This window comes from Salmo salar, chromosome 29, assembly GCF_965601325.2.
Source record: "Salmo salar chromosome 29, fSalSal1, whole genome shotgun sequence".
Taxonomy (NCBI): domain Eukaryota; kingdom Metazoa; phylum Chordata; class Actinopteri; order Salmoniformes; family Salmonidae; genus Salmo; species Salmo salar.
This window is the reverse complement of record NC_138319.1, coordinates 19,334,939-19,407,027: the sequence shown is the minus strand read 5'-3', so window position 1 is coordinate 19,407,027 and position 72,089 is coordinate 19,334,939. Positions and strand designations below refer to the sequence as shown.

The 72,089-nt window shown below is 41.3% G+C and overlaps 1 protein-coding gene across 1 annotated transcript; it reads right to left on the bottom strand.

Annotated features, from left to right (window-relative positions):
• Positions 1–22,970: 22,970 nt before the first annotated feature.
• On the bottom strand, positions 22,971–57,341 carry LOC106590288 (V-set and transmembrane domain-containing protein 2A). The gene is made up of 5 exons (XM_014181133.3): positions 56,634–57,341; positions 55,314–55,483; positions 30,123–30,173; positions 29,509–29,839; positions 22,971–27,024 (listed from the first exon to the last, which is right to left on the bottom strand). The coding sequence occupies exons 1-5, from the start codon at positions 56,710–56,712 to the stop codon at positions 26,948–26,950; spliced, it is 708 nt and encodes a 235-aa protein (XP_014036608.1). The 5' UTR covers positions 56,713–57,341; the 3' UTR covers positions 22,971–26,947.
• Between the last annotated feature and the right edge of the window lie 14,748 nt (positions 57,342–72,089).

Here is a 72,089-nt window from a genome sequence, read left to right as displayed (position 1 = left end):
ACAGTAAAACCAAGGAAAAAAGCAATAAGTACCATGACCCACGTCAGTTACTGCCTGTTACCTTGGTTTGATCAAGCTTTGGGATTCAGCTTCTATGGTTTACCTTAGTATTATTGATTGTTATTTGCTGATAAAAGTATAAAGCTATATGGAACTGACAGCCACATACAAATACATTTGTGAGAAAAAAACGGTAGGTTTACCAATCAAAAGGCACTAACTGCCGTAAAGGGTCAAACGTAATGTCAGATGTCAGGGTCAATATGAATAAAACATTACCTCATAGTAAGACAACAGATAATCACATTTCCAGTGATCTGCCTACAACTCATTTGGCTGAACAATGAAAGAACTTGAAATCCATTTTTCTCAGTTACACTCAATGAGCAGTTACTGCCCTTTTGCTTGGCAGGGCAGAATACACAGTGAATAATGGATAAAAAATAATGGCTATATAGAGGGAGTAGAAAATAGCATGGCTATTTTTAGGGAGTAGAAAATAACAGGCTATACAGTGCCTTCGGAAAGTATTCAGACCCATTGACTTTTTCCACATTTTCCACATTTTGTTATTCTAAAATGGATTAAATAAAAAAAATACTCAGAAATCTACACACAATAGCCCATAATAACCAAGCAAAAACAGGTTTTAAGAATTAAAAACGGAAATACCTTACTTACATAAGTTATCAGAACCTTTGCTAGGATAATTGAAATTGAGCTCAGCTGAATCCTGTTTCCATTGATCATCCTAGAGATGTTTCTACAACTTGATTGGAGTCCACCTGTGGTAAATTCAATTGATTGGACATGATTTGGAAAGGCACACACCTGTCTGTATGAGGTCCCACAGGTGACAGTGCATGTCAGAGGAAAAACCAAGTCATGAGGTCAAAGGAATTGTCTGTAGAGCTCCGAGACAGGATTGTGTCGAGGCACAGATCTGGGGAAGCGTACCAACACATTTCTGCAGCATTGAAGGTCCCCAAGAACACAATGGCCTCCATCATTCTTAAATGGAAGTTTGGAACCACCAAGACTCTTCCTAGAGTTGGAAAACTGGCACCTGAGCAATCGGGGGAGAAGGGCCTTGGTCAGGGAGGTGACCAAGAACCCAATGGTCACTCTGACAGAGCTCTAGAGTTCCTCTGTGGAGATGGGAGAACCTTCCAGAAGGACAACCATCTCTGCAGCACTCCACCAATCAGGCCTTTATGGTAGAGTGGCCAGACGGAAGCCACTCCTCAGTAAACGGCACATGACAGCCTGCTTGGAGTTTGCCAAAAGGAACCTAAAGACTCTCAGACCATGATAAACAATATTCTCTGGTCTGATTAAACCAATATTAAAGTCTTTGGCCTGAATGCCAAGTGTCACTTCTGGAGGAAACCTGGCACCATCCCTACGGTGAAGCATGGTGGTGGCAACATCATGCTGTGGGGATGTTTTTCAGCTGCAGGGACTGGGAGACTAGTCAGGATCAAGGAAAAAAATGAATGGAGCAAAGAGAGATCCTTGATGAAAACCTACTCCAGAGCGCTCAGGACCTCAGACTGGGGCGAAGGTTCACCTTCCAACAGGACAACAACCCTAAGCACACAGCCAAGACAACGCAGGAGTGGCTTCGGGACAAGTCTCTGAAAGTCCTTGAGTGACCCAGCCAGAGCCCCGACTTGAACCCGATCGAACATCTCTGGAGATAGCTGTGCAGCAACGCTCCCAATTCAACCTGACAGAGCTTGAGAGGATCTGGAGAGAAGAATGGGAGAAACTCCCCAAATACAAGTGTGCCAAGCTTGTAGCGTCGTACCCAAGAATACTAGAGGTTATAATTGCTGCCAAAGGTACTTCAACAAAGCACCTTCAACTTATGTAAATGTGATATTTCATTTTTTTTATATATATACATTTGAAAAAATGTCTACATCTGTTTTTGCTTCATCATTATGGAGTATTGTGTGTAGATTGATGAGGAAAAAAACGATTTAATACATTTTAGAATAAGGCCGTAACCTAACAAAATGTGGATAAAGTGAAGAGATCTGAATACTTTCGAAGGCACTGTATGTATATAGGTGATAGAAAATAATATGGCTATATATAGGGAGTGGAAAATAACATGGCTACTGTATATTCAGGGAGTACCAGTACCGAGTCGATGTGCAGGGGTACGAGGTGATTGTTGTAGTGGTGTACTGTACATATAGATAGGGGTAAAGTGACTAGGCAACAGAATAGATAATAGACAGTAGCAGCAGCGTATGTGGTGAGCGTGTGTGTGGCGTCAGTATGCATGTGTGTGCATGTTATGTGTGTGTGGGCGTGTGTGTGTGTTTATGTGTGTGTTGGGGTGTCAGTGTAAGTATGTGTGAGTGTGTGGTTAGAGTCCAGTGTGTGTTCAAGAGAGTTAGTGCAAAAAGGGTAAATGCAGGTAGTCTGGGTAGCCATTTGATTAGCTATTTAGCAGTCTTGTTTAGAAGTCTTATGGCTTGGAGGTAGAAGATGTTCAGGGCCCAGTTGGTTCCAGACTTGGTGCATTGGTATAGCTTGCTGTGCGATAGCAGAGAGAACAGTCTGTGGCTTGGGTGGCTCGAGACTGACAATTTTTGGGGCCTTCCAGTTGGATGGATGTCATTTTTGGGGCCAATAAGAATACAACATGGAGAACCCCTGCATAGCTTTCTGAGTCAGATGGATCACACACACACACACACACACACACACACACACACACACACACACACACACACACACACACACACACACACACACACACACACACACACACACACACACACACACACACACACACACACACACACACACACACACACACTTAATTGTTCATTGAATTGTGTCCCAGGGCCATGTAAGAATGACAGGGTAGCACTCCCCTCTTTCTCAGCGCAGTCCAACCGTCTCCTGGCTGACGGTTCGGAAGAATTTGCAGTGCCACTTCTGGTCTGTGCCTGACCAATTCAAAGTTATACATACAAAATGAGATTCTGCTCCAGCAGGACTATACCATTTGGGACTGATTCCATAACTTAGTAGACACTTTCGGTGGTGTGAAAAATTCCAAATGCCCATAGAGATGCATTGTATAGTTTTTTCCTGCTACTGTGATTTTGCGCCTTAGATCTCACACATCCAATATTGGGTGTAATATTACAATGACCTTTTCTCTGCTATATTTGGGGAAAAGTGAAAATATTGTTCCATCATGCTTCTCCAACTGCAATTTCAAGAGCTGTGCCTGGTAGGAAAAAAATACAACTTACCCCTTCCAAACTCATTAATAAACCAGTTCTCTGAATAAATAAATAAAAGAATTGCCTCCTAATCTAAATAGCTACATTACATTTTTCACAGTTTAGACTAGTGTTGTCAATACTGTTGGAAAGATAGCTGAAGAAATATCCTTTTAACTCACTTCCACAAGTCTTGCCAACAACACTGACGGTACTCAGCCTGGTCTGATATGACCAATGATATTAACATTGTGTGAACGCACTCAGGATCATAAATAAACGTGTTCATTTTGGTCCTGCTGTTTCAAATGACAAATTACCCACCTTGTAAATGTTGTCAACAGATGGCAAAATTACTGAACCACAGTACATGGCACTTCAGGGATATGTAATGTGGCGTTTGCCTCTCATTAGGGTGCTAAGTGATGCGTGGTCTCCATTCTTCTCACTCAAGTCTATTTTCCAACACATCAATATATCATATTAGTATTATGAGCTTCCCAGACAGAGAAATGTGTACAGAACAAGATTCACGTGGCAGTATTTTAACCCTCAGATATCCTGCCAATGCAAACCCACCCTACATATATTACGAGACGTTTTGTCCCCAGACTCGCTACCCAGCGTGATCAAAAGTGGCTACAGCAGTTACACCGTCAACTGTCTGCACTGAAATGTAGCTAGAATTATTCACTTTTCACGGGTTACACAATGGTGTTGTTAGGCAACAGGGTCTGGAGGAGGTGTGGATGAGGTCAGGGTGGCGTTATATAACCCCCCATCAGCTGCTTGAAGGAAATTATCTGGACTGATATGCTGAGAAGCATCTGAATATGTCTCTCGACACACAAGTGCCCTCATTGTGTCCCTCTGAGCAGCAATTACCTGACTCCCTCTGTCACTCCCGTTTCTCTTCTTTCGCTTCTTGCCGCAATTGATGGCGGGGAAAGACTTGGATGATGGTCACAGATTTTCAATAGCATCCGTCTGCAATAGCCTGGTCATCTCAGCTTGCAGCTCTGTGATGTGGGTTTGTTTTCCCATCATTCAAAAGTGATCGTCCCAGAATATTGTGTTTCTGCTTGGTGAGGCCTGCAGTCTGTTTTGGTTTAATATGGCCTTTTGTTTTTTTTATCATCTATTTTAAAACTATCAATGTAAAAAATTATCCAAATGTTTCTCAACAACAATGTTTGAAGGTCACCCCTTTGGCCCCGTTAATCTCTCTAAGGGAGGAATATAATATGAACTGATAAACTCGTAATACATGCTTATCAATTAATTGGCCACCATTATGAAGTTAACTTTGCTCAAACATTTTGATAGACCATGTGCCCTATTGTTCTAGCTATTGTGGTCTGTTAAATTCCCTTCTGCAGCGTTTGCAAGCAGGTTCTAACACCATTGTAAAGGAAAATGTTTTTATTGTTCTCTATGAGTTGTTCCACCTCAAAAAGCACAATTAAGAGGATTTTGACACCCACCATCTCAGATTGCGCTAAGATCGTTACTTTGGTTAGAAACAGATAAGATTCGGATTCCTGAAACATTATTGTGTTTAAATATAATTTGATCTCTAAGAAATTAAGCTAATTGGTATTTTATAAGGATCCCCATTAGCTTTTGCGAAAGCTACTCTTCCTGGGGTCCCCGCAAAACATGAAACATGACATAATACAGAACATTAATAGACAAGAACAGCTCAAGGACAGAACTACATCAATTTAAAAACGACACATGTAGCCTAGATATCAATACATACTGTACACACAAACTATCTAGGTCAAATAGGGGAGAGGCGTTGTGCTGTGAGGTGTTGCTTTATCTGTTTTTTGAAAGCAGGTTTGATTGCACCCAAATGGAACATTTTCATTTATAGGATTCATAAAATCTTCAATAAAGATTAGTACCGAATACAGTATAGAACCGAATATTCGATTTCTAAATCAAATCAAATCAAAGTTTATTGGTTGTGTACACAGATCTGAAGAAGCGAAATGCTTGTGTTTCTAGCTCCAACAGGGCAGTAACAGCTAGCAATACAAAACAATTCACACATTATCCAAAAAGTAAAAAGAAAGAAATGAAGAAATATCAGAATGAGTAATGTGTCTATAGACAGTATGGTGTGTCTAGACTGTATGGACAGTATATGAATAGAAAAGGCGTGTACAGCAGTAGTTATGTAGGATGAGCCATGACTAGTATACAGTATATACACATGAAGTGGGTAAAACAGTATGTAAACATCACTAAAGTGGCCAGTGTTCATAGGGCAGCAGTCTCTAAGATGCAGGGTAGAGTACTAGGTGGTTGCCGGCTAGTAACAGGGACTAAGGTTCAGGGCAGGGTACTGGACGGAGTCCAGTTTAATAACAGTCTGATGGCCTGGAGATGGAAGCTGTTTTTCAGTCTATCGGTCCCAGCTTTGATGCACCTGAACTGTCTCCGCCATCTAGATTGTAGCGGGTGAACAGGCCAATGCTCGGGTGGCTGAGCTCCTTGATGGTGCATCTATAGAAGTTTGTGAGGATCTTAGGGGGATAGCCAAATTTCTTCAGCCACCTGAGGTTGAAGAGGCGCTGCTGCACCTTCTTCACCACGCTGTCGGTGTGTAGGGACCATTTCAGGTCCCCAGCGAGGTACACGCTGAGGAACTTTTGACCCTCTCCAATATGGCCCATTGATGTGGATGGGGGCGCGCTCACTCTGCTGCCTCCTGTACTCCACGATCAGCTCATTTGTTTTGTTGACGTTGAGGGAGAGGTTATTTTCCTGGCACCCCTCCGCCAGGGCTCTCACCTCTTCCCTGAAGGCTGTCTTGTCATTGTTGTTAATCAGGCATACCGCTGTTGTGTTGTCAACAAACTTGATAATTGAGTGGGGCCCCTGTGTTGAGGATCAGTGTGGCAGATGTGTTGTTGCCTACCTTTACCATTTGGGGTCAGCCCGTCAAGAAGTCAAGGTGTTCTTACAGCATTCTTACATACAGTAAGTATTTATCTTGTCCAGGTGGGATAGGGCAGTGTGCAGTGCGATGGGACAAATTGTAGTGGGTTTAAGGTGTTGGTTAAAGTTGGAGGTGATATGATCCTTAACTAGCCTCTCAAAGCACTTCATGATGACAGAAATGAGTGCTATGGGGCGACAGTCATTTAGTTCAGTTACCTTCGCTTTCTTTGGTACAGGAACAATGGTGGACATCTTGAAGCATGTGGGGACAACAGACTGGGATAGGGAGAGATTGAATAGGTCTGTAAACACTCCAGCCAGCTGGTCTGCACATGCCCTGAGTTGTTGGGGTGGGATTGGGACTGATGTTTTTTTTAGCAGGAAGAAGTTTGGTCCAAATCGGATGTTGGGTATTATATTTATTGAATATTATATGAATCCTTTAAATTAAAAGGGCCAATTTAGGTGCAGTCAATAAGCTTAATTTCTCAGGGATCAAATTAAATATTCAACAAAATAATGTTGCAGCAATGCTGATCTTATGTTTCTAGCCACATAAATGATTTCAGAACAATCTCTGATGGTGGGTGTCAAAATCCTCTTTCTTGTACTTTTTGAAGTGGAACAACCCATACAACTATACAGACATTTTCCTTTGCAATGGTGTTAGACTGAAAATAGACAATTTGCCCTATTTTTGCTATCAAAATGTTTTAGCAAAGTTAACTTCATAATTGTGGCCAATTAACCATGTTTTATAAGTTATTAGAACTGTTTATCATTTCATATTATATTAGTCCATTAGAGAGATTAATGGGGCCAAAGGTGTGACCTTCAAACATTGTCATGACTTGCTGAAAGGACATGGAACAACTCTCATGTCAGTTTGTATCACCCCAATGTTTTTCTGTTTTACCACCAATTGTGCAGCAGTGCTCTCAAGATCAATGTGCCTGAAACCCATCAGCCAGAGAAGGTCAGTAAGAGTGCCTTAGTGGGGTCGGGGTCGAACCAAGTCTCCAGAACCTCACTATAATTGGTCAATTAACCTTAACAAACCTCTCAAAATTAAAAGGGTGAAAACTGCAGCTGGCAGTTAGAGATAGAGCTGGTAGATTAGGGTATGCTAATTGTTTCAATAACCCAGTTGGATCCCAGCTAGCGGGGATATCACGTTGGATTATTTTAAAACATGAGACGCTTCCTCATTCAAAGGAAATTGGAGAAACTTCCACGCTGAATAGATGGGTAATGAGGTTCCACATCCGACAGTAATTACAGTAGCTGTTTGTGACATATAAGCAACGGGTGTCTTATCCTCCTTCTCTCCACTGAAGAACATCTATTTTCACTACAAGAGGAGCATATCTCATGCTCCTGCTGAACCCAATGTTTGATATCTGCTTTTTCATCTGATGCCTGGCCATATTTCACGTCAAGCTTTGTGACTTAGTTAGATACCTCTGAAGGTGATAGTGTGCGTTGCATGAATACCAATTAGGCATGTTTTCTGCTTTTGGAGAATGACTGATTTGAAGCTGGTCATTAATGGCTTTAATGTTAATGCATGTTGAGGTGAAAGTGAATCATTATTGTACTGAAGAAAAATATGACCGCAACATGCAACAATTTCAAAGATTTTACTGAGTTACATTTCACATACGAAATCAGTGAATTGAAATATATTCATAAGACTCTAATCTATGGATTTGACATGTTCGGGCAGGGGTGCAGTAGGGAGCTAGGCCCAGCCAATCAGAATGAGTTTTTCCCAACAAAAGAGCTTTATTACGGACATAAATACTCATCAGCACCCCTTGATGTAGAGGTCCTGGGCTGGTGTGGTTACACGTGGTCTGCTGTTGTGAGGCCGGTTGGACATACTGCCAAATTCTCTAAAACGATGTTGGAGAAATTAACGTTCAATTCTCTGGCAACAGCTCTGGTGGACAATCCTGCAGTCAGCATGCCAATTCCATGCTCCCTCAAAACTTGATACATCTGTGGCATTGTGTTGTGTGACAAAACCACACATTTTAAAGTGGCCTTTTATTGTCCCCAGCACAAGGTGCACCTGTGTAATGATCATCCTTTTTAATTAGCTTCTTGATATGTCCCAACTGTCAGGTGGATGGATTATCTTGACAAAGGAGAAATGCTCACTAACAGGTATGTAAACAAATTTGTGCACAACATTTTAGAGGAATAAGCTTTTGTGCATATGGATAATTTCTGGGATTTTTTTTATTTCAGCTCAAGAAACATGGGTCCAACACTTTACAGGTTGTGTTTATACTTCTGTTCAGTGTAGTTATGTAAGTTATAACTGTCAGAACTCTTCTCATTCCTAATGATTATTCAGAAAAGTACTTTAAAATGTGAAAAAGCCGACAAGCTTTGCATAAGTGCACTTGCAAACAGTCCTGACTAGTATTGTGACGTTTATCTATCCGTGTTCGGCAGACTGTCTGATTCATCACCCAAGGCTAATGATCGTTGGACCTAAGTGTTCCAAAATGATTTTATTAACAGTCAGCTTCAATAAGCAATTTTGGGACTCTTTCTCTGAAGAACACCTCAAGCTCTTGCCAATGTCCAGGCTTTTGCTATCGAGTAAGTATTGTAAACACTCTGAACAAAAAATCTTTAAGTCATGATTAACATATGGAACTGGCCTCCAATTAGGGTGAAATTGATCTGAAAACAATTGTAATATCATGCTCCTTTTTTGTATTATAATCCCATCCCCATAGAAACATCACAAACAATGTGTAATATCTACAAGCAATTGGATGATTCATATTCTTACACTATTGAATTAGGAAAGTATTGTTACATTTGGAATCAAGTATCAGGTATGAAGGTAAGACCCAGATGCAGACAACGTCAAATTAACAATGGTTTAATATTCCAACAGGGGCAGGCAATAGACAGGTCAAGTAGGCAGGGGTCAGTAAACCAGAGGTGGGGCAATGGCACCGGATGGCAGGCAGGCTCAAGGTAGGCAGAGGTCAATAATCCAGAGGTGGGGCAAAGGTACAGGTCGGCAGGCGGGCAGGCTCAGGGTCAGGACAGGCAAGGGTCAAAATCAGCTGGGACCGCTGCGCCTCCTGGACCTGTTTCCCTATACACCAGCTGAGTGCCGTCGCCAGGCGCAAGGTGGGAAAGATGGTCTCGGGCTTCGGGGTGGGAACCGTGGGGTTATAGCGGTGAGACAGCGTAACCGGCTTGATGATCTTGGACCCCGGCCGGCAGGAGAGGGAAAGGTTTAACCGGGTAAACAGCAGGGCCCATCTCACTTGCCTGGGGTTGAGGTGCTTGACGGTGTGGAGATACTCCAGGTTTTTGTGGTCAGTCCACACAATGAACAGATGTTCCACCCCTTCTAGCCAGTGCCTCCGTTCCTCCAACGCCATCTTCACCGCGAGAAGCTCCCGATTTCCCACATCGTAGTTCTTCTCCATGGCATTGAGGCGGTGGTACAAGAAGGGGCAGGGATGCAGCTTAAGGTCCAGGGCAGAACGTTTGGACAGGACAGCCCCCACTCAGACATCCGAAGAATCACGAACTGATGGGAAGGGTCAGGATGAACCAGGATAGGAGCAGTGGTGAAGCGGTGTTTAAGGTCCCGGAACGCCCGGTCAGTGGCAGATGACCATGTGAACGAAACCTTGGTAGAGGTGAGTGTAGACAGGGGGGAGGCCAGGGTGCTGTAACCCCGGATAAAGCGGCTATAAAAGTAGGCGAACCCCAGGAAGCGTTGCAACTGTACCCTGGACAGAGGCTGAGGCCAATCCACCACCGCTCTCACCTTCTCTGGATCTATCTGGACACTCCCAACAGAGAGGATGTAGCCCAGAAAGGGGATGGTGGACCGATGGAACTCACACTTTTGAGCCTTAACAAACAACTGGAGAACCTGTCAGCCGTGGAGCACGTGTTCTTGGGGGGAGCAGGAGAAGACAAGGATGTCAGTTGCACCATCGAGAGCATCCCACTGGTTGCATCACTGCCTGGTATGGCAACTGCTCGGCCTCCGACTGCAAGGCACTACAGAGGGTAGTGTGTACGGCCCAGTACAGCACTGGGGCCAAGCTTCCTGCCATCCAGGACCTCTATATCTGGCAGTGTCAGAGGAAGGCCCTAGAAATTGTCAAAGACTCCAGCCATCCTAGTCATAGACTGATCTCTCTGCTACTGCAAGCGGTACCGGAGCACCAAGTCGAGGTCCAAAAGGCTTCTAAACAGCTTCTACCCCCAAGCCATAGACTCCTAAACAGCTAATCAAAGGGCTACCCAGACCCCTCTTTTGCATTGCTGCTACTCCCTGTTTATAATCTATGCATCATCACTTTAACTCTAACTGCATGGACATACTACCTCAATTACCTCGACAAACCAGTGCCCCCGCACATTGACTCTGTACCGGTACCCCCTGTATATAGCCTTGCTTGTTATTTTACTGCTGCAATGTAATTATTTGTTACTTTTATTTTCTATTTTCTAGTTATCTATTTTTTACTTCACACTTATTATTTTATTTTTTTCTTTATTTTTTTTCTTAACTTCTTCAAGCATTGTTGGTTAAGGGCTTGTAAGTAAGCATTTCACTGTAAGGTCTACACCTGTTGTATTCGGGGCATGTGACAAATACAAAAACAATTTGATTTGAGGTCCACACAGAAATGGTTTATCGAGATTGTGTAGAAGAAATTGACTGGCCTGCACAGAGCCCTGATCTCAACCCCATCGAACACCTTTGGGATGAATTGGAACACCGACTGCGAGTCAGGACTAATCGCCCAACATCAGTGCCCGACCTCACTAATGCTCTTGTGGCTGAATGGAAGCAAGTTCCCGCAGCAATGTTCCAACATCTAGTGGAAAGCCTTCCCAGAAGAGTGGAGGCTGTTATAGCAGGAAAGGGTGGACCAACTCCATATTAATGCCCATGATTTTGGAATGAGATGTTCGGCGAGCAGGTGAGCATATACTTTTGGTCTAGTAGTGTGTGTGATCGTATACAAATGTAAGCAAGGTTTCTAATGACTATGTTTCAGTCAAATATTATATCTGTTTAGGCTTCTTGAGGTCAGTTTGCAGTCTACAAATTATTTGTAATTATGTTCCGACCATCTGCTAAACTACAAAATCGGCCCATGGCTGAATCTAGTTGATGATCCCTGCTGTAGAAGTACAGTAGCCACGCAACATACCCCAATACTTGACTTGTGCCTACTCAAGATCAATGACTTGGTACAATTATTAGGCAGACACCTCGCCCAGATTTGGGCTGCACTATTTTCAGAACATGGCATATACCGAATGTCTTGGGAATGAGGGAAATGTTATATTTTGCCATTATTTTCGTAAACAAATCATAGTGTCTGGATTATAGCATTTTCACAGTATGAGTGGGCGATGAGCTCTTTTTGTGGGTCAGGAGAGAGCCCATTTTATTATGCAAGTGCCCTCTTTTAGTGGCTGAAATGCTCAGGGGTGTGATTGCTCAGACGACGACACATGGCTGAAGAGACACAGCAGTAGGGAGAAATAAGGAGAGCATTAAAACAAATAGCTCATCTGTTGCACAGCGGTTTGTTCTCAGTATAATTACCTTCATTGAAAATGGCAACACTTTCAGTCAATGGCTCATTTTTCATCCGTGCAATATGGAAATTGTTTTGTTCAAACTGTGAAGTAATTTAATTTGTGTCTTTATTTATCTAAGTTAATGTAATATCTTGTAAACTTGTTTAAACAGCCCATTGAGCCTAAAGTTATTAATGATTTAACAGTTAAAAAGAAGAAGAAAAGGAACAGAATGGTAGACTTTATTTGTTCCACTAATGCTCAGTAACTTCAGGTATGCTATAGGAATAAAGGTTATTTAAAGTACATTGATTAGGTACTTGAGCAGCCAACTAATGTGTTGTTCTGTACTATGGTATTCACTGTAGATGGGTGAGTCATCACATTATCAAATGTGCGAAAACCAAAACAAACTTAGCATATTTATGAATTCATATACCACCTAATTACATGGCTAAACACCTGTCTGAGCCTATCCTGATCAAAGTTGCATATTTCTGCACTCTCACTCTCCAACATAGTACTGCATATCCTGGTTTGATTTAAAGAGGTGAAAAAAAACATCTTGCAACTCCTTTTTCCCCTTTCCTCAGCTGATTTGTTATTCTACCATACAGTCCTTCCTGTACTTCCTCAAACACCATCAGAACAAGAAGTAGCTTGAGCTCTGATGAACTCAATCATAAACAGACGGAAATACATAAAGCAGCAACGGTTGCCTCCGAGTCTAATTAGCCGAGCATTGTCCTTCATTAATGCAGAATAATACATTATCCTCAACTTTCCCCACACTTCCCTTTTTCCTAGTACACGTTCATTAGGAAAGTTGTGCTCTGCTCTGCGTCTATGTTGTGCAGATGTCATAAGATGTTTGCCAAGTTGGAGTATTGGATTAATACAGAAACACTGTAAAATCTATGATGGGTCAAATATGCGGTCTCCATTTTTGGACATACCCTGTCCTTTGTCCTTCTCCTATCATGGTGTCAGTTCTACAAAACTTCTTCAGACAAAATGGCTGCAAAGAAACACTCATTTTTTTCTATCTTTCTTTTTTTTTTTACTAATGGCTTTAACTATTGGGCAAAGCAGAGGTCAATCATTTAATCTAGAATGCTGTCATGTATCATCAAGCATGTGATTTTCAGGTAGATTAGAAGAGGGTAAACTGACAGCTGTTTTGTCTGACAGAGTTTAGGAGGAGGAGTGACATATGTAGTGTGCAAACCTGGTGGCCAACTACAAGAAACGTCTGACCTCTGTGATTGCCAACAAGGGTTTTGCCACCAAGTACTAAGTCACGTTTTGCAGAGGGGTCAAATTCTTATTTCCCTCATTAAAATGTAAATCAATTTATAACATTTTTGAAATGCATTTTTCTGGATTTCTTAGTTGTTAATCTCACTGTACAAATAAACCTACCATTAAAATTATAGACTGATCATTTCTTTGTCAGTGGGCAAACATACAAAATCAGCAGGGGATCAAATACTTTTTTCCCTCACTGTATTCTAAACCATTGCTGTGGATATTCTGAATAGTTTCCCTAGCCCAACAAATACAAACAACTTATTGAATTTTGTGTATAGTTGGCTGCTGGCAAAACAAATGTTTTGCTCAAATGAGCTCCACGGCCATTCCTCTATGACCAGTGATGAATCTTGAAGAGCTGGTCTGCCGTAAAGCACTGTACTTTAGATTCAAAATCAATACCACTGACTTTCACTTGCAAGTACGTATTTCCTCTATAGATTTCTCTGCCATGGACTCAAAACAAATAATTGCACCAATAGCATTCATTTAAAAAGAAGTCCTACGTCTTAAAAGGATCATTTCCAACTCCCAGATGCTATTGTGAATACTACATATAAACAGCCTTGAATTCAATATACTGTAGCAGTGTCCAGACTTGATAACTAACAATGATGTCAGTAACCTTAAACCATATGAATGGGTGCCTGTTGCATTCTGTGTCTATACTTAGTCAACTACATTACCTCTGGTTTTCTGTGTCCTCTTGATTGCTGTCTGCATTTTGAGGATCTGGTAATATTCTGGTTAGCTGTCACTAGTCTGTTTGGGCACTCTGAGCTGGATTTGACCTCCTGCCAATGGATATTGCACATATCTACAGCAGGGGCGAAAATCTGATATCAACTTTGGAGGGGACAATTACGTGAAATTTTCTCAAGAGCAATTCCTGAGGGGGACACCAAAAGTAGTGCTGTAACACATAGCCTACATTGTAATATGGTAAATGTATATTGAGGAACCAAAGAAATAAGGTGTTTGCCGTACTCCTAACTACCGGTACCCAAAACTACACAATTAATCACAACAGCAATACCATTGCCTTTAACAAATCTTAGATCAGTCACCAGTTTAAGTTGAGAGTGGGGGTATCCATGGCATTTTCCAATTATGTTCCTATTTTACAAGTCAAAAAAATGGAGAACCTTTCATAATGTTGCCAAACAAAGACTCAACAAACTTACCTGAGACTCCCTGTCTCTGCCAGTCTGTCCCTGCATATCTGTGCCCAACTCTGCTGTCTGTGTGCCATCTGTTGCCTGCTCTGCCTAATGACATCATTGTGAAACATTTCCATTAGAATTTCATTTCTTTCTTATGAACATTTTATCAGCTAATCTTTGAGATATTAGGCTACTAGGGTTCTTACTTTGCGTTTTGGTGTACTGAAAAATACTCTGATGTCCGTATTTTATGTTTCTGCCATTTTTCTACTTGGCTGGCTGGCTGGCTACACACACACACAGTGTGTAGGTTATTTACAGTAGGAGATGGCCTTCTATCATCTTATCTTTTATCATTCTATTTGGGCTTCGATCTAAAAGGTAGCTAGCAAATGTGAAATGGATTAAAATGACAAGAGTTGACAGCTGTATGAGTTCACCATTTACACAACATATGCTGCAACCTTTTGTAATTTTAATAGTTTGTTTCATATTGGCTGGCTTCCAACAATAGCTGAATTTGCAAAGCTGGCGAGCACCAATTCCATTTCAGTGGTGTTTTCTATAATCTTTGCTACCCGGGTTAAATAAAGGTGAAATAAAATAAATAAATAAAAGTTCCCTTGCGACAATTTAGCTTTTGTAACGAGACCATTAAATATATTTAAGACAATGGTAGAAGAGAGTGTAGTTCTGTTCAGTTTGGACTTCAGTTTATCGCTAACCTTATCACAGGGACTTTGAAGCACTAATTTACATCATCTGCATGCTGATCTTGGAATAAATTGACGATAGCAAAGATTCCATCTTTGACGAGGCCACATAAATGGAATAGGTACTAGCTAGCTTAATAGTTAATATTTGCGCGCTAGCTCTGCATATTCAGCTAGTGTGTGTGCGCGATTGACTGGATTAACATCACGTCAGTTACGTTCATTGAGTGCCTTTCAGACAGTAGATACGACCTCTCTGTTACCTTGCCAACTACGGAACTGGCAGTGGATCAAACCATTGTGAGGCAATCTTTTGAAACTTAAAAACGCGCTATTAAATGTCTATAATCAGCACAATTGCTTTCATTGCGTATTATTAATATTATTTAAATTACATAGTTATGTTTCAGTGATATATTGGGGGAGACAAATCATATTTTTCCCAGGATGGGGGGGTCGTGTCCCCCCCGTCCCCCCCGTCCCCCCCGTCCCCCCCGGGATTTCCGCCCCTGATCTACAGTACCGGTCAGTCTCCAGATTTCCAGCAATACACCAAGAATCACCACCAAGAATGGTCTTAGCTAATATTGATATGGTATGCACATTACCTGGAGATGAGCCGTACACTTTTCACCGTTGATTGCTTCTACTGCAGCATTGTAAAATGTTATTGTTGTTGCCCTCTTAACGGCAATGTCAATGAATTGGACTGTAGTTATTACAGACCAGGAAGATGACATCTTTACTGCAGCTCTTTTTAGGCCAATTGAGACGAGCTAACACTGCTGTAATGAGTCTGTCTGAGATGAGGTTCTGAAAATGGCCTAGAGTTAACAATATTTTATGTTCATTAAAATGTTAATTAGACGATATCCCTGAAGCCAAATTCTGAGTCAGTCATTTTTTTTTGGTCACACAGTCTTGTCTCCCTTGGACACTGCCAATGCTGAGAAACAAGTCTTACCATATCTTAGGTTCATGGTGTTAGTGTTAATGTATGTGTTACTGGCTACACCATTTTAGAAGATTAAAAGACTTTGGGGGGTTGTTATTTTAAGCTATCTAAATTTAAGAGTGTTTTTTACAATTAATTTGTCAATTGTAGATGTGTTTTCATGATTAGCATTAATATTCATTAAGGATTAGATACATTTGATTGCATTTCTAAAATCATACACCCGGTGTAAAATTTGCCTTGCCGTATTTTGCCAGCAAATACAAAAGTAAAAACGTCAATGATAACCAGCTATTGGGTCATACAATCATTACGTAATCATTGCATTGTGACTATGCCAATTTCAATAACTGTCCTTCTATAATTACGCTCAAAGGTTACCCATTTCCTTTTAGTGATTTGCACATTGCTCACTTTCTGCAGTCGATAGCTTGATGTGCTGTATATTAAAGCTTGACTCATTCTTAAAGTTAACCAAAGAGGAGGCCTGGGATAAATGGCTTCATAATACAGGTTATAACTTAGCCCTGCAGAAGGACGTGATTGAACCGCTTACAATATATTACTCTCCCTCTCAGCTTATATTACTTGGGCTGTCCCCTGTCTTGGCACATGACATCTATTGCAATGCAGGGCTAGGAAGACTCTGCAGAATACAATGAAAAGTCCTTAGTGTCAGCTATCATGTCTTTAAAAGAAATGAACGATCAAAAGAGGAGACTGGGCCATACAGCATGTGAGACTGACAAGGAGCTTTGCCATTAATTAATTTGCTGCATAACCAATACATAATCCCCTAATTATGTCTAGGCAACGTGCAGACTCATTTTATTAAATTACAGTGAAGTACTCCATGCCTTATGACAGGATCAAAATGAATCCACTCGCAGCATTGATCATTTACTGTAACCTATAATTGTCTTCAATGGATTTGACATATTTTACCAGATTGAATCACTAAATATCGATGCTAACATGGAATCTGTTTCTAATGAGGATTGGGATTGAGTGGAAAGAAGAAATGGTGGTGTGTTTTTTCATCACACAAAATTGCATTGCAAAGTCGAAGACTTATCTAGATTCTAGATAACCTTTTCAGAGCCCAGTAGCACAATAATGACTTTCAAGTCATTGTACAGTATGTGCAGTCAGGCTTACACATTTTACCATTGTGCATTCATGCCACTGATTCATACCAGGGACAAAGATGCCCTAAAAACAACTTGAATTAATTTGACTGTAGCCTGTCACTCTCACATCCTCTGGTGTGTGGTTGTTTCTTCCTTGACTATGCCCCCATGGGGGCCTGGGATGATTTGAATGCAGTTGTGCTCGAAGGTAACTCCATATTAGTTGCCTCTGGATTCACTGGGCGAAAGTTCCTTTTGCTGCATTAGGCAAACAGAACAAGTCATTTTGCTGTCACGTACTAAACATTTTGTATTGTCGTATAGTTTTGCTTCTGGTTTTGTCGGCTTCAAAATGAATTGGAACTAATGTGTTTATTGACATTAGCTCAAAGCAGTTAAATAGTAACCCCTCATTCCATAGTTGAACAAAGCAGGCCAACAGATCCACTGTCATACACTATTTTCTTGGCTCTATTCAATATTATACACCCACTCAAGGCAATATAATTCCCTACCCACCTACCCTTTGCATCTGACATTCATATTAAATAGTGTGATATCCTTTATTGTTTATCTAACCCATTATGTACAGAAGTATCATTCACATGGTTACTGTGTGTTCTATGGTTTGTATTGCGCTAAGCCTTCTCACTGTTCTTTCACTAGATATGGCAATACGCTTTCCCTCGAAAGCCTGAGGGTTCTTACGTCCTAAACCTGCAAGGGTTGCTTAGCATCGACTGATACATTTGAACACATTTTCCTCCCCCGAGCCTCTTATAGAATAAAAAAAAATCACACAAGGTAAAATAACCTTTATTAAAGATAATCATTTCTGCAAGTGCCATTAAAGAGTCACACACCAATGCTAGAATCAATTGATTGCATTTAATGAAACAAATAAATAATGCAGGTATCTTTCTCTCTATATGCGGCACATGCCCGTGCATGTGAGAAAGAGAGAAAGATGGAAAAGAGATAAAAACAGGGTCGGAAGAGGACAATGTCATTGGATTGCATTGTATTACCTCACAATGTTTTTGAGTGAGACGTCGTGTTTGCATTTCTCTCCTTTTCTTCAATGACCCCAAGTCATGGGGCCAAAGGGCAGGGAAGTAGGGAGTTACATGTATGCCTTGTTACTCTCTCAACATGCCACAAGGGGATTGTTAGTGGATGCTGCTTTGCACTACCCAACAACCCTTATCGGTTTCAGTCTCATTGCTTACCCTGTTTGGTAGTAAATCCTAACCTATGAAAAGCATGCATACCAGGGTTGGGCTCAACTCAGAATTTTGGAATTAACTCACGAGTTGAAATTTGAATTGAATTTGGCCACACCCTACAGGATGTAGAATTTGAATTTGAGTTTGAAATTCAAAGAAATTCCACTTAGTCATAGAATATGAGTTTCATTTCATCTGACAGGTCATACTTCCAGATACCAAAGAATATATAATGAACAAAAATAGAAACGCAACATGTAACATAAACACCCTGTTAGTGAGCATTTCTCCTTTGCCAAGATAATCCATCCACCTGACAGGTGTGGCATATCAAGAATCTGATTAAACAGAATGATCATTACACAGGTGCACAATAAAAGGCCACTCTAAAATGTGCGGCTTTGTCACACAACACAATGCCACAGATGTCGGAGGTTTTGAGAGAATGTGCAATTGGCATGCTGACTGCAGGAATGTCAACCAGAGTGCCCCATGGTGACGGCGGGGTTATGGTATGGGTAGGTATAAGCTACGGACAACGAACACAATTGCATTTTATCAATGTCAATTTGAATGCACAGAGATACCGTGACGAGATCCTGAGGCCCATTGTCGTGCCATTCATCCGCCTCCATCACCTCATGTTTCAGCATGATACTGCACGGCCCCATATCGCAAGGATCTGTACATGAAAATGTCCCAGTTCTTCCATGGCCTGCATACTCACCAGACATGTCACCCATTGAGCATGTTTGGGATCCTCTGGATCGACGTGTACAACAGCGTGCTCCAGTTCACGCAAATATCCAGAAACTTCGCACAGCCATTGAAGAGGAGTGGGACAACATTACACAGGCCAAATGATTGTCAAACCAGATACTGACTGGAGTGATCCACATCGCTACTTTTCTTTAAAGTTATCTGTGGCCAACAGATGCATATCTGTATTCCCAGTGATGTGAAATCTGTAGATTGGGGCTTAATGAATTTATTTCAATTGACCGATTTCCTCATATGAACTGCAACTCAGTAAAATCTTTGAAATTGTTGCGTTTTATATTTTTGTTCACTGTATAACTTTTCTCTGGAAACAATGTTCGTATACTCTTTTAACCTTAGTGCTTAGATTAGCCAATTATATTTTGACAGCCATTTCATTTTTTGGGCTTCTTTTTCTATTGCATTCTTGGAAATGTACTGCTTTCCCATATTGAAGACAATTTAAGTGATTAATGAAATATAATCATTTAGAATATTCACATACATGTTTTGTTTCCCTTGATCATTATTTTTAAGTTTGTCCTGAAAATAAATTTTCAATAATATATGGTATGCATGTATATTTGTATGGACTACACCTCCTATAGAATAAAAGTATTTGAATTCCTTTAATTTTACTGAATTCAATTATATTTCCATTAATTTCGAATTTGAATTGCAACTCTGTATACTTTTTACTACTTCACTTCAAATTCAACAATTGAATTTGAATTTAAGTGTCATTTTCAATTCAATTCTGAATTGAGCCCAAACATTGCATACAGTATAGTATGCAGGTTCCACATGCATCCATGCATTGTTGATAGAAAATGTACTGAAAGTTTGAGATACCTGCACATCTCAAGATAGGCTTCGGTTCTACGTGTTTTCTTTTAGTGTAAGAAGATATGAAATTCCTTTTGCCATATCACCCCAATATGGAATAGACAGACCCATTGGACCTACATGTGGAATGATCACGTCAGTGGAGGCTCCTCAGAGGAGGAAGGGGAGGACCATCCTTCTCAGTGAATTTCATATTTTTTTTAAGTAAACCTTTTTAGATAAAACTATACTAAATATATTTACATGCCAACAAATAATTGATTTAAAACCACTGTTTTGCATTGAAGGTCTACAGTAGCCTCAACAGCACTTTGTAGGTTAGCACCATGGTGTAGCCAGAGGACAGCTAGTATCCATCCTCCTCTGGGTACATTGACTTCAATACAAATCCTTGGAGGCTCATTGTTTTCACCCCCTGCATAGACTTACACAGTAATTATGACAACTTCCGAAGGACGTCCTTCTACCTATCAGACCTATCAACTGATATGTTGTCCACCCAATCAAAGGATCAGAAAATGTATCTAGTACTGAAAGCATAAGCTACAGTTAGCTAGTACATAACATGTGGTGAGTAGTTGACTCAAAGAAAGAGTAAGACAATAGTTGAACAGTTTTTAACAAATACATTTCTTTAAAAATAAAGGAGAAGCAAGAGAGTGTATTTTTTTCACTTTCACTTAGCTAGCGAATGCAGCTCGCTAGTTTAGCCTATTGAAACACCTGGCTCAATCAGAGAGGGCTGCTGTGTTAGCTTGTTGATTATGACTAGCCAACACCAGAACTCTTCAAAGTCAAGGTAAGCTTTTGGTTTTATAAATGTATTGCCACCGGGGCCTGCCAGTGCTAACCTGCTTTCTGACTGTACACTGTACTGCATGATTGTAGCTATGTTGACTTTGACAGTACTAACGTCATTAGCTAATATGATGACAACAATGTGGGCTGTGTGTAGCGGTTAGCGGTTATGATATGAAGGTTTGGCTTGGAAAGTATTTTTTGCCTGGTCACAGACAGCTGATGTGTTGTGCACTGAAGTCCAAAAGCAAAGGGAAAAGGTGGGAGGAGGAGAGCATGTAGATGCAAGAAGGAATTATATACAAGCAAAATGTTCATGCTGTTTGTATGTGGCTACTATGAAAGTTGACTGTGTTTGTGTGGGATCAGAGGTGTATTCATTCCGCCGATTCTGTTGAAAACGTTTCTTAAACAGAAGTAAACTGAATGAAGCATGGATAAACATGGATAAACATGTGTCCAATACTAACTCTCGTTTGCAACTGTTGGACTAATGATTAGATCAGCAAGATGTAGACAAGAGTGTGCAAGGCAGTTTTGAATATATATCTGTCACCTTGATTATTCAAATTATTCTCTCAACCTGTTGTAAACTGTCATTCATAGGCTAGGTTGTAGCAACCTTATGATGGTTATAGGGACATTTTTTGTATCATGTAGTAGCCTAAACCTATCGATGTTACATTAAGCTGGGTTAATGGAATATGAATGACAGTCATTGAATATGCTGTAATATAAATAAGGCCATGCTCATAAATTGTTTTATTGTCCTCCCACATCTAAAACGCCACCAACTGCCACTGGATCACATTGCCGTAATATAGTATATTTGTTATCAACTTAATAAACTTTGGAATCCAGTTGCTGAATATGAATGTGCTGACATCCCCAAATGTATTCATATAATAATTTTCCCAGCCATGCTCCCTGTGGAGCTATAGTGAGCCCGAATCACAATTAAAGTACTGGAGGCTGGGTTGCACTCATTTCCACATAAATAACGGACTTGGTGCTGACCAAATTAACAAACACAAGCCAGGCATACTTTTGCATTGTTGTTCGTCTAGTGTTTCCACCCGTGGGGACAATGGTTGGTATCATCCTTGCTAAATGTCCTTTTCCCATTCCGAATCTTCTGATTAAACAAACCTGATTGCTTCCACAGTTGCAAATTTTAAATTAGAATTTCAAATTTTATATATATTTTTTTATCTCGCTCCTCAAAAGGATGATTGGATGAAATGTGAGAGCAAATTTTTCTGGGCAGTGAAGTTGCGATTAGATATTTTTCCTGTGACCACAGTGTACTTAGGCAGAGACTGAATTAAAATCAACATGTACGATTACAGCCCTCCAGTAATACCAAGCTGTTACACTGCATCTCTGCTTGCCCAGTTCTGCAATCAACGACAATGTACACAAATACCTGTGTCTTCTCTGAGTAGGTGACATGCATGCACCATTGTCAAATTCAGTAAGTTAGAGTAAAACATTAGCACCAAAGTACATTTATCATCTTTATTTTCAAACTAAATAAATGATATACTGTACTCTCCCAGGCATTTCTTTATCACAATTTTAATCTACGCCTCATCCTGCACTCTCAGACTACATAGGGAATGATCAAGTTGCTGTAATATAGTATATTTGTTATCAGATTAATACACTTTGGAATCCAGTGGCTGAATGTGAATGTGCTGCCATCCCCAGATTTATTCATATAATAATTTTCCCAGCCATGCTTCCCTGTGGAGCTACAGCGAGCCCGAACCACGATTAAAGTGCTGGAGGCTGGGTTGCAATCATTTCCACATAAATAACGGACTTGGTGCTGACCAAATTAACAAACACAAGCCAGGCATCCTTTTGCATTGACGTTCATCTAGCGTTTCCAACCATGTTCTTATTTTCTCATTCCGAATCTAATGATTAAACAAACCTGATTATATCCACAGAAGCAAATTTCAAATTTGAATTAATTTTTTTTATTTTTTATCACATGCTTCAAAAGGATGACTGGATGACATGTGAGAGCAACTTTTTCTGGGCAGTGAAGTTGCGGTTAGACCACAGTGTACTTAGGCAGAGACTGAATTCAAATCAACACGTATGATTACAGGCCTCCAGTAATACCAAGCTGTTACACTGCATCTCTGCTTGCCCAGTTCTGCATTCAACAACAATGTACACAAATACCTGTGTCTTCTCTGAGTAGGTGACATGCATGCACCATTGTCAAATTCAATAAGTTAGAGTAAAAAGTTAGCACCAAAGTACATTTATCATCTTTATTTTCAAACTACCACTGAACAAAAATATAAATGCAACATGTTTATATGTGTTGGTCCCATGTTTCATGAGCTGAAATTAAAGATCCCAGAAATGTTCCACATGCACGAAAGGCTTATTTCTCTCAGATTTTGTGCACAAATTTGATTACATACCTGTTAGTGAGCATTTTTCCTTTGCCAAGATAATCCATCCATCTGACAGATGTGGCATATCAAGAAGCTGATAAAACAGCATGATCATTACACAGGTACACATTGTGCTGGGGACATTAAAAGGCCACAAACAACTGCCACAAAGTGTGCAGTTTTGTCACACAACACAATGCCACAGATGTCTCAAGTTCTGAGTGAGCATGCAATTGGCATGCTGACTACAGGAATGTCCACCAGAGCTGTTGCCAGAGAATTGTACGTTAATTTCTCTACCATAAGCCTCCTCCAACGTCGTTGTAGAGAATTTGTGGGTATCTTTAGCAGGAACCGGGAATCTATGTTTGATCACCCCCTCATAACTCTGATAACTATTTACTAAATTACATTTCTATGAAACAAGGGTGAACACAATCTTGCATACAGTAACTCCAGATAGATCTCTTCAATCAAAAATGATGTTTTTATAGCTGTACAGTGTACATATTAGGACATTCAGACCCATGTGTGTCCATATTATGAACACTGTATAGTTATAACAACATCGCAACCTGTGCAGAAAACAGTTTCTCCTATAGCAAGACTTTAATGATAACAATGCCACAGATGGTGTTGTGAGCCAATAGACACAACGAATTGAAAAGAATAATATCCAGTTGGCAGCATTGCTATCTTATTAGATAAAACATTTTAGTTGTTATAACTGCAACCAGGGTAAAGAGACTTTTTGTGGTTTGAACCTCTCTAAAAATTTCAGTGGTGTTATGACCAGACAGCGTTAAGCTTTGTCCTGACATCCACTCGGAATGGTTGAATGCGCAGTATGTGCCCCATTATGTGCCACACTATGATCGCCCAGTGAACTACATCCAATGTACTCACTAAGTCAAGTCATAATGTACCGATTTAACAGATGGAATCCAGCAGAGGAAGCGGTGTTTGAATCCCATCTGTGAAAATGATTTATTTAAATATTTTTCCAATATCATCATTATAATACAAACTGCTGCAACGTTCCAGTACAGAAGCTTCACACAGTACCAAATAAAATAAAAATTACAGGTCATAACATTTAAGGTCAACAAACAGATAAGACTGCATTGAGATGAAGCGTAATAAGGAAACAATTCATCTATGTGGAGCTGAAACAATGGACATCAGGGTCATAAAAAAACCCATAACTGCTGTGTTGTCGTTTCTGAAACAATATCCATGGATTTGAGTTGCTCAAATGTCATAATATAGTATCTTGTTTGATGGGCTGAGACTTCGTTGCTTGTTAGCGACCACAATTGTCAGACGTCGCAATTCCCTTATCAAACGACTGTTGTCGATCCTTTAAATGATATATCCACTTTGCTTGACCTTGTACTCTGTAGTGATTCCATTTCCTGCTGAAGTACAGTAGGCCTTGCAACAGGTGTGTACTGCCATGGCAAGTGGTCCTCCTTAACAGACTGTCAATAAAGTTGTTTTTAAATTCCATTTCCTGTTGTTAGTGCTTCAAAACGAATATATGACAACATTGTTACAAATACAGAACATAACTTGTCTCTGCTTTTAAACATTTGGATAAAAAAAAGGTTACATGCTGATTACTTTACAAGTTTTACAGATTTTTTATTTTATTTTTAAAATTTTATACAGGGATTTGATAGACTGAAGGCATTCTTTTACTGTGCACACAAATATGCTATCCATTTCACCTGCTTGGAGAAGTATGTGATAAACATTCTACTAGCAGATGTCAAGTTCTCAAAATCTTCTTCCTCAAAACTGAACAGTTAGGATTTGTCATAATAGTCATAAAATAACTTTTACTCAATGGACTTTAGCCTAATATTGATTTGAGGTTAAGCAGCATGACACAGCTCTGCTAGATTAACTGTTCTCATCCCGGGAACCAGCGCAGATTAAATACTGTATGTAGCCCACACATTTTGTACCCTGACAAGACTTGCTGATCAGGATATGTCTCTAGCTGGATTCTTCTGTATTATTTGCTCTGTCAGCTAACTCCGACTGCTGTATCAACAGGTTAAGATCCCTCACTGAGTTCAGCAGCGCTGTGTACAGAAGACTGGAGACTGTTTACGGTGGAGACCTTAAGCAAAATCCTGCTTCTTAGTGGCCCCAGGAATTTTTATGTACTGCCAATACATATAATTATTCCATCCAAAGTGCTGTTATTTTAAATACGATTTGAAGAAATGGACAGATGGTGCTTTGTGAATCTGGGCAGATTGTCCGCCTCGTTCTGAGATTGTAAAAAGATAGGGAATAAAGGGGCACAATATGTGAGAACACTAGGCTACAGTATAAGCAATGTGCAAAGAGATCGATGTTGGTGAACGTCAATGTTGTATGGCCATAGCCACTGTCTTTGGTCGCATGATACATTTTACAATGGAGACTCTCTTCGGTCTATGGATACCCTCTTCAACTCAACTGAAAGGCAGATCTGAAGCACTGTTGCTGCACCATTACCAATACCACCTATTCATACAGTAGCTATGGTGGCATAATATGTCCAGTGGTCATTGCACTTAACAATAACGCTACATAAAATAGGTGCATCCATATAGTGAATAGAAATGATTCCAAGTGGTGAATGTCTATGGAACATTGCAGATAGACATTTAGAAAGCATCTATATATATTAACAGTTTAGTATAACAGTAGAATCCATGACTTCTGCTAACGGGTTCTGAAACAAGAGGTCAGATTGTCAAAGCGTTGTGTCGATGAACATTGAGAATGGACAAGAGCGAGAACAATTTAAAACCATTTTCTTAATCACAAGACCTTTAAACCGTTTCCTCGTCCTTATCTGTGTGTTACAGATAAGAAACATATACTATAGATACCATTGGGGCATCATTGCACCATCAAATGGCATAAGAACTCTTCTTGGCTAATGTGAGATTCTTTACACAAAGATAATGCCCCTGAGCATTAGGCTACAGCAGTACCTAGGTTTTTCTTTTCAGTAATGGAGCATATTTGAATATTAGAGCTGTGCTCTAAGTGAAGCATTCCATTTCTTAATGGCTTTTTACAATATTAGTGCAGCCAAATTGAAATGAATGGTCTGCTGGCACAGTCACATATAAACATTGACATTACTATGCTTCATAACATGTGAAGCTGTTGCACATCAGGAAATTACAAGAGATGGAAGTATTGTTTTTATATACCAAAGGAAATACCGTACAAAAGCAAAGAATGTGAGAATGAATGAGAACAGATCCATAATAACAAAGTTCAAGAATTGTAGTTGCAGATTATACATATGCAGATTTTAAAATAACACAATGTCGAGTTGCCCTAATTTAGCAATCCAACTAGGCCTATACATCATTTTGTTGTATTTTAGTAGTTATTTTGTTTTGGGTGGGGCATGAATACCCTTGTACAATGTAGTTACATGATCAACATAAGCTATAAACAGGAATTTGAAATAAAACAATTATATACTCATATATTACACAAATATAGATCCTTTTTTTCTACTTTGACACAATAAATGTATTGCAGGAAACCAAAAAAAAAAGTATTTGTGAAAGATATTCCAAGTAGACACTGTCGGTTTCCATTTTGTTTCAATTGTTGGGAGTGCTGAAGAAACATTGGCACAACAGGTAATCCCGCCGCTGGCCTTTGAGAAGGTGCCTCTTGTGTACAATGGGTCATAAGAATTCATTGGGTGCAGAGTAGTGGTGGGAAAAAAAAGGGCCAACTGTGCTGTCTGCTTGGTGGTAATAATAGGCCATACATAGTGATACTGGGAGGAAAAGTCAGTTCTTGAAACTATAGCAAGGTATCCCTCATAAAGCCACAGCCAAGAATCAGGATGGCAAGTCCGTAGCTTGTAGCTATCCTAGTACCTGTGAATGAAGGCATACAGTCAGGACATATACAGTGCTTATCTTCACACAAAAATATGTGCACAGTTCTTATCTTTAACACGTACTGCTGCGGAGAAATATATGCGAAAGCTATCATGGCACTAGTCTGAAACATTTTATACATTGTGCACATATGGAATTATCTTATTCTTAAATGAAATATGCATATGGAATCCAAAAAAAGCATTGTATATGTTTGAGCATCACCATCTGACAACTGTATGATACTGAAAAGCCTGGCAGTCTTATGCACATTTGGTTCATTTGCTTCTCAGGGACATTGTCCTTGAAATGATAAGATCAAGACCACAGGAAAAAAGGCATTGATGCATTTCTGTCCAAAGGATAATGATACAGAACTTATAGTACAGTAGGGAGAGATAGGGAGATATTCTGAATGGCAATGCTCTACTGTATATTGACGCAAGATTGTCTTCTGTTTAATCTCCCTGTAACACACAAGATAAAATAGAATTCAATGTCCAAAAGAATCATAAGAAACCTTATTCCCTAATTAACTTTTTCTGGTACCTGCCGGGACTGAAAAAGAGGCACAAAAAAAAAATAATGTAATCCTACGAAACAAAGGCAGCATTAAGGAAATGGAAAATGAAATATTCCCTAAATCATGGTGACATTTACTGGATTTTTCCATCAGACTAAGCACAGCAATGTTCTAAGAGGAGAATTGTCTGGGGACACTATGGTTCGGCCAAGCTCAATATCGGGAGGAGGAAAAAGACGGAGGCCTGTAACCCGCTGTTCCTCCCTGCCAGATTTCATTTGGCCCGGGGTGATCAAGTGAACAGTATTGCCACAGAGGAGCAGCAATCACGCTAGGCCAAAACATCCTCTGCATGGAGAATAATGAATCAGCTCGCAGCCTGGGAGGCTGGACTAGGTTTACATGCCGATAGACACAGCTCTGATGACTTGCAGTGAATCTCTCACACCATCCATGAGAGCCCCACCTTAAAACATACTCAAACCCCTGAATATAACTTAAATGCAATTCTTAGATAAATACTGAAAAAGTAATGTCACAGGAAACACTTTTTAAAAAACCTATCATTTGCTACAACCAAACTAAATAATTAGGTTACAACATGAGTACTACACTACTAAATACCAAACCAAGTACTGTTGCTGTACAAGTACTGATTCAAATCGCTTTACATTGCACAGAGTAAAGTCACCTGATCCACCACCAATAGTTTACAGCCTGAGTCTCCAGTTACCTCCTTATTTTGTCTAATGGAATACAGATTTGAAATATAGGGTAGAGTGACCTCCCTGCTGAGGGTGGGTGCGTCACCCAGGCATATGCTGCTGCCATAGGGAGAGAGCTGGCCTGGCGCCATCTATCTGCCTACAGGATGGAGCTAGTGGTGGGCTACTGAAAAAAAATGTGATACAGTCTGATTTGTGTAGCAAATCCCAGATGGGATTTAGTGATATCAGAATGTACAGTAGCTAGGTTCGATGTCATACACCCGTGTTTCACAAATTCTCCCTGTTCTCAGTGTCGTTCACCACTCGGCCATGTCTGATAGGACAGGGCTATTCCTTCTTCTGTGTTTGAAGTTGTATGAGCACTTTGGGAAGATGCTATGAAAGCAGTTATTTTCCAGAACTGGTTGGCGACTTGCCACACAGTTTAAACAAAGTTGAAGGCCTTTTGGTACAGTACATATCACTTCTGGGACATTTGTTGTATTTCATTTCAGTGACCCAAAGCGTTGAAAAACCAACAGTGCCAAAACCAATATATGCAGACTGTGAGGTAACTAGACCTGACACATTGGTCTTCTCTGCACAGGCACGTAATGCAGGCAAACCACCATGCACTTAATTCCTACTCGGCTAACAGTTGCCATCGTTTACAGGTAAGGCATTGTGGAAAATCGTTTTACTCTCACAGGTCTAATTTCATCCAATTGTTTGACAATTGTTGTTCATCGACCAAAAACCTGCATTTGCAGCAATGTAACTGTCCTCCAGTCATAACAGTGCTCAGTAAAGGTAAGACCGCAGGGAGAGCAATAGAGGAACATTTATCAGTGTCATACACCGCACAGAGCATTCAGCGCCACACAGTTGTCAGCATAATTTGGGGCGCCTCTGCCTCATAATCACAAACTGCAGTCTGGGGGTTTATTTCTGCTGTATTTCCACATTCAATTGTAATATTCACTCGCTACAGTGTCCTTCAGTGTCTTTTTGATTAACTACATGGGTGAATTGCTTTAAAGTGGAACAAACTGACAAGCGGACAGCAGACTGAAGGCAGACAGACAAGAAACATGCAGATGGACAAGCAGACAGACAGACTGACATACAGGCAGAATAAAAGACAGAAAAAAGATACAAATAGTTAGATGGATTGGCTGATGATTTACCCTACTGAAGGAAAAAACTATTCAATGAAAAACCAAAGCAGAATCTCTGGCGCCGTTATCTCACCTGAACTGTGTTTGACTGTCTTGGCTGATGAAGTCTGAGAGCTGGTGGTAGAGCGGACCCTCTGGTCGGCGCTCATGCCGTCTTGTGCTGCTGTGGAGCCTGTCTTGCGGGGCTTCTTATCTGCTGTCAGGTGGGACAGGGGGGACGTCTTCTTGACCGGTCTGATGCGGGGCCGGGTGCTGTTCACCTTCAGGTAGGCCTGGACCTTGTACTCCAGCAGCTCTCCATAGTTGGCGTTGGTGACTCTGCACTCATACAGGCCCTCGTCACTCTTCCCCACCCGGGAGATCTGCAGTTTGTGGGAGATGTCGTTTCCCTGTACCTTCACCGTCTGTAGGGAGATAAAGAGATGTTCAATGAATGATGCAGGAGCGACTACATCCCATCCACATAACTGGTGGTTCAGTACAAAGAACCATGTAATGACACAACAGAAACATAAAACACATTTTATTGGTCACATACACCTGTTTAGCAGATCTTAATGCGGGTGTAGCGAAATAGTTGTTGTAATGGTGATGGTTTTATGTGTCCATACTTATGGTGTCCATTTAGGAAATATGATGTTACCCTAGTATGGACACTCTAAAAGCTCTGTACATACAATAACTTACACTTATTTTAGTCCCTTCGTCGTCTGGATCAGGCTCTGGTATCATTTCCATCTAAGAAAACGGAGAAAATAAAAATACACTTAAAAAAGCTGAAGATACTTTTGAAAAGGAGACATCAATGCATTACGAGACTCTAACATGCTGACCACACTGCTCGCGTTGTGTGCGCAAGTGTTGCAAAATAAATACATACATGTTATTCAATCATTGCACCCACACTGCTTGCGAGCGCCAATGAGCGTCTGTGAAGCCAGGCGCAAAATAGAACTTGGTTCTATTTGTGACGCTTGACGCGCTGCAAGTCCCGGAAGATATACCCACGTGCCATCTCTTCATTGGTTTTTAGGAGCATATACCCATGTGGGTGATTTAAGATGAACTGAGGTCCACACTCCAGTTGGTAGTGGTAATGCACCTTAAAGTTGGTTGCCAACCGCCATATAAAATCCAAAGAAGAAGAAGCCTGAAAGAGGAGAGATTACTAGAAACAAACTCGGTTTACCATTTTATTTGTGGATTAATTGTCGGAGTAGAGGACCTTGTGCATTTCAGGTAAAATAACAATCCAATGTTTATATCCCAGGACAATTTAGCTAGCAACAGCAAGCTAGCTAGCTAAATTGCCATAAATGTTTAATGCTTTTCGACGTGTCCCCAAATTAATATAGTTGGTTCAAAGTTTGTTTTGCTATTTCAACCTGCCTGTCCTGATCAACATGCGCGCGATGGCAGTCTGGTCAGCATGTAAGAGTGTGGCACTCTAAAAAAATGATAGAATAGATATATTTTTATACCAGTCTAGTCTTCACAGTCACTGAAGCAAAAATAGTCAGAAAGCCTCTGGCATTCCTCAAAAGTACATTTCAGGTGTAAATGCGGCATCATTCATCGATGGCTATAAATGTTTGATAGCTACATCAATAAACAGTTTATCCCAGATGGAAGAAGCCAAAACATACCAATTGAACGAAAGATCGACTAAAATGAAAGAAAATGAAATCCCACATTCTTCCCCATTCTGTACATTTAGAATTAATGAAAAGCTTTGTGAAAAGAATCAATAAAATAAAGGGATTTTGATAGTCAGTAAAAGGAAGCAGTTCGAAAACAGAATGATTATACTCTTTGACAAATTGACAATTGACAAATGTTTCCTCATAAATGACACTGAACAAGCAATAATTCTAAATCATCATCATCTTAAAAAATGTTCTCTCTATAGGCTTATGAAACATAATTAACTATCTGGAGGCTTTACCCAAAACAAATCTTCAAATAAGAGACTCTCAAAGAAGTTAAAACACAAAGCCATCAAAAAGTGACCCAGCTTTAGGTTGAGCAGCAGGTAGTCTAGAGGTTAAGAGTGCTGGGCCAGTAACCGACAGGATGCTGGTTTGAATCCCCAAGCTGACTAGATTAAAAATCTGTTGGTGTTCCCTTGAGCAAGGCAATTGATCCCAATTGCTCTGGATAAGAGTGTCTGCTAAAAATGTAAAACATGTTCTTGCTCTGGTGGCAGTACTCTGGCACTATAGCAAACACAGCCCAAAGCCTATATCATGGAATGGGCATTGAATTTCAAATGGACTTATTCATGGGAAAGTCTGGTACAGCAGAGCCTCTTTTAAACCAGTCCATGAAAGAAACAGCTACAGAGGGGATAAAAGTTGTATGCTCCACAGGAGACTTAAAATAAGGCTGGCAAAGTACAGGAGTTACTTAAGAAAACCGGAACGAGATTGTTTTGTGTCAAGTATATAATTACTTCAGAGAAGCCGATACTTACAATATAACACATTTTTCCAATTCTGATCAATACTAATAACAGACAGATTGACTGTTTGTTCTTTTTCTGTCGTCATCAATCTTCACAGATGTCAGACAAAAAAGGCACAAAAGTTAACATTTTACCCTCACCATCTCAGACAGACCATTCTCTTTTGAATTGCCAAGACAAAGTTGATGGTGATGCAGTGGTCATTTTGCCACTCTTTTTAGATGTAATTCTAATCAGTAATTTTGACTAAAATATCATTAAGTCACATTTTTGTCATTTGAATAATGATTTAGTCTAGTTATTGTCAAAATGATGAAAACAGTGGGCCATTTTAGTCAACTAAATGCTCTTTCACATTTAGTCACGTCACATTTGTATTGCCTCATTAACCTACTAGTAAACATAAATCACTGACTTCCATGTGCACAAACATACATAGCCTTGTCCTACCAACATATTTTTCTGCATAACATCCTATTCTCTTCCCAACAGTAAAAGTATGACAAACCTATATAAGAATATATAACAATTATCTGGCCATGTAAATTCTGAATTCAGCCTACATAGATACTGCATATTACATACAAAACAAACAGACTCACACAAGTGCAGAGAGAGAGAGAGAGAGAGAGAGAGAGAGAGAGAGAGAGAGAGAGAGAGAGAGAGAGAGAGAGAGAGAGAGAGAGAGAAGCACAATCACCAGATGGTGCCGCAAATGAGTTTGGGTTGCACCTCCATCACTCGGTTCCGTCATTGCCATTGTTATCACCGTTCCACAGACACCCCAGCCACATTTATGTCCAAAAGTAGAACGGGGGCTGATGACTGTTTTGCCCAGTGATGTAGTCGAGTCACTAAACCTTGAGTCCAAATCGAGTCCCATGTCCCCCATGCTTCAATCTGAGTCCAAGTCCGAGTTACCAATGGTTGAGTCACGAGACGAGTCACGAGTCCTTATGGTTGAAGTCCGAGTCCCTGTGCTCAAGTCCTGGTCCAAGTGCTCAAGTCTAAGTCACTAGGGTCCACATTAACTCAATATAAAGTTACCCAGTCAGATATAGTGTAGTGGCAAGAGGGATTTAGTCAATAAACATTTTTCTATCCATAGACTACTGGTAATGTTACCAGGGCAACGTTCAGTTGCAAAACGTTGCTGATAGAAATTCTATGAATAGAACCTACGTTATTCCTCATTCTATTTGCTAGAGAGGCATGTTTGTTCTACATCTATCTGAACGTTCCAAAATGTTGTGTCCTGCTGAACGTGCCCCAGGTTGTTAGCTATAACCAGCTAATGAGGTAACATGACTGAACAAGGTGTAGCCTAAAGACAGAGGCGTCTTGCCCATACGGGGCACAGGGGCATGTTCCCCATCAGATTTGTCCTGTTAAAAATAATAAAGTTGAAATTAGGTTTAGCTAGTCCAGATAGATTCCCAATTTCCCAATGTCATAACTATCTACTAAGAAGCCATTTCAGGCTATCAATCAAGTTAGAGTAGCTAGCTTGTCTAACTATCTTAGCTGGCATGCCTGCTGGCAAGGTTGTTAGATTCAAGTTTCAAGTTTGCCTTTCTTGCAAACTAAAAACTCAACAATGCAATAATCAATAACATTGTAATTACTAGAAAAAACACACAAGAAATAAGAAGAAAAATGAAGAACACAATAAGTAAGTAAGTAAGCATACTACTGTATATACAGGGTCAGTTTCAATACCATATTTACAATGTGCAGGGATACTGGAGTGATGGAGGTAGGTACTGTATGTATATGGGTAAGGTGACTAGGCAATAGGATATAAGATAAACAGAGTAGGATAAAGACTAGAAAAGCAAGCAATTTAGAAAAGCAAGCAATTACTAAATGTATCGAATAACACTCACATTCCTTTCAATAGTTTACCTAGATTTTAGCAAAGATGCTGAGAAGCATATTTAGTTTCTTTTAAAAGATAACCACCAGTCAGGAGGATACAGGCAGTTCAAGATGTATGCTTAGATATGCGGAAAAAGTAACATATTTTTGACATAGAATTAAGCATAAAGATTATATTTTTAGATTGCAGAAAAATCTGTTTCAGGTGTTTGATATGGTTAACATTCCGGTCCGCAAGTAGCATACTTTTAGAACAGCCTGCGATATGCTTAATGAATGTAAAATGCGGCCCGCCAATGCACGATAGAAAGAAAAAATACATAGAGAAGAAAACATATTTTGAACGGTAATGGCTAGAATCAAGCTGTTTCCTCTGAGGAAAAGAGGGAGACTTGGCTAGTACGTTCGCTACAGAACCTGGCTATGAAATTCAGTAGGGATGAGCGAGACTACAAATGACAAAACGTTTCTATACTCAAGGGAGCGAAAAACATAGCTAGATTGTTGTATTACTGTTAAACTTAATTCTGCTATTGTTTTTAATTTCTTAAAACAGCTTATGTTTCTTAACCAGGAAAAGGGTATCTAACTAGAAGGCTGGTGCTGACTGGTTAGCTATGGGGAAGCAAGAGAGTCCCCTGTGCAATGTGTATGATCAGAGGCGGAGCCAGAGTGGAGCCTGTCTGCACACACTCATCGCTTGCTCCCCCGCAGCTCATGAGCTGATGTAGGGTAGGCTGTGTGTGCCGAGTGTGGCACATCCTTCCCACTCCTACACAGAACATCTGTGCTGCTAATATTAATTGTGCTCATCACTGAAAAGCTCTCAATCTCTCCAAAAACTATTGTCCAGTCCACTTAGTAGTCTGATTTTAGTCACAGAGATAATTTCGTCTCGACTTGTTTTAGTGAACTGAAAAATTATTTTAGTTTAGTTATAGTTTTTTAGTCAGTTAAAGTCTCGTCAACTGTCACTGAAAAATAGGTGCTTGTTGAATATTTTAGCCACTATTTCTGGTGATGAAATTAACACTGTGGTTATGTGAAGGTAATTGGTGGGGTTTCTGCATGGATTTCACCAAAGTCATCTATCTCAATCTTTTTCTTTACAAACTGCCCCGTGATTAAACAATATATGTCACCTGGGGTAGATCATCATCTTAAAAGAAAGACATCCATTCACATCTGCCTACCTGGTTTCCCTCTGTATTCAGACATCATGTATTTCTTAAAGTGGACATAGAATGTTAAATACTTTGACATTCATCTACCCTTCAATGACCAAAGAATAGGTCCAGCAGAAAGAGATTGGAGTATGCCTCGCCTGTCTCTCCAGTTCAGTTCTGGATCACAGCTTTATGGGGTGCTTTATCCCAATTGGGTCCGGTGAATTTAAATTGGCTTTGCGAACCATAAAAATGCTGGGCATTTAACTGTCGAACTCCATTAGTCATTTAGCCTTGTACAAACAAATGCAACTTACTTAATTGTGAAATAATGAATTTCAGATATTATTTCAGAATCCAGACATTTATCATGAAGTGTAATAGACCTTTATAGGCCACTTGCAGACTGTCACGGAAATGTGCTGATTTCATAATGAGAGAAATCTATACAAATGTACACAAGCATAAGCCTATCTGTAGCTTGAGCGGAACTGAACAACTTGGTTTTTCAAATGGGAAATAGACTTGTAGTCTTAGAATGCCCATTTTCATCAATAATGATACCCCTTCGCCTGCGAATGTGTTCTGTTTAATTTACACGCGTTCTTTAGATTGACTGAATGTCTTTTGAGATTGATGCAAAAGTTTAAAGTGACAATAACAAACAAAAGAGCCATTGCTTTCTCATTTATATTTCATTTTCGATGCCTGGCTGCCTCCTGAGCTCGACACACTCTCAGCAGTTTGGAGTATCTCAATTTCAATCTCTTGTCTCTTTATTACAAAAACCCTCCACTGTGACACACTGCTATTTCTCATGCAAACTGAAATTGACTTCTTGTAAAATGAGTCCCACAATTACTGCGTAAAAAGCAAGGGGCCGCCCAGGTCCCTGCAACCAAATGGTATTATCTACGTTGAAATACAGTATAGACCTACTGCACTTCCACTCATCATTACGATTGTCTGGCTTATTTCATTATTTCTGTCATGATCCTTGTGTTATTGCCTATAGGAGGCCTCTGTGTTACATTTAATCAGAGGCAGTCTTGATTTAAAAACAAATCAGGTCTAAGAAAAGCAGCAACAACATGTTGAAACGTGTCTCGATGTCCTTTATGCTTTTACATGTCTGATGTACAGTATGTACAGTATGTATGTTGTCCTTTCGTATATAATGTTTTCATATTTTTATGTTCACCTGCACGGGGACTACAGACGTAAATGAGCTGTTAGCTAAATCAGTTGCAACGCACCACTTCTCACTTTTGATATATTTCTGTTGTACATTGTACTAATCATACAAATACATAAACAACTAGACTCGCCCTCTCATCCTTCAAAAGCTGGCCTAAGCCCCTTGAGCTCAACAAGCTATTCCCCCCTCACTGTCGGAGGAATTGAGGAGCAATACGATACGATAGTGTTACTAGAGCCTGCCCAAGCCAACAACCAAATGAAAGACGATCAACTTGGATGTAGATTCACTTTCGGTAACACTTGAGTCTTTATTTGGTGGAATTGCCACGTCAGTTTTGGATACTACAACAACAAACTAGTTACTACAAACAACTAACACTGTTCTTTTCCTCTTGCATTCGCAATAGAATATGTCACGTCCTTACCATAGTAAGTTGTTATTTTCTATGGTAGAGTAGGTCAGGGCGTGACAGGGGGTGTTTTTCTATGTTTTGTATTTCTATGTTCATGTTCTAGTTTTGTATTTCTATGTTGGTTTTGTTTGGGATGATCGCCAATTAGAGGCAGCTGGTCCTCGTTGTCTCTAATTGGAGATCATACTTAAGTAGGGTTTTTTTCCACCTGGGTTTGTGGGTGATTTATTTTTGACTAGTGTTTGTTTCTCCTCTGTGTCATGGTTTGTTGTTTTGGCTATTCAGTTTATTTATGTATTGCAAAGTTTCACAAATTAAATAAAATGTGGAACTACACACAGGCTGCACTTTGGTCCGCTCATTCCTACGACAACCGTGACAGAATCACCCACCACCAAAGGACCAAGCAGCGTGCCCAGGAGCAACAGGAATGGACCTGGGAGGAAATTCTGGACGGGAAAGGACCCTGGAGTCAGGCTGGGGAGTATTGCCGGCCGAAGGAGGAAATCGAGGCAGCAAGAGCGGAGCGGCGATACTACGAGGCACTATACCAGCCACGAGGCAAGTGCGACTGGCAGCCCCCCAAAAAATGTTGGGGGGGGGGCACACGGGGAGATTGGCAGAGTCAGGTTGGAGACCTGAGCCAACTCCCCGTGCTTACCATGGGGAGCGAGTGAAGAAGCAATCACCGTGTTATGCGGTGATGCGCACTGTGTCGCCAGTGCCTATTCACAGTCCAGTGCGATCTGTGCCCGCGCCCCGCATTTGCCGAGCTAGGTTGAGCATTCAGCCAGGAAGGGTGGTGCCAGCTCAGCGCTCCTGGTCTCCAGTTCGCCTTCTTGGTCCAGGATATCCTGCGCCGGCGCTGCGCACTGTGTCGCCAGTGCGTGTTCACAGCCCAGTTCGTCCTGTGCCAGCTCCCCGCGTTTGCTGGGCGAAAGTAAGCATCCAGCCAGGACGAGTTGTGCCAGCTATATGCTCGAGACCTCCAGTGCGTCTCCACGGCCCAGTATATCCTGTGCCTGCCCCACGTACCCGGCCTCCAGTGAGTCTATCCAGCCTGGCACGTCCTGTGCCTGCTCCTCGCACTTGCCCTGAGGTGAGTGTTACCAGTCTGGCGCCACCTATGCCAGCCCCACGCATTAGGCCTACGGTGCGCATTCCCAGTCCGGAGCTTCCGGCGACAGTTCCCAGTCCGGAGCTTCCGGCGACAGTTCCCAGTCCGGAACCTCCTGAGACGGCCTACAGTCCGGAACCTCCTGAGATGTTCCCCAGCCCGGAACCTCCTGAGACGTTCCCCAGCCCAGAGTCTTCAGCGGCGGTCTGCAGTACAGAGCCTCCGGCGATGATCTACAGTCCGGTTCCTCCGACGACAATCCACGGTCCGGTGGTACAGAAGCAGAGGGATCTGCGGGCGGAGTGGGGGTTACGCCCCAAACCGGAGCCGCTGCCTCTGCTGGAGGATCCGCTGAATAGTAAGGTTCTGTGTACTGCACCAGAGCCGCCATAGACAATTGTCACCCTCCCTACCCTCCCTTTTTGTTTTGTTTTTTTGTGTGTTCTTTTGTTGTTTAAGTTGCATTCGGAGTCTGCACCTTTGGGGGGGAGGGGGGGGTACTGTCACGTCCTGACCATAGTAAGTTGTTATTTTCTATGGTAGAGTAGGTCAGGGTGTGACAGGGGGTGTTTTTCTATGTTTTGTATTTCTATGTTCATGTTCTAGTTTTGTATTTCTATGTTGGTTTTGTTTGGGATGATCTCCAATTAGAGGCAGCTGGTCCTCGTTGTCTCTAATTGGAGATCATACTTAAGTAGGGTTTTTTTCCACCTGGGGTTTGTGGGTGATTTATTTTTGACTAGTGTTTGTTTCTCCTCTGCGTCACGGTTTGTTGTTTTGTCTATTCAGTTTATTTATGTATTGCAAAGTTTCACAGATTAAATAAAATGTGGAACTACACACACGCTGCACCTTGGTCCTCTCCTTTTGACAGGCGTGACAGAATAGCAGAATGTGTACTGCGTTTTCTTTTACTACACTTAAGCCCTATTCACATTACATCTAAGCAGTCCGTTGCGTTACGCATGATGTCATTCATTTCAATGGGGACCGTCCACAACAGAATGGTATCGCAGTGCCCCCTTGCGGTTGAAGGCACAGTTGCGAAACAACTGAGCCAGAGTCCGTCAATAGAACAAAGTTACCAGACCACAGAGCAAGAAAATAATATGTGGTTTTCAGCAATGGCTTTATGGGACAATTACCCATTCCTATAAGTGAGTACTATTTTAGTAGCCTAATGTTAAATAATACACATTGGTTGTTAAGCCAATTATATTTTGACTGTTGCCTCCCGTTATATTTTATTGTGACGGTAATGACACTTGTTTTTTATGATAATTATTGGGTGGAGGTCGCTAGCTACAGTATCTTCAACCTATCCTAGATTTTAGCTATCTACCGTAAATTCCGGACTATAAGCCGCAACTTTTTTCCCAGCTTTGAACCTCGCGGCTTAAACAATGACGCGGCTAATATATGGATTTTTCCCGCTTTCAATTTTTTTCCCCCCAAAAAAACACATTCTGTGACGTGCTCAGTTTTTTGCCGGCATGAAGCTTTCATTAGACCAATGAAATTGCCGAACGGGTTAAGGTCAAACAACTTTTTTGTTTACTGTTTAGATTAAATTGAGCGCTGTCAAACTTCCCATCATTCTGATTACGGTAGTCATTTTGTCACCCTCATCATGGCAAAGACACGGAGAAATGCATATGATGCAGCTTTCAAGTTGAAAGCGATTGATCTGGCTGTTGGAAAAGGAAATAGAGCTGCTGCACGGGAGCTTGGTCTTAATGAGTCGATGATAAGACGTTAGAAACAGCAGCGTGAGGAATTGACTCAGTGCAAAAAGACAACTAAAGCTTACTGCTAATTTTTTATTTTTTGTTACAAGCCGTTTCGTTAAAGCCTATTTATTTTTGTTACAAACCGTGTGTCGTTAAAGCCTATTTATTTTTGTTACAAGCCGTGTTTCGTTAAAGCCTGTGTAAAGTTCATTTGTTTCAATGTACCGGTAGGCACCTGCGGCTTATAGACATGTGCGGCTTATTTATGTTCAAAATAATATATATTTTTTAAATTCAGTGGGTGCGGCTTATATTCAGGTGCGCTTAATAGTCCGGAAATTACGGTAGATAGCTAGTTGCTCTGTAAACTAGCTTGACTTGAGGAAAGTTGAGGAAAAAGTAAATAAACTAAACATGTTTTATTATCACCTGAAACAATGTTTCTCCTGTCTTAAATAAAGGTCATGTTTTTCAATCTTCCAAAATAAATGTGATTTCTGACAAGATACTATGCTCCTCCATTTTGTATTGTGAAACCCTATGCTCTCCGTCCAGTAGCAGGACGAGATGAAGATGCCGTACAGCGTAATGAAATACGTCACAATGTGTGCGGGGGATTACTGTGCTCCTCTCCTCCATTTCTCCTCCATTACATCAACAAATCCAAGATGATAACAAATGCGCTGGGTGAAAATGGTGCTGTTTCTCCAAATGTGGAATCAATCTTTAAAACCTTTCACCGCAGTGGGCTAAATCAGGGTCACAGAGCGTTCATTGGTAGTCTTAAACAAATCTACTTTGAAACAAAAGTATACACATCACACACATGGTTATGGGCTTAAATAAAATAAGACACCTGTACAATGTTAGATATGGAGTTGAAATGTATTCAATAATTTTCCGTTTGCATCCCACTATTACACTTTATATACATCACAGAAGACTGAAATATAACAAAACCGTTTGACATAATTATGAAATTATTAAAATGTTGAATAATAAGGCCACTAGAGGGTGATTTGGTCATTTGACTACAGCCAACAGGCAAAGGTTTATTAGCAGCTATTTTCAATCAGTTGAAAAATTGGCACTAAGGCATACCATGACTGAAGTATGCTTGCAAGTAAGCATTTCACTGTTTCATGTGCACATGACGAATAAACTTTGATTTGATTTGATTCAAAAAGTAAAAGCCCTGTGCACAGCAATGTGTTCTCTTTAAGTTGCTGGTTAGTAACAACTTAGAGTCCAAAACACATGTAAAAAAAAAAACACACACACACTTAGAAAGACAACGGTCAATCTTGATTCATTGTCTGAGGCTATCCTAATATGGACACTATTTTCAAGTGTGCCGTTTTTAACGTGTTTTGGGAACTACAAGTGAACTTTCTTTACAAAATCTCTGAACCTTTAAACAAGTCCTCTGTGATAACATCAAGTGCCCGATAATAACGTTAGAGTGTGTTAAGTTGGAGTACATAAAACACCATGCAGCCTTGTAAGTGCTCGCTAATTACAAACCTCACTGACTCTTGAGTAGGCGCTCAAGACGTTATGGCCCAAGATCTGTTGTTAATGTTAATTATAGTCACTGAAATCATGTTCTTGAGTTCTTCTCACATGGAAAGAGCAGCAAATGCTCCACTGCAATTGGTCAAGTGTCAGGTGCTGCAATGGCAATTACATGTAAAATAGTTACACAGCAGTATCTCCCGATATGAGAGAGTGTAGGACTCAGATTCAGTCATCTAAACAGCCTTCCAAATGTGCAAAGGTGTTAAGAATAGCAAATATTTTAAATAGACGGGACAAAACAAGTTTGGAATACTCAGTGGTGTAAAGTACTTAAGTAAAAATACTTTAAAGTACTACTTAAGTATTTTTGGTGGGTATCTGTACTTTACTCTCCTATTTATATTTTTGACAACTTTTACTTTTACTCCACTCTTACTCGTTACATTTTTTAATGCTTAGCAAGACTGGAAAATGGTCTAATTCACACACCTATCAAGAGAACATCCCTGGTCATCCCTACTGCCTCTGATCTGGCAGACTCACTAAACACAATTGCTTCGTTTGTAAATTATGTTCGTAAATTAATAAAAACAAGGAAATCGTGCTGTCTGGTTTGCTTCATATAAGGAATTTGAAATGATTTATACTTTTAATTTTGATACTTTAGTATATTTTAGTGATTACATTTAATTTAGATACTTAAGTATATTTAAAACCAAATACTTTTAGCCTTTTACTCAAGTAGTATTTTACTGGGTGACTTTCATTTTTACTTAAGTCATTTTCTTTTAAGGTATCTTTACTTTTACTCAAGTATGTCATTTGGGTACTTTTTCCCACCACTGGGAATACTGTACATGTAGCTCATGATTGCATTGCATATATTGTAGTGCTGTTTGCATTAAATCTGCATAATTTATCATCACCTTCTCAGAGGAATTGTGAAAAGAGTTTGAGATAAATCACTCTGCAAATAGTGTAAAGTAATAATGTCTGCATTTCAATGCTGTTTAGAAGGCATTCCATTAAATGAACATTAAAAAAAGGAAAAAGCTGAGTCTTGTGGATGAAACAACACTCCTACTCAGCCCTTGAGATGCTTCCAGTGTAGAAACAGGACCCAAGATTAAGTTTCAAGAAATATGTTAAAGTAAAGCATTGGCTTCTCAGAATTGGCAGAGGCTGTGTGTTATGACTCACAGTGGAGAAAAAGACAGGCGATGAAACTGAGCCTTTGGGACCTCAAACATACATAGTTCAAGGAAGAACAACATCTTACAAAATAACTTATAGACTACCTCCGGATTTCTATGGATAGATGTTGAAGGAAGACTGCTGCTACACTTTCTATATAGATATCTTCACTGGCATTGATGTTGTTAATAAGTCTGGGCAAGAAGTCGCTACGTATGGTAAGACCCTTAGTATTTTTTATAACAAAAAAAGTTTTAAAATACATTATTCACATTCATGTTGAATAATCACTGTAATTATGAAGCTAACTTTAATATGCACAGTCTAATAACACTATAAGCTATTATCCAATTTGATGGAAGTTAATTGGCACATCAATCAACCATTAAAAACATCTTGAGGTATTTAAGTCAAAATCACTGACGGATTACAGATCTTGAGATAGCATAATATCCACAGCTTTTTGTTTTTATAATTACCGGTCTATTCTTACCTTGTACAGTTGTGTACATCATACACTGTGATGGGTAGTACAGTAGCATAACAATCCAAGTAATGTACACATGGCCTGTTCATTGACCAATCAAAGTATTTAGCAAAGTATTGACCCATGACCTTCAGAAATGACTTAATCAGTAGAAACTGAGCAAAAGTCGTATTTATGTGGCATTGGCACATATGAAATTCCTCAAACGCAATAATACCTGAATACCTCAAATCAATATTGTTTTACACTTGCTTAAGGGTTTAAAAGTAAAGGCATGTTTTCCTTACAACTGGCATACCAAGGGAAGGTACTGTATGTAATGCATTATTGAAAAGCTGTGCTTCAATGGATGCTTTGATTCTAAATGCAAAAGAACCCTTTTAGGCAATAGAAAGTTGAGAGAGAGAGAGAGAGAGAGAGAAAGAGAGAGAGAGAATATGAGTCTAGAATTTCTTGGGGAATCCATACATGCTTTGAAGTTGATACAGTAGGCTCATATGATGCAACATATAAATGGGCATCACATACCACTAAAAACAAAACAAAAAAATACAATAACAGTGAGACTACAATGCAGGCTTAGGTTAAATGTTGCCTCAAAAATCCCAAAATATCAGAGCCTTATTAACGATGACAAACAAGCAATCCAATATAATAAAAGTGCACTAATTACTAAAGTATAGTACCTGGACTGATATCAGTCATTTTGATGAATCATTATCAAACTCCCTTTGAGGGGATTGATACAATCATACTGAATAGAATCAAATTAAAGAGATTCCAGCTGGAAACAAATACACACATTTCCCTCAACGATGCCAATAACACATATTGTATCATACCACTTCCACTGCTTTGTTTTATGTAAAGCCAACCTAACAGTGGGGTATATCCACGTATAGAATGTGTTAACATGCGTTACACAACCACATGATATAACCTGTCACCGTAGGTCAACATGAGGGTGTTGAGGCACCACAGAGCAGTAACGCTTAACACTCCTGGAAGCTGCTCCATGATTGACACATTGATTGAAATGACTTATTTCACTCACTGAAAATGGCTTCTCTCTTCTCCCACCTGAGAGCAAGGAGTCCCAAGATTATTTATCCAAAGTAGACATTGACCTTGAATTTCAAACAGCTAAGAAAACCCAAACTGTGTACAGATACAGTATTGGTTTCTGTGTACACTGTAAAAATAAATGTTGGTTCAACGTACAATTTAAAGGCAATCAGGTACAATATGTTTGTGAGATTGCAAAGAAAAAAGTTGTTGGGCACACACAATCAAAAGTTTGTGTGTGGAACATTTTGTTGAGCAAACTCACAATCCTATCACAGCTGCATGCTTTACAATTGTACAGTATGTCATACAGTACCAGTCAAATGTTTGGACACACCTACTCATTCAAGAGTTTTTTATTTTTACAATTTTCTACATTGTAGATTAATAGTGAAGACATCAACAGTATGAAATAACACATATGGAATCACGTAGTAACCAAACAAGTGTTAAACAAATCAAAATATATTTGACAGCTTTGCACACTCTTGGAATTCTCTCAACCAGCTTCACCTGGAATGCTTTCCCAACAGTCTTGAAGGAGTTCTCACATATGCTAAGCACTTGTTAGCTGCTTTTCCTTCACTCTGCGGTCCAACTCATCCCAAACCATCTGACGTAGCACTCCATCACTCTCCTTCTTGGTCAATTAGCCCTCGAACCAGATGGGATGGGGTATTGCTGAAGAATGCTGTGGTAGCAATGCTGTTTAAGTGTGCCTTGAATTCTAAATAAATCACTGACAGTCCCACCAGCAAAGCCCCCCCACACCATCACACCTCCTCCTCCATGCTTCACAGTGGGAACCACACTTGCGGAGAACATTCGTTCACCTACTCTGCATCTCACAAATACACGGCGGTTGGAACCAAAAATCTAAAATTTGGGCTCATCAGACCAAGGGACAGATTACACCGGTCTAATGTCCATTGCTCGTGTTTCTTGGCCCAAGCAAGTCTTTTATTCTTATTGGTGTCCTTTAGTAGTTGTTTCTTTGCAGCAATTCGTCCATGAAGGTCTGATTCATGCAGTCTCCTCTGAACAGTTGATGTTGAGATGATTCTTTTAACTCGAACTCTGTGAAGCATTTATTTGGGCTGCAATTTCTGAGGTTGGTAACTCTAATGAACTTGTCCTCTGCAGCAGAGGTAACTCTGGGTCTTCCTTTCCTGTGGCGGTCCTCATGAGAGCCAGTTTTATCATAGCACTTATCATAATTATCATAGTTTTTTGCGACTGCCCTTGAAGAAACTTTCAAAGTTCTTGAAATGTTCCGTATTGACTGACCTTCATGTCTTAAAGTAATGATGGACTGTCGGTTCTCTTTGCTTATTTGAGCTGTTCTTGCCATAATATTGACTTGGTCTTTTACCAAATAGGGCTATCTTCTGTATACCACCCCTTCCTTGTCACAACACAACTGACGCATTAAGATGGAAAGAAATTCCACAATTTCCAAGGCGGCCGAGGCGGCGTACCCTTGAAATTAGTGATGCACCAATATGACATTTTTGGCCAATACCCAAATCCAATATTTTTCTTGCCAAAAAAACCCTGATACTGATAACCGATACTTAAAATTTACACGGCCTTTTAACCATTCTAGTACAGTTAAATAGTTAGCACACACACATGGATGCAGCGGTCTAAGGCACTGCATCTCAGTGCAAGAGGCATCACTCCAGTCCCTGGTTCGAATCCAGGCTGCATCACATCCGGCTGTGATTGGGAGTCCCATAGGGCGGCCCACAATTGGTCCAGCGTCGTCCAGGTTTCGCTGGGGTAGGCCGTCATTGTAAATAAGAATTTGTTCTTAACTGACTTGCCTAGTTAAATAAAGGTTACACACACACACACACACACACACACACACACCACACTGACAAAAAAAGTTATTTTGTTGGCATTTATGCATTCCCCATTACCAGTAAAACATAAATCAAAACCTATTTCTTTCATTTACTTGCTGTTTCATTGTTCGTTTGTTCAGTCATTTCATTCTCAACCAGGATTTATATGGAACGCCGTTTGGGTCTTTGTGTGTAAAAAAATATACTATTTAACACTATTTGATGTGTCAAATAACACTATTTGACGTGTCAATTAAGCTTGTTGACCAATAAGGACCTGAATGTGACTGCACATCACATAATAATTTAACGCATTCATTCATTTTTTATGTAGTTGTTACACATTGATTACACTATCACTCGTATTTCATGTCACAACGACTTATCGATATGTATGCTATGATGCTTGTAAAGTTGTCTCGCGCACCTACAGTGCTGGTCATAAAAAAAAGCTAGCTAGCTCATGGATGCAAACAATGTTCTTCCCCAAAAACATAGCAAAACGACATCTGTTTCAGTAGCTTTAGTTAGCTAGCTATCATCATCTAAAAGAACCCTAATTTATAAGACAGTTCTTATTTAATTAATGGTGGTTGGACCCATCTATGTGAAGCTAGGCACAATAAGAATTAGCCATAACAGTGGACTTTGCGGTTAGCCTTGAAAATAAAAGTATGGCATTCTACTATTTGTATTCATTTGCATCACTGTCAATTGCATACTTTAATTTTTAAGGCAAACTGCAAATTCCACTACTGTCCCTAAGCCTTATTGTGGCTAGCTTCACAGCACACAACCCAGTCCGGTCGAGCTTCACTAGCCAGATAAAGCTAGCTGGCTGCTTATAACTTTAGCTTTGGGCAACAATAGCTGGCCAGCTATTTATTTTCATGAACTGAAGTTCAATCTCAATAGGTGAACAACAAGTGGCAACCTATGATTGTCACGTTCTGACCAGTAAAGGGGTTATTTGTTATTGTAGTTTGGTCAGGACGTGGCAGGGTGGTATTTGTTTTATGTGGTTTGGGGTTTGTGTTTATGTAGAGGGGTGTTTGGTTAGTGTTTTCCGGGGTTTTTGGGCTATGTTCTATGTTAGTATATTTCTATGTTCTAGTCTAGTCTTTTTAGTTCTATGTTTAGTTTATTGATTTGGCCTTCAATTGGCGGCAGCTGTTCCTCGTTGCCTCTGATTGAAGGTCCTATATAGAGGGGTGTGTTTTGTTTGGGTTTTGTGGGAAGTTGTGATTGCATAGCTGTGTTTAGCCTGTAATTCTGTTCGTTTGTTCGTTCGTTCATTTTCTTTTCTTGTTTTGTTTGTTTACGTGTTCAATAAAGTTAAGATGAGCACTCAACCCGCTGCATTTTGGTCCACTACCTACGACGACCGTTACAGAACTGCCCACCACAAACGGACCAAGCAGCGGGGAAAGGAGCAGCAGGTGGACTATCGGGAGTTTTGGACTTGGGAGGAGATATTAGCTGGAGAGGGACCATGGAGAGAGGCTGAAGAGGACCGGGAACGCTACAGGGGAACACGGCTGGCAAGGAAGCCGGAGAGGCAGCCCCAATAATTGTTTTGGGGGGGGGCATGCGGGTAGTTTGGCTGGGCCAAGGGTGAGCCCTAAGCCAACTCACCGTGCTTATTATGGGGAGCGTGTGGTGAAGAGAGCGCCGGTGTATGCGAAAGTGCGCACGATCTCGCCCATGCGCATGCACAGTCCGGTGCGAGTGATCCCAGCCCCTCGCACGTGCCGTTAGAGTGGGCATCCAGCCTGGAAGGAGGATGCCTGCGCAGCGCATCTGGCCACCAGTGCGCCTCCTAGGCCCAGGCTATCCTACGCCTGCTCTACGCACGGCAACCACAGCCCAGTTCGCCCTGTGCCAGCACTCTGCTCGTACAGGGCTACTATGACCATCCAGCCCGGACGGGTTGTGCAGGAGGTGCGCTCCAGACCTCCAGTGCTTACCCATGGTCCAGTGTATCCTGTTCCCGCGCCACGCACTAGCACTGAGGTGCGTGTTTCCAGTCTGGCACATCCACAGCCAGCACCACGCACTAGGCTTCCAGTGCGTCAGCCCAGTCCAACTCGTCCTGTTCCTGCTCCTTGCACTAGCCTTGGGGTACGTGTCTCCAGTCTGGTACCTCCACTACCAGCCCCACGCATCAGGCTTTCAGTGCGCAGTCCCCGTCCAGATCTTCCGACGACAGTACCCCGTCCAGAGCTTCCGACGACAGTACCCCGTCCAGAGCTTCCGACGACAGTACCCCGTCCAGAGCTTCCAGCGACAGTACCCCGTCCAGAGTGTCCGACGACAGTGCCCTGTCCAGAGTGTCCGGCGACAGTGCCCCGTCTAGAGATGGCCCAAAGTCCGGAACCAAGAGAGACGGCCCACAGTCCGGAACCGAGTGAGACGGCCTATAGTCCGGAACCGAGTGAGACGGCCTACAGTCCGGAACCGAGTGAGACGGCCTACAGTCCGGAACCGAGTGAGACGGCCTACAGTCCGGAGCCGAGAGAGTCGGCCTACAGTCCGGGATCAACACAGCATGAGTCGCCCGACAGTCCGGAATCGGCGCAGCGAGAGTCGCCCTACAGTCCGGAATCGGCACAGCCAGAGTCGCCCTTCAGCCCAAGGTCTCTTGCGACGTGCATCAGCCTGAGGTCTCCAGCAACGCACATCAGCCCGAGGTCTTCAGTGATGCGCCATAGCACAGAGACTTCGGGAGGGGTAACATTAAATATGTATTCAGCGGGGGTGGACAGGTTAGGTGGGGGACTTAGGCCAGAGCCTGATCCACCTCCACAGTAGGAGGATTGGGGAGGGGGGGTGTAGCACGGGAACCGTCGGTGACGGCAGCCACCCTCCCTTCCCTCCCTTTAGTTTGGGGGGTTTATTTTTGTGTTTATTTTTTTGTGTGAGGTGCATCCGGGGTCTGCACCTTTGGGGGGGGGGGGGGGGGGGGTACTGTCACGTTCTGACCAGTAAAGGGTTTATTTGTTATTGTAGTTTGGTCAGGACGTGGTAGGGGGGTATTTGTTTTATGTGGTTCGGGGTGTGTGTTTATGTAGAGGGGTGTTTGGTTAGTGTTTTCTGGGGTTTTTGGGCTATGTTCTATGTTAGTATATTTCTATGTTCTAGTCTAGTCTTTTTAGTTCTATGTTTAGTTTATTGATTTGGCCTTCAATTGGAGGCAGCTGTTCCTCGTTGCCTCTGATTGAAGGTTCTATATAGAGGGGTGTGTTTTGTTTGAGTTTTGTGGGAAGTTGTGATTGCATAGCTGTGTTTAGCCTGTAATCCTGTTCATTCGTTCGATCGTTTTCTTGTTTTGTTTGTTTATGTGTTCAATAAAGTTAAGATGAGCAGTCATCCCGCTGCATTTTGGTCCACTACCTACGACGACCGTTACAATGATTCCGAAATCATTGCTAAGAATAATGAAAATGACTGCAGTTTCTACTGGTCATTGTTTTCATGCTGGTTGTATTGGCGCTAGCTAGGTACTAAGCTAAAGCTAGCTAATCAGAAGTTGCGGTCGAACAAATGATGCCAACGCGGTATTGAAAACACATTGTTCATGGCTGATGTTTGCTGGCTTGCAGACTTTTTTGTACAGCTTTGACAGTGCACTGTATCTTTTTTGACACGCAAAGACCCAAACGGCGTTCTGTAATATGTATGTCATGAAGCTAATAGCAGTGACGCTATTACTGTGTAACTCCGGCCGGGCAACATCTGAAAAGTAGTGCACTTGGTAGTGTGCATCGGTGCTCGACCAGCTGACGAAAGCCAATTCGAAACTCTTGTTGCTCACTCATCTCCAAATGCATCATGGGAAATTGTTAAGCAAGAAGCTCATAACGGCTAACTGCTGTTTCGTCCAGGTGGTTTCTGACTCCATTTACCATCGTAGACTGGTTGGCAGCATGGTTACAGGTGCGTAGCAGCACAGTACAGTCTGGTGTGAGTCTGTCAAAGTGCTGTGACTTTGGCGTGTCAGAGGGGATGTGGGTTGAGCTATGACCTGTGTAACCTTCCAGTCCAAGCCCAGCTAAGTGTCTATACACTTGGACGTTTCCCATTCATCACAAAGGACACAATGATCCAGTCGATAATGGCTGTTATTTTCAGCTTTTGCCTTGTGCCCTGTCCATTTAGAGTTATGGCTGTACAGGTGTGACTCATAAACAATAACAAGGCACAGATAATTCTCTTTTTCATTCAACAAAGTATATCATGTCAGGAAATGGGCATTTGCTCAGACAATCGAGGGCACAACTGATACGAGGATTATTGGCACATGAGTACATATCCCGGTGTGATCAGTGCCATAACTGTTCTGCACGACCATACATTACTGTGATATCCCCAAAACCACTATCCAGTGGAAGCCATAAGCAATTAAAGACGGAATCAATGCCCTGAATCAAAACAGTGTGACAGCTCCATTATCCCAGAATATAGGAGCCTCTCTCTCTCTCTCTCCCTTGCTCCCCTGTCTTCCTCTCTCTCTCTCCCTCCCTCCCCACCTCACTCCCTCCCTCTGGGTTCATTTGAAGCTGATAGGGTGGTGAGACTGAGAGAGAGAGAGTAGCGAGAGAGAGAGTAGAGAGAGAGAGTAGAGAGATCTGGGAGTGTTGCAGAGGGAGGCTAGCACAGTGCCATGGTCAATGTCATCCTACACATCAAGGGGATTGGCCACGTTTAATCTAATCAGACACTTTTATGTGGGGACACTCATCTATTTGATACTCGCACCAGACGTCCATGAGATTCATCCGCGAAAGCTCCACAATGGGCTCTTAATATATCCTATTACAGTAGGGGAGCAGTCAGGTTGATAACACCAGACCACAGTGGGTCACACCTTGAAGTGGAGATGCCACTACACTACAGTCTCTTTATAGGGAGACATGCTGGGCCCATATTCATGAAGCATCGCAAAGTAGAAGTGCTGATCTAGAATCAGGTCCCCCCTGTCCATGTAATCACTCATTGCGATCTAAAAGGCCAAACTGATCCTAGATCAGCACTCTGAGGGGCCCTTACCCCTACTTAACTCTTCACTCCAGCCTCAGACCAAACCTTATTAACGTTATTTTAGATCTCCTAGACAGGCTCGTGATGAATACCTTCCCCAATAATGTAATTAGAATAATGGGCTAATCCATTATGATTTTCCACTCGGCATGAAGTAACAAATACATTTAGGTAATGTGCCAAAAACACTTTCCTGAAGTGGATATGAGGAAACAGTTGTAATATAGTGCACAGTGTGTAATCTACATAATTCAATTCAATATCATTCTTAGAAGTGCTCCAAAAGACTTTAAATATATTACACCAGAAATATGTGTATGTCCTAACTTAGTTTGTTGTGTGTTTAATGCATAAGTTATTAGGTATAATGTATGGTTAACAATGTTAAGGTCTATGCACACATATCATGCCATCAGAACAATAATAAGAAAAAGTTTCATAGACCAGCAGTTGAAAATGTGACAAAACTATTTGTCAAGCGTTTGCCCTTGGGGATAGAACATATCCAAATGTTTTTGTCCTATTGAAGGAGACTTCTGATTGACATCTCAAATCCATATGAAAGTATTAAATAACATACAGTACATAATATCAGAAGAATCTTCAAGTATGATACCTGCTTGAATATTGATCTATGCAGTGGACAAAAACACATCTCCTCACTTCTCAACAATCAACAGCACCTTAGAAAATATATGAGCTGATTCTCATTGTGATGCTGTCGCACTGCAGTTCTGGATCCTATATAACATTCACACCTCCATCTCTGCCTTCTCCCTGTAATCCTTCCCTGGAACCGAGCATCCTGGGCCTCCAATCATCCAAGACCATGTTTAATTTCCTGTCCCTCCGCGATACATATAAGCCCTTTACTCCCTGTGCTTTCTATCACTGCAGACAATCTGGATCTGGGTAGAAATATCGCTTGAGTGTCGCTGCTGTTTCTAACGGTCTTAGGGGTCACAAGCAGAATGCCACATACTGCAGGGTTGCTGTCTTAGTCAGAGAAAACATATCTGGAACTCTAAAGAAAGAGGTTTTTGTGTTCTCCTTGAACTATGTTTGTTCTAGTGATGTTTGCCATGTTGTGACACTTGTCATGTCAGCTCCAACTATTCATACCTTGACTCAACCACATCAGTCGGTCACCTATGAGTGCACACACACAAACACACACGCAAACACAGCATGCACACACATGAATACATCTTCAGCCGATCTTTCACCTTTCTTTCGTCTCCCGTTGACTTGGTGGACGAGATCAAATGCTAGTCATTCTCTAATTGTGAGTCCAGACACTATGCCCGATGTCTTCAAAGAAGACTGGTTCTGTTCTGATCCAGTAAATTGAATTGGAGGAAGCTGCTGGCAGTGCATGCCAGACAAAGCCTCTTCTCAAGCTTATGTTTAGTCAGATGTACCTCATGCATGGAGAATTGTCTTTCTCCTTTCTGACCAAATATGGTCATAAAGCCAGGAGACAATCCCACTCTGTGCTCCTCTGCAAGCCTGTTAGTCATATTCCTTCCTACAATTCACTTCTGTTTGATGTCTTTTGACAAAAAATGCTTTTTTTTAAATTGGACACTGGTCAGGGTCATGCAACCGTTGGATATTGCACTCAATAACCCTATCCACTGATATCACCACTGAGTTCATGCAGGGACTTCTCTGAAGGATGTTGAAGACAAGATTGCTGTTACATCCTCTAACTTGCCCAGTGGCTCCGATCCATCTCCTGCGTGAATTGCCCCTCCAGGTGGTCTAACTAATCTGGCCTAACACATGGCAGTTTTACACCGGAGACATCCTCACACTCGTTGACTGTCTGTCACACTAGTTAGTTACTGTGGCCACCTCAGTGGCCCCCAAGGCCCTCCCGAGGGGCCCCTAGTGAAAGCTGAAAATGTGTGATGTTGACAAAAAGCACTGAGAGACAATTATTATAGTACAACATTTGCAGCAAAGTATTTGAAAGGGATGTCCCTTCGTTAGTGCTGGTCCTTGTCACAATGATTTATAACAAGTTTTTGTTTTTAAAGCTTGCAGAGAAAAGAGATTACTCCGGAGATTCTCCATGACGTATTTGTGTATCAGGTAGCTAGTATCATCTAAGGTTTGAAGTGAAGAATTACATACACACAACAAAAATGTGAAAACTTGTAAAGTATGTATGCCTCTGTTTTTATTCATCTTCTAGGAGCCATTTTGCTATGATGACCTGCAATGGCCTCCCATCATTGTCTGATTGGTCCAATAATTATAATACTCAGCCAGACCCTTCAAATTGCATGTGGTGTTTGTTATTTCCCAGGAGCCTTTGCATCCTTTTTGTCTCACGTGTTCTGTATGGTTTTTCTCACCCATCTCTTCATCACCATTCCCTTCAAATTAATTGACTCCAACTAAAGTCACTCATGGTCCAATAATTGAGTCATTCCAAATGAGAAATCAGTAATGTTATTGACACACTGTAATAAGGGGGAAGTAGCAGGGAAAAAGACAAATAGATGGTAAACAGGACCTAATCTACTGTACTACCTGTTCCCCGCCACCCACATCTTGATCATGTGATCCCGAAAACCTTCCATCCATTAAAGTGGTGTGTCTGTCTCTTAATGAGACCAGCGTCGATGGGAGCCTGCATTGTATTGACTCTGAATGTTATTATCTTGGCCAGACAGGGTACAAGGCTCTCGGGGCAGTAGTAGCGAGGGCCGGTGAAGGAGATAGTAGCCTAAGGTCCAGAGGCTTGAGTACAGCTATGGATTTTATGCTTCCTTCAGAAACAGGAAATATGTGCTCTCATTAAACATTGCAATGGTCTAAACTCATTCTCTCAGTATCATGCCATTCCAAAATTATTCATGTTACAATTCTTGGAATACAAAGACCTGCTATACCTTGATCCAAGCCTGACGTTCTGTACATCTGTGACTTTCACACTTCAACTTTCAGACTCATATTTTATTGAGACAGGTTAGAAGTAGAGACACAGGGATTAAACCCTGGCCTCCTGTAGGGAGGCATATGTGGTTGCAGCGGGTGTGTTACCACAAGACCACAGGCTTTGGACCACACTTTCTCTTTAACAGAGAAGAAAAGAGAGACTCATCTTATCTCGTTGACGTACATGTGGCACACAATGTCAATCAATGGTTTTAGGCTTTTCAACAACCTAGGAAGACAAAACTGTTACCTTGAAGGGAAATCCCATTTTCGTTTGCTTATAGCTACCCTTAATCCCACACCAAATAGAATTACCGGCAAACAGGATTGTAAAGATTTACTCCATAAATTGATTTGATAGCAAACAGTGGACCTGTGGATTAACCGGATAGCGATAGATCCAGACTTGAGGAGATGAATCCCCTCTTCAACATCAGAGTAGCGGGATAGACCACCATTTTAGCCCAGTCAAACAAAGCAAAGCAGAGAGCTCAGAGCACCATCAACCACTGCACATGATAGTGTCATTGGGATATAGCTCACAGAGCTAGAGAACGGACATTGTGATGCCACTTTGATATACTCAGTGTGCCCACCCATGAAGTGTGTTTCAATTGTTATGTTTTTGTCCTAAACTGGATGCTGTAGTCTATATGTGCATGTCTGTTTGACTTCAAATCATATTACACACTCATTCATTTTCTCAGCTCTACTATTTTCTACGGCATCTTCTATAGTCCTCTATGACTCCTTAGCGTGTTTTTGTTGAAACTCATTCCTTGCAAGAGAAAACCACTGCTTGTCATTTCAAACAGATGCCATGAAAAGAATAGGATAATATGAGCTACAAAGCCGTGGTGTGCGTCGATAGCTCCTTCAGCCAACATCTAAGAGTGATGAACCAAATGGATCAAAGCCTTGGCAATGCGGGCATGATGGGTGGCAACAAAGGAGCAGTAATAACTGTTTTAAAGCCATGTGGATATCCAAGAACAGGCTCTCTCTATGCATTGTGGTTTCACTGCGAGGAAGATGAGCATTTATCAAAGGAAACATTCCCCTGTTTGATGTCAGTGATGACAAACTGCCAAACTCCCCTAAAATGTACCAGCCATCTGAATAGAGGGAACATAATAAGAAACAGACACAAAGTAACTGATCATTATTCACGAGGAGAAGCTGTCATAGGTAGCTATCCGATGGAGCAATACATTACAAATGCCAGTCGAGTAGGGTCTCAGAAAGTGCACTGTTCAGGCTTACTGTATATAATGAGTCAATTTGCAAGGATGTGTCAGTGAAGCTTTATGCTGACTCTGAGGGTGCTACAATCATGGATGACCATAAATGCACTTAACTGTGGTCGTGTGACCTTATACATACTCCAGATTACATTTCCAAGTCACTTAAATTATCCCTGGGTTCCTGGGAAACGTACATGTTGACTTGATGTTAAATACACTTGGTAAAGACAGGCTGAGATGATACAGACCAGTGTTATTTTACCACTACATGTAATATAGGGATTTAAAAAGGGGATAAAAACACCAAATCAGTTCTAAGTCAAATACAGGTAGACAGAATCACAGATAATACATTTCATGTAGGCTATGGGAACTATGCTATTCTTGGTAATGATAAGCCAATCATGCTAGAATTCACGGAGTTGTCTGTGCCTAATGGGCTTCGGCGAAACTGCGCAACTATGCAGGCATGTGATTGCAATGTGAAGGGGCATGGCGTCATATTGTAAAGAAAGTCCTCAACATTTAAACAGGTATTTGAAGCAAGTGAAATCCATACGTACTTCTTCGTCAGCATCTTCCTCCTCGCTGTTGCTCGGTTCTTCTGGCGCTCTAATGAACCACCACTGAATCTCCAAGTAAACTGATGCGGTTCCACTCTGGAAGGCGCAAGCCATTTCAATGTTTTGACCTTCTTTAACTGTTAGATTGGAGGGGATATCCGTAAACTTTCCTGAAAGAGAGAGAAACAGTCAGTATAATTGCTGTGCGTCCATGGTCGTTGGGCTATTGAAATGGAGGCCTTTCTCTCCGCAACTATAGCCTATTTCTAACAAACTTATGATATGAAAACGTAAGAAATTGTGATAGTGTATGGCATACATGTGTCTTATTCTTTCAACGAATGGCAGTAGAATTAAAGTGTGGGTAATCGTAATAGTGGTCGAAATCCTCGGAAATGGCGGGGCTCCACTATGCGTCTAAAATGTCACTGCGATGGGTATCACATCATTATAATAAAGGGATGCCTCCTAACATATAAAATACCCTTCTCAAACATTGACATATGAAAAAAATAAGTGGTTAAACATGAACAGATATTTGTCAGATTCACTCTCCAATAACTATAATTCAAATTCATGCGCACAGTGTAATGAAAATAAGACCAGTAACGTTATAGTATATAGCTTATAGTGCATATTTGTTGAATACATATTTAAGTGTTGACAAACCTTACACTGGTTTAATCCATGAAAACACCCTGAACATCACAATAACTCTCACTGTAGCCTACAGTTTTCCCCTGCAAGACTCACTGCGCTTAAAAAGTATTTGCAAGGGATACAGACTATCTTTAGAGACAGTGGCAGACGTGCAAATGTATCATATTTCGTTTGATGAGATCCAAAGGTAGACAGAAACCACTGAGGGACAGATCAAGAATCTCACTGGTATGTCAACTGAGTAACTGTCAATGGTGTTCTCTGCTTTCCAACCCTGTTTTTGCATATCCGTTACTTTAAATGCATGTCGCGCACTGTGACTCTACAAAGTTATACAAAGACATTAACTACAATAAATACTAAATCATACCTAGATGCCATTTTATAAGCAATCAACAGTTGCGTTTTGTTCATTTAGGCAACGTTAAGTGAATGCTCCGTAGGCTACTTTTTCTGCATTTATTTTAAAGCCAAGCAGAATGGATGTTGCATTCGTTACTTGTTTCAATCGTAATAACCATTATTTCATGTCTGCACTCTGCAGCTTTAATGCTGAAGTTATACCCACTCAAATGTGACCTATATGTTGTTTTTACCTGGAACAAGCCCAGAGAGGTAAGAATTGATATTATTGTTTTATGACGATATGTTTCAATTTACCTTCAAAGGAGAATCCAAATTGGATACATAAACTGGACAGGAAAACAAATCCAATAGAATCATGAGAGGTCCACATCATTCCAAAGGGATAATGTCACATCAGCCGAGGAAAAAACGATCTTCCAAAACTGCTCAGCAAATTAAACTGTTGCCATGCGGATATGCTTGGATACAAAATGCCGAATATGTAACATGCTGGAACTATAGCAAGGCTCCTGAAGTTCTTTATGTGCGCTGCCACGGGCTTTGCTGAGAGAGACTGACGACTGCGCGCTCTGCACAAGGTGTTGTGAAGTATGTAAAAGAATAGCCTCTGTTCCCAGCGCTCCGTACGTGGCTGTTGATGCAACGTCAGTGTCCAGCTCCCCTATTGCGTGCTGATTGCGTGCCTGGTGCTCTAGCGACAAGTAGAGCTAGACTCATCGGATATGTTTATAAGTCTACACACCCCTTTACACCTATGTAAACCCCGTTGTTCACATTCCTTTCAAATGTAAATAAACGTAAAGATATTAAACATTATAGATTGAAAATTATTATCAAGTACAGCAGCAGGAGTGGCAATTTTTAAACCCACTGATAATTTTAGCATTTACGTCCAGATTTGTGCGAGGAGAACAAAATAGCTCCACACTTTTCTCAGCAAGAAAAAATGCCAAATCATTGAAGAGACTGAGAGAGCTGTCACTCAAAGCAACATCATAACAGTATCTGATTCTGAAGTGGTATGCGGCATGAAGCATTTACGTATGGAGTGTGGGTGTGTCCATCTCACGTTTAATAGCTACTGTATGCAGTCAGAGGAGACTCGAGCAGGCACAGATCAGACCCACTGGTACAGAGGCTATAAAACAATATTGTTTCCATTGAGGGGAGACAGCTCAGACAGGGCTTGGACCAGCAACTCTGCAAGTATCGGTCAAGCACACAAGACCCGGACCTCTTGCCAGAGGCTGTAGTTCTTTTACATCCCAAGATGTGTTTCTGGCCAGCGCGAAAACGACAGAGCAGACAAGTGTACACTTGCAATGCAGACCTGAGAGATAATCCCATTGCTGCCACCAGTGTAGTGAAAGAGGGGGAAAAGTTGGAGTGGAGCTTTCCTTGTCACCACCAGGTCACTGGTTGAAGTCCTGCTCAGCCCATTCTGGCTTTATTGCAACAACAAATTGCAGCATTTTATATGAAATCAGACTTAGGGCTCTATTCGAAACATATCGTGGAAGTTCTGCCTGACAGTGTGATTGAACTTAAAAGGCAACGTTCCCGCATTAGCGGAGACTGCATTCATGTTAAACACTACATATGTCGGCTCAATTTCATATGACCTTTACATTTCTATCGCACAATCTATAATGCTTCAGCGATACAGATTGAATAGAAACCTAGACCCAGTTATATACTCTTATGGTTGATGTTGTTGACGATCAGCATTCTCTCTAAGCAATAGTCAGTGGGGGGCAGGCAACGCTACACAAAGGGATATCATTGTGTTTACTTGATAGCTACCGACACAAATAGCTAGCTAGAACAAAGTGTTAATAAGATAAAAAATTCATTCAAAAGATTTAAAAGCAATACAAATAAGTTGTCCAGTAGGCATCTACAGAGGGAGCTAAGAGCTGTGTTGTCAGTCATTTCCCAGCAACTTCAGTAAAAAAGGGACTCGTCCAGCTCTGGCTCCTTGCCAGTATCCATTTTCTTAACCTGAGCATTCTTCACGAGCTCCTTTGAGAGTGCATCCAGAAATAATTAAACACTTTTCTAAGGTGATGATGTTAGCAATAAATAATTACATTCACATCCAGCCACGTTCATTAGTGTGCATTCGACAATAATACCTTCTCTCTCTGTTGCTCTCTCTGTCTCTCTCTCTCTCTCTCTGTCTCTCTCTCTTCCCAGAAGTCATCATGTTAATGACAGCTGGTCATGCAGAACATGCTGATAGCATGTAGAGGCCTACAAGGCCTTGAGCGCCATACACTGGTAATGCTGGTGGGAGTCAATGACAAAGGGTTGGCTAGGTCACCATCATTATCAAGGGAAACAGACAGTCTGCCCTGAGCACTGTGTCTGCACACAAAGGACACCTCTATCCACCATGAAATATTAATAGGCTCCTTAGACATGGTTTGTCATACTGAAATAGCATGTTCCTACCCAGCAAACCGGGCACATTCCCAGAACGTTAGCTAAGATTCCCATTAACTTCTTGTTAGGTTTTTATCTAACATTAGGATGATAACAACCCCAAAACATAAACAAAAAAGTGATAACAGAAAAAAACCAAAAAAATTGGAATGTTATCTTAACATTCACAAAAATTTGGTGCACAGCATCTGTAACAACCACCACAGAACATTCCCCAAAAGTTCACATTAGGTTTATAGGTAATGTAATAACACAATGTGCAAGTAATGTTTTCCCAGCAAACCAAAATTGGTTCTGTGAAAGTTCCCAGAACATTCCTTAGGTTGTGGCAAATGTTCTCATAACACAAAAACTCAAAAGAGAATACCTAGTCAGTTGCACAACTTAATGCATTCTACCAAAATGTGTCTTCCACATTTAACCCAACAACTCTGAATCAGAGGGGTGCAGGGGGCTGCCTTAATCAACATCATCAGCACCCGGGGAGCCGTTGTTGGGGGTTACATGCCTTGCTCAAGGTGAGAACAGCAGATTATTCCACCTTTCCGACTCAGGGATTTGAACCAGCAGCTGTTTGATTACTGGCCCAACACTCTTAACCACTACGCTACATTTGAAGTCAGAAGTCTACATAGACATAGGTTGGAGTCATTAAAACTCGTTTTTCAACCACTCCACAAATGTCTTGTTAACAAACTATAGTTTTGGCAAGTTGGTTAGGATATCACTGTGTGCATGACATAAGTCATTATTTCAACAATTGTTTACAGACAGATTATTTCACTTATAATTCACTGTATCACAATTCCAGTGGGTCAGAAGTTTACATACACTAAGTTGACTGTGCCTTTAAACAGCTTGGAAAATTCAAGAAAATTATGTCATGGCTTTAGAAGCTTCTGATAGGCTAATTGACATCATTTGAGTCAATTGGAGGTGTACCTGTGGGTGTATTTCAAGGCCTACCTTCAAACTCAGTGCCTCTTTGCTTGACATCATGGGAAAATCAAAAGAAATCAGCCAAGACCTCAGAAAAAACATTGTAGACCTCCACAAGTCTGGTTCATCATTGGGAGCAATTTCCAAATGCCTGAAGGTACCACGTTCATCTGTACAAACAATAGTACGCAAGTATAAACAACATGGGACCACGCAGCCATCATAGCGCTCAGGAAGGAGACACGTTCTGTCTCCTAGAGATGAAAGTACTTTGTTTTGCGAAAAGTGCAAATCAATCCCAGAACAACAGCAACGGACCTTGTGAAGATGCTGGAGGAAACAAGTACAAAAGTATTTATATCCACAGTAAAACGAGTCCTATATCAACATAACCTGAAGGCCGCTCAGCAAGGAAGAAGCCACTGCTCCAAAATCGCCATAAAAAAGCCAGACTATGGTTTGCAACTGCACATGGAGACAAAGATCATACTTTTTGGAGAAATGTCCTCTGGTCTGATGAAACAAAAATATAACTGCTTGGCCATAATGACCATCGTTATGTTTGGAGGAAAAAGGGGGAGGCTTGCAAGCCGAAGAACATCATCCCAACCGTGAAGCACGGGGGTGGCAGCATCATGTTGTGTGGGTGCTTTGCTGCAGAAGGGACTGGTGCACTTCACAAAATAGATGGCATCATTAGGCAGGAAAATTATGTGGATCTATTGAAGCAACATCTCAAGACATCAGTCAGGAAGTTAAAGCTTGGCCGCAAATGGGTCTTCCAAATGGACAAAGTTGTGTCAAAATGGCTTAAGGATAACAAAGTCAAGGTATTGGAGTGGCCATCACAAAGCCCTGACCTCAATCCTATAGAACATTTGTGGGCAGAACTGAAAAGCGTGTGCGAGCAAGGAGGCCTACAAACCTGACTCAGTTACACCAGCTCTGTCAAGAGGAATGGGCCAAAGTTCACCCAACTTATTGTGGGAAGCTTGTGGAAGGCTACCCGAAACGTTTGACCCAAGTTAAACAATTTAAAGACAATGCTACTAAATACTATGTCACGTCCTGACCAGTAAAGGGGTTATTTGTTATTATAGTTTGGTCAGGACGTGGCAGGGAGTATTTGTTTTAGATGGTTCAGGGTGTGTTAGAGCATGTGTTGTTTATGTAGAGGGGTGTTTGATTTATGTATTCCGGGGTTTTGGTCTATGTTAGATGTTTGTATATTTCTATGTCTGTTCTAGGGTGTTTAGATCTATGTTTAGGCATTGGGATTGGGGCCTTCAATTGGAGGCAGCTGTTTATAGTTGCCTCTGATTGAAGGTCCTATAATTAGGAGTATGTTTGTTATGGGATTTGTGGGAGGTTGTTCTTTGCACTGCTGTGGTTTGCCTGCAAGACTGTTAGTTAGTTAGTTCGTTCATTGTTTTGTTTATTTAAGTGTTCATAATAAAAGGTGAAAATGAGCACTCAACCCGCTGTGCCTTGGTCCACTTACACTCAATTAGTATGTCACGGACGTCGTAGTATGTAAACTTCTGACCCACTGGGAATGTGATGAAAGAAATTAAAGCTGAAATAAATAATTCTCTCTACTATTATTCTGACATTTCACATTCTTAAAATAAAGTGGTGATTCTAACTGATCTAAGACAGGGATTTTTTACTAGGATTAAATGTCAGAAATTGTGAAAAACTGAGTTTAAATGTATTTGGCTAAGGTGTATGTAAACTTCCGACTTCAACTGTACCTGTCGCCAGTCGTACATGAGATTTCAAGTACGTTCCCAGAATACATGTTGTCTGTAATGTAAAGGTTCCCATAATGTTTCATTAGGTTGTAGGAACAGTCTGGTTGGAACATTATGGGGACATTACAAAAGATACAATATGTATCCAAAACAAACAAAAAATGTCCAGTTGTGTGAAGGATTCTACAATGTTTCTTTTAGGATGCAAAAAACATTCACCTGATGTTAGAAGAATGTTCCCAGGGTCTCCCGGGTGGCTCAGCGGTCTAAGGCACTGCATTGCAGTGCTAGAGGCATCACTATAGATCCGGGTTTGATCCAATGAGGAGGCGCACAATTGGTCCAGCCCGTCAATCCGGCTGGGATGTCCTTGTCCCATTGCGTTCTAGTGACTCCTTGTGGTGGGCTGGGTGAATGCATGCTGACTGGTCGCCAGCTGTACGGTGTTTTTTCTGACACATTGGTGTGGCTGGCTTCTGGGTTAAGCGAGCAGTGTGTCAAGAAGCAGTGTGGCTTGGTGGGGTCGTGTTTTGGAGGACGCATGGCTATCAACCTTCGCCTCTCCTGAGTCCGTACAGGAGTTGCAGTGATGGGACAAGACTGTAACTACCATTTGGGGAGAGAAAAAAAATGAAGAATGTTCCCAGAACACTTTTCGTCTGTTATTTAAAGGATCCCAGATAGTTTCATTAGGTTGTGGGAACAGTCTGGTGGGAACATTAGGGTACATCATAAAAGATACTGTATGTTTCCAAAACACAAAACTGTCCAGTTGATGAATGATGAAAATGAATGAATTACTCTGCCATTTTTAAAGTCATGTCCCCCTCATCCTTGACTTTTCCTACATGAGTCAATATAACACACTGTTGTTGTTAGAATCTTAATTTCACAAACAGAACTAGAGTTATAACCAGTTTTAGGAGGTGTCATGACTCTCCTGTGAGGATCCAAAGATCAGGTTACAATGGATCAACGTCCACCAGACCCCTCTCACCCGCAGAGGGGAGTAGGGACTGATGTGGGATTTTATGACATCTCACGCCAATCGTAAATTGTATGCAGCAGGGAACTCTTTTAGGTCTTCAGGAGTGGTGATTGGGATGTACCTTTGTTACAGAGACATTTTGCAGCCCAAAAACTCTGACGTCCAAAAGTGAACACTGGGACAATATTTCTAAACATCCGGATGTGGGGAATGATGTGAGATGGTCTATGGAACATGAATGTCTATTTTGTGATGTCATTACAAATTGTATAAAAATGTGTTATAACTAAATTATTGTAACTTGAAGAGCTTTCACACTGTGTTTGTCAGCTTTACATCCTTTATGTTATGTAGGAAAAATCAAGGATGAAGAGAAGATTTTTGTTAAGATAGGAATGTGGTTTTAGTTTTCTAACAAGATCATAGTTTTGATGATACGTTTCCCATTAAGTAGCCACGCCCAAAAATGAGGTCAGAGAGCTTGTCAGCGTTTTGGAACCACCCTTTTTGACCAGAGTGCTTAAAAGGACTGAGTAAGAATGAACATATCATACCAGAAGACATGAGACCGTGGTCCACACGTTGAAATTGTTAGAAAGTCAGAAACTCTCAACCTCAACACTAGATGAGAAGATAACCTCACCTACCAGACCAGGAAATGTGGAGCATTAGCTACATGTGGGAAATGGTAGAAACAACACGGGGTGAAGAAGATAAATTCACCAGACTATACCCAAACATGAACATGCTGCAGCTGTCTGTGTAAAAGGGCTTCAAACTCTGACTATCCAAGTTCTGAACAAAGCTCATTGGAGACCGGACAACTAAGATGAAGGACATTGTGACCTCTGGTGGACAATCAGAGCATGTACAAACGGGCCGCAGAACATTCAAGAATGTTTGGTTTCAACAGAGATAGATGACGAATGACGGCCTTCAACACGTAAATACATTCATTAATTCTTATTCCAAAAGCTGGCGGTGGTTCGTGTGCAAGGTATATGATTAATGTGAAGACAGTCCTAGAATGTATCCACAATAAATGTCCCTTTTTCTCTCTCTCTCTATTCCCCACCCCCTTCTCCATCTCTGTGTAATAAGCCATCATATCTTGTCGGTCCACTAGGGACGTTTGTCTCATGTAAGTGTGTATGTGTATTCTGTGTTATTATTTAGTTAGTTAGTTAGTAAATAAATAATTAAATCAATTTGTGTAGTACTGAATAATCAGCAACGCTGGGGTTCTTGCGGATCCAGAAGGGTACGACTGTTCAGAATGAGACTGATATAAGATCATGATTAATAAGTGACTGTTATCAATATATAACATATATATTCTAGAGTTTAATTCGGGAGATGGTAACTCGTTAAACAACTTCTACCGTGGTGCCCCAAATTCCTAATGAGTTAATTGTTACATGGTTAATTTAATTGGGTAACAATTAAACATAGTTAGTGGATTAAATAAATAACAGTCATCAGATTAATATAAGTCACAACAGAGGGCATGTCATTTCTTGAATGGTTTTCCCCGGCCTACTCCACTCCTTCTCCCGAGCTCCTACTCCCGATAGCTAAATGTGCCGTGCCGAGTTGATAATCACCCCAATAATTGCCTTGAAACTAAACCTAAACTATACTGAAACTAATTTCACACATATAACAATATATGAAATAAATGAAGTATAGTATGATAGGGAGGAAAGGGGAAGAATGGGTGAGTTGATGAGCGAGGGGAAGCAAAAGATGCATAATTATGTGATCACCAATTGTGAATGAAGAACAGGGCGGGCCATTGTATTTTATTTATCTATTCTAATTATGATCTCAAAACGGTGTACCCTATATCAGTCCACCGAATCCAAGCAGTTTTATTAGTCTACTTTAGGACTACTTGGAGTAGGCTACACAGTGAGAGTGTGCGTAATAATCAATGGCAAGACTCAGACGAATGGATCATAATACAAGAGCTGAATAAAAATGACTCAGATGGCAGGGAAGAAATGGATCATGACATCTCTGATGATTATTATTCTGATTCATGCTGAACAGCTTTCCATATCTGGGAAAGGATCCATATCGGGCAGCAATTGAATGAGTGTCTGATAATGTTTTTGTATCAGATGGAACGGCTGTATTAGGTGGAACGAGGAACTCGCAGATGGCCTGTTGCTGTGTTCTACAACATGCTTGACTTGGCTTCTATCACGCACACGTGTTGTTGCACGAACAACATCATAAGCAGGAGAGACTTCATCATGAGTCTGGCACAGGCTACGTGAGAGACATACTGTATGAGGGCCAAGGCTGCTGCAGAGATTCCACACGATTGTGCGAGCCAAATTGCGCATAGATCCCAGGGAGGAGAAACTGCAAGGTGAGCAGATGCATTCGGAACAGAATCCATGACACCTGTTTCAGATGCAAGCGACTTGTTTGTATGAAGTGTTGCAAACAAGTGAAAGGGACAGTGGTGACTGTTAGGACAAGGGATAACAGCTAAATGAGATCCAACTGTTGCGCATAGATGCACACCTTACTGTAAGCACAAGCGAGGTCACAAATAATGTGTCCAATAACTGACAGTAATATACTATTTTTGACTGCTGTCATATCGACACTTATGTTCATTATAATGCCATTATTGTTTTTTTGCTGATTTTCACTATTCACAAGCACATGTGGTGGATATACTGATGTTTAGGCTTCTGATATTTTCTGATATTTACATCATTGACCGCGTGTCTTGCGGTTTGGGTATTTTGATTTATTTTGTATTTATAATAATAGATTTTTTTGTATTTTATGATATACAGTATATCTGAAAGTACTGCTAGTGTAAAATAAGCATATTTAGGAAAAGTCAGGGCAGGTGGGTTCAAGGTTCTTATTTAAATAAAGTTATTGAAATTACAAAATGGTCAGGTTGACCGTCTTGGCAGTTGTAGTGTTAAAGCTTCCCAGAGCATTTAATGAAGTTATGGGAGTTGCCTGGGGTGTTGTAAGAATATTATTGTGATATTCACATAGGTTGCACAGAACATTCCTACAATATTGCAAAATGTTCCACAATTTCCAAATAAGTAAGTTTAATGACGTTCATAGCACATTTGTTTTAGGTTTAACATAATTTTCCATTGATGTTCATGCAATATAAATTATACCTTGTCTTGGAGGTCCTCAGAACATTTCAAGAACATTTAACTTTTACCTAATATTACCACAATATTTGTAGCTCCTTAAATCATAAGAAAGCATATTGGATTACATCTCCATTATGTAATGGCAATTTGCATTTAAGGACTGTATTGTAGGCCCACTACAAGGTGATATAGACCGCTGCGCCACTGCGTCTCAGTGCTAGAGGCGTCACTACAGACATCCTAGTTCGAATCCAGGCTGTATCACAACCGGCCGTGATTGGGAGTTCCATAGGGCGGCGCAAAATTGGCCCAGCGTTGTCTGGGTTTGGCTGGTGTTAGGCCATCATTGTAAATAAGAGTTTGATCTTAACTGACTGGTAATAGACACACATGGCATTTTAATTTCTTTAATAGGGACGTTTGAACATGCAGCATTTAATCATACAAAAACAAATCATATTTTTTACACTTCATATGTTGACAATCTGCATATGTGGGGTTTGAACCAGCGATGTTTGGTTCCCAAGCAGGTATTTTAACCTCAAATTTAAAAAACGCACCCAATATAATTCCGTCTTTGAGATGCTTCATATGGTCCCGCCTGTCTTATTTTTCATGATCTGAAAAGCAAAAGTGATCCTAAATCAGCACTCATAGTCTTGGATACTTTGTAAATATGGACCAGAAGTATGCAGCATATAAAGAAGATGGGTGAAGTGACGATGAATAACTCAGTGACCAGTATTTCCCTGGGTTGGTTATGTCTAAGAAGGCTAAAAAACGAAGCATGGAATTCCTGATTGACCATACTGCCATGGCTATATACTGAAATAATAAGATTTAAGAGAGCTTCCATGGTGGCGCAGAGGATAAAAGACCTGTCTTAAAAAACCTAATGAAGGATTCTGCAAACCTTTAAAGAACAGATTAAATGTGTTCTAGGAACGTTCATGCAACATCAGGTGAATGTTCTTTGCACCCTGAAAGAAACATAGAATCATCCACACAACTGGACATCTTTTGTCTTTTGGGAACATATCTTTTATGATTGTCCCTACAATGTTCTCACCAGACTGTTCCCACTACCTAATGAAACATTCTGGTAACCTTTAAAGAATAGATTACATGTGTTCTAGGATTGTCCTTGCAACATCGGGCAAATGTTTTTTTACAAACATTCTATAATCATCACCACGACTGGACAGTTTTTGCATTATGGGAACACGCACTGCGACCTAACAAATGTTCTGGGAACATACACAGAACCATTTGGGGTTTTCTGGGTAGTCTCAATTGGATATTTTTCCTAAGAGACGACTTTAAGGCAAGATATAATCTGTTTTTCCCTATATATTATTACCTAGGAGGTTGTGTCAAGAGCAACGCCAAGAGGAAATCATTTTATTTGGATAGAAATCCTCATTAGTGGGCCCTGTAAAATTAGTATGAGTAAGTAGAGGAAGAGTTACCTGGCATCCTGTATACGGCATGGCTCCATCCACTGGGTAGAGGGGGAACATTTCCAAATGCTAAGAGAGAACTGAAAGGCTAATGCTACCTCTGGCAAATACATTAGGGTATGTCAATAGAATACGGTGTTCCACTCCGTAGTTCAATATTTCAGACATGATTAGAGAGACCGTGATGATCTTTCTTTCTCTGCATTGTTCAATGTGCTTTTGTCTATGCTAACAGTTAGTGATAGTACTGGAGAGTAGGCCTAACTCCACTACCATCATCCCAATGGTAACAGAACCTGTAAAACACAATGCATGCACATCATTCACAACACAAGAGAGTGCAAGAGGATCATTGGTTGTTTTGTATCATCCCTGAAGAGGTCCACTTGTATATTATATGAAAGAGCAGCCCCTGATATCATTAAAACATGATGTGATGAGTAAATGGGCGCCATAAAGTTAAGGGATGCCTTTATGCGTTGTTTTACTCACTTGTGGCTTGAGTGATGCAGTAATTAATGTCAAAATGGAAATGATTGCATAAATGGCTAATTAATGGTAATTACCTGATTTACAATAGGGATTAGCCCACCATGTTGTGGCTAGAGGAGAAAAATAGATTTGCACACAGATAAATGCAGTGATGAAAACCCTAGGCGCTGGCCGTGTGATTAAAACTGAATTAAATAGACTTTTTGGAAAATAGAATGCCTGATAAGACATAATTAAATCAAATGTCTCCTCTTAAATCAACACAATTAGCTTAAATTAAGCTAACTTAGTATTGCTTGCTTTGTGACTGAGGGAACAGCTATGTAGAGGCCATGACATTGTGACTCTTTATGTGAACAAGAATGGCCATTTCACCTGCGTCATTAACCCAGCATACTGTAAGGACAGAGCTGCTATTTTGAGGCCGAGTGACTTGTATTTTGAGGTCCAGTGTTTTGCAAACAGTGCCATCTCTGTAGTGATGGGGAAACTGATTAGAGGGACCACAATGGGTAATATTGTCACACTATCCACCTCCATGATGCTGTATCACCATACATAAAGTGTCACGTTGTATAAGGATAGGAGACAGACGCACAAATACGAAATAGTTTTTTAAAATGTGCCTACCCAAAATAGAGTACGTCATTGAACATGACAGGGACGAAGCCCAAAACAAACACATAATATATAACAACGGGATGCAACCCAAACAAAGAGCGAGGTATAAACCTTTAATAATTACACGGGACGAGACCTGTACTACATACACTGTAACATGAAAGCCGATACAATAGAGCACAGGTACTCACAAGACCACCTGACACGGAACAATAACCGACAAGGACAAAGGGGAACAGAGGGCACATATATACACATAGTAATCAGGGGGAATAGGAACCAGGTGTCCTTAATGAGACAAGACAGTCCTGGGTTGGTGGTAATGAATCCAGATCAGTGACTCCTAGAAGACCGGTGACATAGACCTCCGGAGCTGGTGACCGGAATGAGCAGCAGTACCGGGGGGATCCGTGATATACAGACCATAGTGATGCTGTTGTACAGTAAGATCTTCTCTTCCAAAGTGGCATGCATAGTAACTGAAGTGACTGTGCTAATATGGACACTGAAATAAAAAATTGATTTGCACCTTAAGAGTCAGCGATCAGGTAGCCAGCAATCAGCGAGTATAACTGTTTATGACTTTGGTGATGTCATCATTATGACACAGTGAGGGCTGTGATTGATAGTATGAATTACAGGTTATTACAGATAATGTCTGTGAAAGCTCTACTTGTATTCCTCATATGTTTACAGATATCCAATTCCTGGCTCCAGATTCGCTCTCCGGCTGCTATCTGATTGTTATGCTGTGGCTGATAATTACCCCTGGTGAGACACTCGTAAAGCCCAACCATTTGTCACAGTTTCAAACATTGCAGATTGAGGTTTTGCTTTACGTTTGAATTCCGGCACGTGTAAAAGCAGAATGCCTGGCAAGGTAACACAACAATATGCAGATGCGGGACTAAAGTGTGGATTTCAAAAACTTGGCTCTGGTCTGAAAGGAAATGTGTAGATAAACATAGGAAACAGACTTGAAAGTCCACATCAGTGGGAAGATATATATATATTTTTATATCTGAAATGGGAGAGTTCTGCACTGCCCAATTAACAATAACTTGGTAACAAATTCACAACTTAAAATCAACAAATGTTTTGGGCCACAAACCACTTTGGCAACACATGTGGAATAACATAACTTTTTTAATCTTTTTGTTTGTCATGTCTACTCCCCCCTGTCCCTCTCCGGTGCTCGATGTCACCAGTCTACTAACCACCGGTCCTGGCAACCCATCATTACGCACACCTGGCAACCCTCATTACGCACATTTGCGCCCCATCACTACCCTGATTACTCCCTTTTATCTAGCACTCCCTAGCATCACTCTTCAGGCAGTATTGGTTCAGTTTTCTTGTCCAGACGCTTCTCTTGTTTTTGTAACTCGCCATGTTCGTTATTATTGAACTCGCCATCTGCACCTGCTCCCTAACTCCCTGCATCTACATTACAAAATACTGCCTCAGAAATGATGGAAGCAGCAGATGATTACATCTTCCAGATGGTCGAGGAACAGGCTCATCCACTCCACCAACACCACGACCAGCTGGCTCTACTGGGTACGACCATGAAGGAGGTCCTTTGCGTTCTGCACTGCCTCCACACCACCAGCGAGGTTCTCCATACCTCTGAAGGAGGGCCTTCTACCACAAGTCGTCACAGTGAGCCAGTCCCCCAGCCTACCCAGCTGTCCGCCCAGGTCAGCGGTGCCTGACTTTCCCTCCTGAAGAAGTATGATGGTACTCCATTGAAATGCCATGACTTCCTATTCCAGTTCTCCCTCTATTTCGCCTATCAGATGGGAGCCCCCACCACCGAAATGGTACAAGATTGCCACAGTCATTTCCCTGCTGACCCGACAGAAATTGGAGTGGGCTATGACCGTCTGGGGGGAGAGGATGAGTTGGGTTCCTATAAGAGGTTCAGTGCGGTCTTCGACCATCCTCGAGAGGGAGGTGGGCAACTTTTTGCCCAGACCACTGCAGAGTACGCCGTCCCCTATCGGACTGTGGCAGCCACCAGTGGATGGAATGAGCCGGCGCTCCGCACTCTATTCCGCAGTGGACTGCGCGAGAAGGTCCAGACGGAGTTGGCATGTTGAGATGACAACCTATCCTTGGACGTTCTCATCTCAATTGCGATCCATCTGGATAACCTTCTTCGGGATCGTCGGTGTCCTTCTCACCACTCGCCTCCCTCCTTTGGCTGTCCTGAGGCAGAGCCTGAACCCATGGAGGTAGGGGCCACGCACCTCTCCGGGGGTCCACTAGAGCCAAGGGGCGGCTCGTGACCTTCCGTCTCCCAGGGTAGGTGTGAGTATTCCATCACTTTCCACCAAACCCTTTCTGGTTTCAATTTCGCTGGCTGTCCATCATCTGTTGTCTCTACAGCTCTAGTGGACTCCCTTGCCACTGGGAACTTCATCGACCAGGCCCTCGTCTCCTCCCTAAACATAACTTCATACCCGCTCTCCTCTCCTTTTCCTGTCCAAGCTCTGGATATGCGACCGTTGGGATCCGGCACAATTACTCACATCACAGCACCACTTACCCTCACCGTGGGACCCAAGCACCAGGAAAGCCTTCCCTTCTTCATCACCGCACCCATACACAACGTCATCCTCGGCCTCCGTGGCTACAACTCCATAATCCCACTATCTCCTGGTCAAAGAGGAGGATTAATCGTCTAGGGACCAGGCCATAAGCAAACAGGAAAACGTTCATCCAGAGGCGGCGCTCCTAGTGGCTGGGGACTTTAATGCAGGGAAACTCAAATCAGTTTTACCTCATTTCTATAAGCATGTTAAATGTGCAACCACCTTTACTCCACACACAGAGACGCGTACAAAGCTCTCCCTCGCCCTCCATTTGGCAAATCTGACCTTAATTCTATCTTGCTGATTCCTGCTTACAAGCAAAAACTAAATCAGGAAACACCAGTGACTCAGTCAATAAGAAAGTGATCAGATGAAGCAAATGCTAAGCTACAGAACTGTTTTGCTAGCACAGACTGGAATATGTTCCGGGATGCGTCTGATGGCATTGAGGAGTACACCACATCAGTCACTGGCTTCATCAATAAGTGCATCAATGACATCGTCCCCGCAGTGACCTTACGTACAGTACATACCCCAACCAGAAGCCATGGATTACAGGCAACATCAGCACTGAACTAAAGGGTAGAGTAGCCGCTTTCAAGGAGCGGGACTCTAACCCGGAAGCTTATAAGAAATCACGCTATGCCCTCCGACGAACCATCAAACAGGCAAAGCGTCAATACAGGACTAAGATTGAATCGTACTACACCGGCTCTGATGCTCGTCGGATGTGGCAGGGCTCGCAAACTATTACAGACTACAAAGCTGCCCAGTGACACAAACCTACCAGACGAGCTAAATTACTTCTATGCTCCTTTCGAGGCAAGTAACACTGAAACATGCATGAGAGCATCAACTGTTCCGGACAACTGTGTGATCACGCTCTCCGTCGTCGATGTGGGTAAGACCTTTAAACAGGTCAACATTCACAAGGCCACAGGGCCAGACGGATTACCAGGACGTGTACTCCGACATTGAGCTGACCAACTGGCAAGTGTCTTCACTGACATTTTCAACCTGTCCCTGACTGAGTCTGTAATATAATTTTTTTTCAAGCAGACCATCATAGTCCCTATGCCCAAGAACACTAAGGTAACCTGCCTAAATGACTATCAACCCATAGCACTCACATCTATAGCCATAAAGTGCTTTGAAAGGCTGGTCATGGCTCACATCAGCACCAAATCCTAGCCCCACTCTAATTTGCATACTGCCCCAACAGATCCACAGATGATGCAATCTCTATTGCTCTCAACACGGCCCTTTCCCACCTGGACAAAAGGAACACCTATGTGAGAATGCTATTCATTG

Excerpts from the sequence above, each read along its gene's own strand:
- LOC106590288 (XM_014181133.3), bottom strand. The coding sequence starts at position 56,712 with ATGATGTGGACCTCTCATGATTCTATTGGATTTGTTTTCCTGTCCAGT. Across the intron at positions 30,174-55,313 it reads AGGAAGATGCTGACGAAGAA|ATGGAAATGATACCAGAGCC; the intron begins GTACGTATGGAT and ends CCGTTTTCTTAG. Across the intron at positions 27,025-29,508 it reads GACAGTCAAACACAGTTCAG|GTACTAGGATAGCTACAAGC; the intron begins GTGAGATAACGG and ends CTTCATTCACAG.